Below are 72,089 nucleotides of genomic sequence, written 5' to 3'. Positions count from 1 at the left end.
TATGAGAGATTACCTGTTGTTGCAATATTACTGGACGCCAGTGGTCAGAGATGCAGTTTAGAATGCTATGCTGCCTCTCTCTGTCTCTCTCTCCCCAAGTCTCCTTCCCTTTCTGCTTCTAAAGGGGAGGAGCTTCGGGCAACATGGGGAGTGTTAGCAGCGTTAACCCCATCCCCACCCTCCCCCTGGGGCACAACCCTTTCCTCTCTCCCCCATGGAACCCTTAACCCTTTCCTCTCTCCCCCATGGAACCCATAACCCTTTCCTCTCTCCCCCCAGGAACCTTTAACCCTTTCCTCTCTCCCCCCTGGGACCCTTAACCCTTTCCTCTCTCTCCCCCCAGGAACCTTTAACCCTTTCCTCTCTCCCCCATGGAACCCTTAACCCTTTTCTCTCTCCCCCCAGGAACCTTTAACCCTTTCCTCTCCCCCATGGGACCCTTAACCCTTTCCTCTCTCCCCCCAGGAACCTTTAACCCTTTCCTCTCTCCCTCATGAAACCCTTGACACCCCATGCCATGCCTGCACTTCAACCTTTCTCGCCCACACTGCTTCCATCCCCCTCACCCCATCACTCTCACCCTTTATGAAAATGTTAAGAATTAATTAACAGATGTTTCGACAAGAAAACACATTTTATTTTGATTCGCTAGACTTTTTTCAGACTTATTTGAACAAATTTATCACAAACAATATCATTATCGCAATAATTATCATGATATCATTATCGTGGTGAAAATGTTTGCATCGGATACACTGGGATCTCCGGCTTTGATAAATATGGTGCCGTTTTTTGTAGCCCAATGTAAGTTAGAGAAGCGCCAGCCAAGAATAAGTGTTAAAATCAGCTGTAGCCCAATATCGACAGGTATTGGAGTTTAGTGAATAGCAGGTAGACAAGTAATTAAATAATCATTACTGGTGTGCATGCTCATTTGCATATGCTGCGTTAAAACTATTGCCAACATAGCGCCGCAGTAAAAATTCCCTTATCCCTGCTTTACCACTGGCAAGAAGGCTTCAGTGAATAGGTTAAGTGAATTTAGGCCACTGACGTTGAAAAATGCATGTTTACAATTTAGCTACTGTATCACACATATAAAAAAAATTGCATCCCTTTATAGATTCACTAGTACAGCCCATGTTTACTAAATAGCATTAAGACATAAAATACCTTATGCCTAGAGATGGTCGAAACTGTCAAAATCCGTTTGCCGGATTTTCCCGAGTTTTCCATGCAAAATCTGTTCGGCGGTGTAAAATCTGCCGACAGATTGTTACAGTTTCAATCCGTACGGATTAATAAAAAAACCGCCATTGGATACAATCCGCTTGTCGATTTTAACTATCCATCCGCATATTCCGCCGTCCACTGACGGATTTTAAGAATTGAATCTGTGGATTGCGGAATCTGCAGATGGATCGTCTGTGAGAAAAACAAAATCTGCAAAAGGCGAATCGCCATTTTTGAGACTGATCTGCGGAAATCCACCCAAGGAATCGGCCAATCCCAAACGGATCAAAATCCACAAAAAGAAAATTTCGCCCATCTCTACTTGTGACCAATTCAAAAGAATTAATCTTGGTGGTGTGACAGTGGTGTGAATTCTTTTTTTTTTTTGTCTTTTACATGCAATTACCACATAGAATCTATTATTTTTTTTAGATTATTTGCATTGTTTGTGGGATCTTATGGTTGCGTACATATGGATATTTTCAAGACGTCGTATTCCCTATTGAGAGCCAACAGCTGCTATCCTCGATCTTTATTAAGGAGTGTTCAAGTTGGACAGTTCCTTAGATTGCAAAGAAACTGTTCTGACAAAAACATTTGAGAAGTGTACAGACTAAGGGGTAGATCCTGAGAAGTCCGTAAAATCTGGCCTACTAATGTGACCTTACCTAATTTAGTAATGTCCGTTAGTTTTTCATGATTTAACGGGTATCCACAAAGCTAATTTCATGCAAAACGAACGTCCGTTAAGCTGTTCATTTGCATATGGCTAACGTGCCGTTACCCAGCTAATGCTAAAGCTGGATCACGTTAGCCATAGTATAAGGAAGATGCTAGGTCAATATATACCATGTATCTTCCTTCCCAATAAAAAAGATTAACCCCTTGGAAGCCATAGTGGCCATGAAGGCATGTGTTATGCATGCCTTTGTGGCGACTAAAGTAACCAAGGGATTAATACAAACACCCTAATAACCCTACTACCCATTATGTCATAGTGGTACAAATGCTATGGCATACAAGGGTTTAACCCCTCCTCCCCCAAATGGCCTTACCTCCCTCCCCAGGGCACCAACCCCCATAACCCACCTTGCCTTTTACAAGGCCTAGGACATCTCAGAAGACCAGAAGCGGATGAGGCAACATCTTGCCTAAAGAAAGAAGAGAAGAAAGAAGACAGCCTTAAAGAAATGAAGAAAAGAAAGAGAAGAAATACTTGCAGAGACTGCGCGTCAATCAACAGGAGATCCAGGGCTTCTTGGCAAATTGAGGACCCACCGACGTCCATCCAGAATGCCAAAGGATTGAACAAAGGCCATCGGGCCTGGAATTTATTTTCACTGAATTTATGTTTTTGTTTATTTTTGTGTCATTGGGCTGGGATAAAATTGTAATGGTTTAGGTTTTTTTTTTTTAATTTTATCTTTGCCATCGGGCTGGGGTTATTTTTCATGGTTTTGGGCTTTTACATTTTATTGGCCAGTAGGCTTGAATGTTTTTTTTATTTTTCTAAATTTATGGTTGGACATCGTCCCTTTATTTGATTATTATCCAGTTGTCCCTGAGGATGAGGACGGCCATCATCCCGCTTGGGGTGAGTAATACATTTATTTATGTAGTGTGTACATTGAGTGCTATTGTGGCTATTTACGCCCTCGTTGAGGGCCTAGGTTGCCACAGTGAAAATCAATGGATTACAATGAGTTTTTATATGGTGTTATTGTTTTTTTTTAATGTTTTTATTGTAATGTCTTCGATGTTATGCTTTTAAATGGGCAAAAGTCCTGTTAGCGACAATTGGCCAATACTGTAGGCCTATTGCCCATTGGGAGGGGTGTTATGGGGGTAGGCGCCCCGGGGAGGGAGGTAAAGCGGGACAGGTGGGGTTACAGGGGGGAGGTTAACCCCTTGTATGCCATAGCGGTTGTACCACTATGACAAACAATTGGTAATAGGGAAGTTAGGGTGCTTGTATTAACATGTATAATGCATGCCTTCATTGCCACTATGGCTTCCAAGGGGTTCATACGCAGGTCAAGGTTAAATTATGTGGCCCAGCCCAGGGTATTCACTTTGGCTTTCTACAGTACATTGATAATGCAAAAGTGCCCACTACAGAACCCTGGGTAAGGCCAAATATTTTTCTGGTACCCGTTAACTTTAACGGACTGCTGAGGGTACGCGTTGAGGTAATCCCCGCCTCTTTTACATATCATTAGCACAAACCGTTAAAGTTCGCAGCAGGCTGTCATTACTTTCACACGGTACGTAATGCCTTGTTAAGGAGCTTTGAAGATCCCGGTTGGCACCACTGGCATATTTCCCATTAGGCCCATATGTTCCCGGCCTTGGACGGCAAGGTTTGGGGGCAGCAAAAATGTCCACCCCCAAATAACTTTGCCCCACTCTTGAACCTATCGGGCCTGGTGGGAAGTCATTTTATTTGTTGCGGCCGGGTCCTTACCTGCCCTCCTCCTGAACCGCAGCGTCAAAGTTACGTCACCAACATGCCGGCGCCTCGTTGCCATGGCAACGTGACGTCACAGCATCAAATGACGCCATGTTACCACAGCAACGTGACGCTGTGCGACGTCACATAGGTGAAATACGCGGCCTCATTTGGTGCTGCGGTTCAGAAGGAGGAGGTGCGGCAGTTAAGGAGGCGGCCGCAGCCGCTGTGCCGAGAGGGGCGCCGGATTTTTAATTCCGCCGCTGGTTAGCACTTAAACGATACATAACTGAAGTCAACGTATCGTTAAGTATTTATCGGACTTGAGAAGTTCTTCCCTGGATGGGCTGTGGTTGTTCTCCGCTATCAATTTACATGTTTTATTTAAAGCCCAGATTTCTACCAACTAGTGCGTGTCAGAGGTTATCTGAAATGAATGATAGGCAGGGCTTATTACAATGATTGCCAAATTGATAGAGAAGTTCTAGCACACTGGAAATAAAAAAAAACCCTTCTTATATTTTACTGGTTTCAGTAGGAAATCCAAATAGATTTTGTAAAAAAAAAAAAAAAAAACATTGGTCTACTATACTTTTAATTGAAGAAATGGAGGCTGTAATAGAATTACTTTCCGGGCGTTATTTTCAGAATTAGCCCCAACTTTGGGACTCGAGTTTCACATCCTCTTTTAGTTTGGTCGGGATGTACAAATGGGGTAAAATAGTAATTTGTAAGTGCTGTAAGTCAGTAGTTGAAAAAAAAAGACTGCCCAACTAAATCAAACCATGGATCAGTTCTACCAAACATGGGAGCCTTGGCTCCAAAGATAAGTAGGCAACAGGAGAGTAAGTCCAGTACCAATCATTGTATTAAGTTCCCCTCCATCACCACTCTCTCCCTTCCCTTCCTCCCCCCCCCCCCCACCTCCTTCCAACTATACCTTTTTTCTATCTTATCTCATCTATCCACTTTAAGTTCACACCTGAGACTAAGTAGCAGCAGCTTACTGCTAAGAAACGACAGGAAAAACATGGATTCATATCTATAACTATGGATCTTAATACTGTATGAAAATATTTGATATATTGTGTACCACTTTTAATGTGAGGTTCCCCTTGCAATGTAAAGATGTGTATGTCTCAAAAAATACCATAAAAAAGATTGAAACAAAACACACACAAAAAGATTGAATTTTGGTTTACGTCCCCTTAAGTGACAAACTTTCCCAAGTTATTCATACTTACAACACAGCACTGAGGCAATTTCACCCCCTGTTTTCTGGGGTGCCTCCAGATCATTTACTATTCTTTCAAAAATAAATGGTGTTTATGTTTATACATTTTCCTGATCTTGGAACTCAGAAGAGATGGATGGACGGTTGGCATCTTCTCCAGACAGCACTATTTTCCAATATTTTATTCCAATAATTAATATTTTCTTAGCTGCTGAAAGCAAGAGCATTTTTGGCCACTGAATATTTCTGATGAAATACTAAACTAAACATACAGGGATATCAATTACAGCCCTGTTCAAGTTTTGAACCGAGAGTGAAAAATGACATTTTTCCCCACACCACAATGACTAAAACATACAGATCGTCAATGCCGTGATTCTATATCCCCCACACCTCACCTTACAGAACATCCATTCAGACAACGGTGACTCAGAAATGAGGGACTTTCCTGAGGGGGAAAAAGAGCTTCGTACTGGAAGCTTCAAGAGAGAGTTCTGTATGTGACAGAGATTTTAGTCCCCCAAAGAAGAAAAATAATTGGTAATTGAAAACAGAATTTTCCACTCCCTTGAAGCTGCCTAACCATCTTTTGCCACTTTCTTGGTTGGCAATTAACATACGGCAATTGATTTTAACACCTTCTGTGCTATATTGTCTGGTGCAATGATAAATGTCTGAGCATTGCATTAAAAACCTCTTCAGCAACCAGTCTTTATGACAAACATATGCCTTTCCAAGGGTTCATTTAGAGATGACCTAATATTTTGGTATGCATCAGAAAGTACAGAAATAGCCCACGGTGGAAATGTATTCCAGTAAAACCAATAGGATTGTGTTGTATAAATATATTTTCTCATACAATGTAACTATTTGTGTGACTTTTATTCATTGTGTTTTTAATTGCATGCTGTTTTTAAAAATTAATGTTTCTCAACGATCAACTCGGGGAAACCCAGCCCAAAACTGGGATAACCAATTAATTACCATGCATAAATGTGTACATACTGTATCTTATGTGTGGGTTTGGATTCCCTGAGGACAGGGTTGAGAAACACAAATTCCTGTCAATTGATAAGACAATTTCCTCTCAAAATGCAAATCATCCGATTTTTTTTTTTTTTTTGTGAGGAACCGTGGGAGGCGATATTTAATTATGGATCACAAACCACACCATTATTTGATTTCTAGGAATGTACTGTATATATTTCTGGGATACTGTATATATGGGGAATTCAGAAACAGTATTTTTTCAACACAAATGTCAGGAAATATTGACAGATTCTCTGGACTTTGGTGTGCGGGGTAAAAAAAAAATGCCCAAACTCCCAACAACATCACTGAGAGAATGTGAAAGATGCATGCAGGAGTCCAGTATTCGAAATAAAGAATCAAATAAAATAATCCCACCAATAATAGACATCTGCTAGATGCAAAAAAGCATCTCCTTACTTTTGATAGGTCTTTCATAAATAATAGAGGTGTGAATGTCTGCTGATATTGTTTGAAAAATGTTTAAGGTTTTTGCACAAAGTTCCGCAAACATATACGCTCACATTTATGTACTTGAGGGGCGTAGCTATTCTGCTGCGAAACCCTGCAAAACAGTGGGCCTGAGAGCAGGGGGCGGCCTGCTGGGCCCCGCTGGAAGTTGGGGCCAGCAAGAGGTTGAGCCCAATCTCAGTGTTCGCTACCAGGGCCTCTGTTTGCTGCAGGGCCTCCCCGGCCAAGTCCTTCCCCCTCCCTGCCGTTGTACCCATGTCCCTGTCGACACCAAAAATTTGGCTCACCCAGAAGTCGGGCCCAACTTCTGCATCCACCTGCATGGTCCCAGCTTCCGACCAACGCGGGACTCGAGACCTCGCCCACATCCCCCATTGTCCATAAGGCAAGGTAAGAGGTGACAACTGTGTGAGGAGGGGAGGGGGATTTAGTGTGAGAGAAATGGGGAAATGAGTGTTAGAGAGGAGGGGGGGAGTAGGAGGGTTAGAGAGGAGGAGAGTAGAGTGAGAGAGTTCAGGAATACTTAATGGATAACTAAATTGTTAGTAATATTCAGAATGTATTTATGAAGGCTAGGTCGTACCAAACTAACATTATTAGTTTCTTTGAGGAGATACGTAGGAATATAGACCAGGGTAATGCAGTTGATGTTGTCCACTTAGATTTTGCAAAGGCTTTTTTTATACGGTGCCACAAGGGAGGTTAGTGTACAAAATAAAGGAAATTGGACTCAGTAAAAATGTTTGCACCTTGATTGACAGCTGGTTGAAGGATAGACAACAGAGGGTTGTCATAAATGGAACCTTTTCAGGTTGGGCTAAAGTTGTGAGTGGAGTACCTCAAGGATAGGTACTGGGACCCCTGCTTTTTAACTTATTTATTATTGACCTTGAGATTGGCATAGAGAGCCCCGTCTGCATCTTTGCTAAATTGTGTAAGGTAAAATCAGGGCAGGGTGTAATTTGTCTCCAGAAGGACTTGGAAAAACTGGAAACTTGGGCAAGTAAATGGCAGGTGAGTTTTAATACAGATACATTTAAGGTTATAAATGTGGGAAGAAAGAATAAACAGGCTATTCACAAATTAAATTGGGTAAAATTAGGTGAATCTTTGATGGAGAAGGATTTAGGAGTGCTTGTAGACAGCAGGTTTAGCAATAGTGCCCAATGTCATGCAGTAGCTACAAAGTCAAACAAGATCTTATCTTGCATTAAACGGGGAATGAAGGAAGTAAACATAATTATGCCCCTCTATAAAGTATTAATAAGACCACACCTTGAATATAGAGTACAGTTTTGAGCACCATTCCATAAAAATACATTATGGAGCTAGAAAAAGTGCAGAGAAGAGCCCCCAAATTAATAAAAGGGATGAATAATCTGATTTATGAGGAGAGGCTAGCTAATTTGGATTTGTTTACATTAGAAAAGAGACGTCTAAGAGGGGATATGATAACTATATACAAATATATTCGGGAACAATACAAGGAGCTTTCAAAAGAACTATCATCCCTAGGGCAGTACAAAGGACTCAGGGCTTCCCTTTAGGTTGGAGGAAAAGCGATTTCATCAGCAACAAAGGAAAGGGTTCTTTACAGTAAGAGAAAGTTGTTTGAGACCACGCTAATCAAGAGCTTCCTGGTACTTTGTGGTTACAGTGTTTCCCGCTGCTCCAAATCTCTCCCGTGTTTCACCGGGGCAAAACAGTCATACAATATAAAAGAGAGGAGAGCAGAGAAAACTCTGTGTTAGGAAAATCCCTTTATAACTGTAACAGGGGATTTATCCTTGTTCACAAATATGACTCTAATCCAGCAGTGTGGTGGTTAACTGCTGGTAGACAATTAACCAACACCACCTGGCTGATTACAGGTGTCAGAAAAAGCCTGCCTCTGAGACAGGAAGGGAGATTCTTCCTGAGCTCACACTTGAGTTGAGCTGACCCAGGAAGCAGAAAGAGCAGAGAAATCCTTAGTCCCACACGTGGGGCTGACCAAGGAAACACTGCACACACACAGATGTCTTGAGCCTGCCAAAAGAGACTGCACACTGCCAGCAAGACACAGGGGACAATACTTCTAAACCTGGATCCTGACATTGCCTTATCGTACAAGGGTGTGGAAACCAGGAGAACAGAGGAGTCTTTCCCTACAACTACAGAGACAGATAAGACTTTTCTTATAAGACTGTTATCTATGTCTATATATATATATATATATATATATATATATATATATATATATATATATATATATAAATGTCACTATGATTTGGGCTAGTGAATCGCTGGGCTAACCACGCAGTTAAAGAGAGCTGGACTACAAATGTTTATATACTCCAAAGTGGAGCAGATTTTGTTTGCTGATTTTTCACATTTGCTCTGTTTAAAGCGACAGGCGCAATAAAGCCTTATTTTTATTTCACCTTAAAACAGTCTCTATTACGTACCTCTGCACATGTCCTCTTACAATAACATATAGATTGTAGTACATAAAAACGTACATTGAGTAAAATAACGTAGATCACGTGCTTCCCCCGCACCACTGGTAGATGTTACAGCGGGACATAAGGCGCACCTCCTAGGTTAGCTATTTAAGGAAATGAAATAATCATGATTTAATGCGATATAACATATTGGACATCTACTTACCTACTAATTTGGGGTTTATTTGCAACCTTCTCCTTCTATTTGGCCATCACAGAGACATAGTACTTTGCCTTAGTCAGACATGCTCATATTACACATACTATGCTGCCAATACAACCTTTGTAAAGATATATATGATATCCAATGATACACAATATCGTAAATTAATGTATATTATGACCCGATTGGATCACGGGCATAGACCCCGCCTCCATGAGTCATAGGAGGCGGGACTCTGACATGTTAAAGTATAAATACCGTCCGGCTAGGTCAGGGAGTAGACTCCTCCCCTTGAAGAAGTGTGTAGCCCATGCGAAACGATCATCGGGACGTGTGACGTAATTTGTGACGTCATCAGAAGTGGCAGCGTCTTTCGATACAGGCAGCAGTGGAGCACCTTTAAAGTCAGACTTGTATCAGCGACGGAGCTCTCCGTGTTACCCTTAGAGTGCTAATTATAGAGGGAACCTTTTCTGATTCTTCTGCGATCAATTCTGTTTAAGATTATATAAAAGACTTAGAAAAATTGAAAAGAAAAGAAATAGAGTTTTTCTCACATGACAATACACTAAGTAAATACTACAAGCAGATACTCATTCCTAGGGGATTCAGGATTCGACCTCGACCCACTATTGGGATTGACAATCCGGAATTCTGCGAGAACTGGTGCAGGATATTGAATAAATCCTCTTTAGATCTAATGGTATTAGTGATCGAAGAGGTAGGAAAACAACTATCCACAACTAGACACAAGATACTAAAGCTTGAGATTACTATTGAGCATACTCATCAGAGCGACATAACTGTGCAAAGATGAGCTCAAAATTAGATTACAAAAGTTCAAAGAAGATTTAGTCCATTTTAAAAAACAGAAGTTCAAGAAAGTAATCGGGGACTATAAAGAAAACACTGTCTATCAGAGGACAGGACAAGAAAGGCTCACTAGATTTTCAGCCAAAGGGAGAAATAGGCAAAAAAGTGGGGAAGCAAACACAAGCGACTCAGAGGCCAGTTTATCAGCAGATGGAACACACTCACAGACGCCAGGAACTTCTAAGTCTTTTTTAGGAAGAGGAAAGGTGACGCATACAAAGAAAAAAGAAAGAAGACCAGGAGGGGCAGACGTAAACCCACGTCTCAGATCCCATCAATGAACAGTGCACAAAGCCTTGTCATTAATCTTTCTGATTACCCCCTCTCTATAACAGAAAATTAGATGTTTTGTCAAGAGGGCCCTCCTTTTTACCCACTACCACTGCCAACAGATTTGGTTTAGAGGTGGAGTTATTTAAATTGGAGAGGAAATTAAATTTCAAATCTTTTTTTCTCCAACAGGGCACCGGACACGCAGCAGCGGCAACACCAACCAACTGTTCAGGTACCAACTAAACAGGAAACGGTATGTAAGCTTAATTCTAATTCTGTACCTTCCACAAAGAATGCAGCTGTGCAGGTTTTCATGCGCTTAGTGAAGACAGATGTTAATTCTTACTTTAAAAGTAAGCATCACATTCACCACAACCTCACTAATGGTTGTTGGTTGACAATCCTAAGATTATATTAAAGAGGGAAAACAAAGGTGGGTCATAAGTTTTGCAAAATTACGAACAGTATAAATCTGAAGCATACAGGCAGTGATCAGACGAGAGCTGTTACATTAAATTGCATCACCACCCCACTAATATATACCAGAAAGAAGTGGAAAAAATTCTCTTACTAGGGCTGGGAAACCTTTGGCTCACAGAGACAGAAAACGATTTTTTAACAATGAATAATCCGCGACGGCCAGTTCTATACTTGTTACCTAAGGTACATAAAAGTTTACACAACCCACCTGGTAAGCCTATCATATCGGCCACAAATTCTATAAATCAGCCTCTGGCAATATATGTGAACATTTATTTGGAACCTCTGGTCATAGAGGGCAGATCTTACATTAAGGACACATTCGATTTTTTTGGAAAAAATCAGGTCTTTACAATTACAGTACAAATAGCTTCTACTGGTGACCATGGACGTCACCAGTCTTTACACTATTATCCCCCATACTGATGGTCTTAATATTGTCAGAGAAAAACTCAAGGCAAAAACACACAGCAAATCCACCAGTAGATTTTATTATGCTCTTATTGCATTTTATCCTCCACAAAAACGACTCCAGATTTGAAACAAATTTCTATTTGCAAACCACAGGGACAGCTATGGGGAGAAATGTAGCACCCTCCTAAGCCAATTGATACATGGCAGATTTTGGAGAAAAATACATTCTGAATACCAAATATCATGACAAAATGCTCTATTACTGTCGCTATATAGACGACTTGTTTTTTTATCTGGGAGGGGACGGACAATGAATTGGAGGAGTTTTTTACATACCTGAAACAACTACATACACCGATAAAGGTCACTAAAAATTGGAGCAGGGTCCAAATTTCATATCTAGATATATTAATCAGCTATGACGGTCATGCACTCACAGATCTTTACCGGAAACCCACAGACAGGAATTCTACACTACATGGCTCCAGCTGCCACCTGGATTCGCTTAAACAAATGTTACCTTTTTCTCAAAAAGTCAGAGCAAGCAGGATAATTGATAGATCTGAACAACTTGAGAATACTCTGAGAGAAATTAAGACAAGGTTTGTAACTCGTGGGCATAAGCGCAGCAATGTAGAAAAAGCCCTAGAGAGGGTAAGTCAAACTGATGACCGGCAGAATGAGTCCGAAAAAAATGACTTTTGTGAGCAAGTTTACCACGGCAAGCAGATTTGTTAAGCAAATAATCAAAAAACATTGGAGGGTGCTGCAAACAGATATTTCTTTGGGTCCCATATGCAGACAATATCCTAAGGTTGCCTATCAGAGAGGCGACAACCTGAAGGATATTTTAATTCACACAGATAGAAAGGAACACTATACGGTACCTCGTTTTCTGAGTGACCCCAAACCGGGATGTTACAAGTGTTTTAATTGCTCGGTGTGTAATAGTCTGGCGACAGGTAATGAATTTAGCCATCCGAAGAGTGGTGTGAAATTCAAAATAAATAATAGGATAACCTGCACAACCACATATGTTGTATACATCATAAAATGCCAGTGCGGCCTCATTTATGTAGGCAAAAACGAGCAGGGTGTTATAGACTAGATTTATAGAACACAGGAGCAAAATAAGCAATACATCAGGAGACACCACACTGATCACCCACTGTGCAGAATTTAAACACACTATCTCATCCCTGAGGCTCCAAAGAATTCAGCAGGTTAAAAAGGCCAGTGCAGGTCACGATAAGGAAACCGTGTTATTACAGAGAGAAACTTCCTGGACATACATCCTTAACACTGTACACCCCAGGGGTCTCAATGATTATATATCGTATAATTGTTTCTTGTCCAGAAGAATGTGCTATATATGAGTACTTTTTATTTATTTACAGGCTGTATGGCTGCTGCTGCTTTTGTCTTTTTCATCGAGGTTTTTTGTGCCTTATAGATCTCAGTAAGTAATTTGTATTAGTTTTATTATAAAGCACTCACTCAGCACTCAGGTTCATGGTATAACACTTAAGGAATATCCTCCCTGACTCTATCCTTCTCTCTCTCTCTCTCTCTCTCTCTCTCTCTCTCTCTCTCATACAAGGGTTGGAATGAGCCTTGATGAGAAGGGATGTTGCTCGTATCACTTCTAATGAATATGATGGACCAGCTGCTGAATGCGCCTGCATTGAAGGGATGACGCATGCGCAATGTGTCCCTGATGGAGCTAACCTACAGATGACTACGCGGGACTTCAGGATTGAAGAGGGAGAGTGTAACAGGGACTTATCTCTGTTAAAGCAACTTGCCTCTAATCCAGCAGTGTGCTGCTTAATTGCTGGTGTGCAATCAACCAACTCCACCTGCCTAATCACAGCTCTGTCAGAAAAAGCCTGCTCTGAGACACAGGAAGAGGATTCCTGAGTCTCACAATTGGGGGCTGAACCAAGGAAGGACAGATGTCTTGAGCTGCAAAGAAACTGCAAGCTGACAGCAAGACAAAGGGGAGCATAGAAGCCTTCCCCTACAGCTACAAGAAACAGATAAGACTTTCTTATGGGACTGTTGTATATCTGTATAAATGTATATATATTTGGGGCTGGTAATTAGCTTAGCTAACCACCCAGTTAGAGAGGGCTGGACTACATGTGTAGATATTCTCCAAAGTGGAGTAGGTTTTCTTTTTGCTGTGTTAAAGGGACAGGCACAATAAAGCCTAATTTAAGTTTCACTTTAAATGGTCTCCATTGCGTACCTCTGAACACGTCTCTTACAGAGAGACAGATCAGAATACGCGATGACGTCACCAGCATTGGAACGCGGAAGTGCTGGACTGTGGAATGCAGGCGTGGACGACGCATGCGCGAGATCGATGTCCCCACCTCAGGAGACTTCGGGAGCAAATCAGGACACAGAAGCAAGCTATGATGACGTCACCCACGATCAGATGCAGAAGTATGGACTCTCAGCACATATTCATGAGGGAGGAGAGAGATATAATCAGCAGAGGATCATGTGGGACAGCTGTTGGTGATTTTCACGTGTTTATTTGACTTATTTTGGGGGGTATATATACAGGGCTCTTCCTCATTCAAGGTATGCCTGTCACTTGATAAAGACCTTCACGGTCAAAACGTGTGGCTAAAATAAATTCTCTTGTTCAGCAAATCCATAGTGCGTTGGATCTACTTTTTCTTTAGACAAGCAAATCATGTCATCTCTTACAAATAGATTATTTTTGTCACTAAAGATGGCATGCAAATACTTTCCCTACCTCACTTTTTGTAGTCTGCGTATGCTGACAAATTTGCTAGCTCGTCACGAGTGGCAAATGTCTAATGTTTGCCAGTTTCACAAAACTTGTGCCAAAGTTTTGAGCATCTTTAGTAAATAACAATACTCCAAGGCATGGTGCAAAGTGATGATGTATTTTTTTCAGACTGTTCTGACCAGGCAGTGGTAATTATTAACACAACCTATATTACGGGTGGCTGTATACTTTATTGTGTGTAATTGAAGGGTATTTTTTTTTTTACAAAATTGTGCCTCACAACACTCTCAAAATGTATTACTGTTGTCATAGTTATAAAATTACCCAATAACAACCTTACGGTGGAGTTTTAGGGAAGGATGCTCAACTCCAGTCTTCAAGTTTCCCCCCCAACAGGTCAGGTTTTAAGGCTATCCCAGCTTCAGCACAGGGGGCTCAATCAGAGGCTCAGTTTTCGACATGTAAATGTGTTCACAAGTGATATTTTATTTTGCTGTCTGCTTTACGGGGGAGGGTTTTTGTCACTTCTTTTACCCACAATAACTTATTTAAGGAGTGGTTGAAACCTATCCCAGCTTCAATTGGCAAAGCCAGTATAACCATCCTCTCACTGAGGAGACCCAAAAGGTCAGAACAGCTGTCTGTGAGTAGGGTTACTAGCTATGCACTTTAACCCAGGCTGTGCTGAAAAGCTGCGTGATGCGGCAGGCATAAATGTATAGGGACTCCATGTTAAAATGGATTTGAAGTAAAAGGTGACCCTGTGTGCTCATTTGCATGTTATTTCCCAGTATCCCTAGCTGCAGTAGAAGCATTGTATGCTAGGAGATCATGGTGAAAAGCAGTGTTGCAGGCCTGTCTGTGACGTTAATGTGCTCACAAGTGATATTTTCATTTGTTTTAATTAAATGACCTGATAAGACATTTTCTAGTTCTGAAACCTTGGCTCTATTTCCCCTTCATATACAAACACCTGTAGATCTCACACAGAACTCACCTGACTGCTCTGTTTATCTTGGCAGTGTCACTCACTCTCAATGCTGTGGACTTTTCTTTTTTTGCCTTGTAGCTAATAATGAAAGCTTATTTGCTTGCTCTACATATTGAGTCACTAGTTACAATACAACCTACCTGACCATAAAAAGACATTAGTGTGAGACTAATATTGTCTGCATGGGGAAATTGGTCACTTTAGTAATATATATTATCTTTCAGAACAAAATGAATATTGCCTGTTGCAGCAACTCTTTCTTTCAATGGATAGACAAGTTTTTCTACTGGTAAGAACTCCTCTGTTACATACACATGTTGACATTTAAACAAGCTTATTGCCATTATCACATTGTAACATTATATAAACCTATTCCAACTTCACATTGCAAAGCCAGTATAACCAGCCTCACACCGGAGATTTCTGGCCTAGGGCAGAAGTTCGCAGCTCTCTGCCCCCCTCCTTCCCCCACTGTCTCCTCAGCCTAACTGACAATCCCTGTCTGCACACAACATTGTATCTTCTTTGCAGCATGAGAATCTGTCAGCCTTAGTGGCTGTCTGACTGCATGTGACAGGGATCATAGGGCAGTCCCCAGAGGCTGCTGGGAATCGTAGTCCACTCAGGACCTCCTCTCTATTAGCGCCGCGTGCGCGATCTCTACTGCGCATGTCTGAAGCTGTAATGGCTGCCGCTACTCTTAACTGAGCATGCGCAACTTCCAAGAGCTCTTGCACACATGTAATGGCCACCGCTACCCTTGACAACCTCTGCGCATTGCGCGAACACCGCGCCAACCACAACATGGCCGCCGCGACTGCTCTGCTTACACGCAAGCCTCCGCACATGCGCGAACACATTAAACATGGCGGCGTCCTGCCGCAGCTGCAACCAGGAGCCCCCGGGAACGCGCTCGCCCCCGCAGCAGCACACACGCAAGGGGGAAAGAAACCGGCAGACAGGGGGACCGGAGGGACCCTGGCTACATGCATAACACAGACTGATGAATAATAGGTTTCTTGTGGATAAAGTGGGAATGAAGATGTTATGTTCATAGAACAAAGCTTCAGCTTCAGGCCTTTGTGACGGGCCGAAACGCGTCAAGAGGATCCGTTTGCACCTTGTTCTATTAAAGTTTCATGTTTCACTGATCAGCCTTTTCTGAAGCTTTGTTCTACGGCTGTGCGGCGTACTGACCTCTCTAGGGAGGATTTCTAGTGTTCTGGTGCCTGCTGCCTGCACGCCGGGCTGTATATGGTGTATCTGTGTCTCCCCGCTGTATCCGGAAGTACCGGCACTGCCGCCGGTCAGGTGACCACCCACCGCGAACGAGCGGGTGCAGGGTTGGCGGCGGAAGAGAGTGCTGGCAACGTGAGAAGATCTTCCCATTACTCCAGCAAGAGACATCGCAGACAGAGGGACACACAGCATTGTTCATGCAGGAAGACAGACGGGCCACTTCATCACGTCACCCAGTGCAACTGTAAGTTATCTCCCTTCAAGTCTTTCTCCAACTTCATTGTGCTTACAGCTAGCCAGTTGTAGAGAATTACATATATTTCAACACACACTGGGGGATAATGGCACCCTTCAATCAGACTTATTGTTAAAACACCATTTCACAGCTGCAGCTACATTTTCTGAGCGCCTGGTGGGTTAACTGGCTGTTTACCCGTTTTCACATTCATGTTATGTTCATAGACTCCCTTTTCACAGCATGTATTGTGTTCCTCTAGTCCAGTCTTTCCCAACTCCAGTCCTCAGGGAGCCCCAGCAGGTCAGGTCTTAAGGATATCCCTGCTCCAGCACAGGTGGGTCAATCAGTGGCTCAGTCATTTTGACTGAGCCACCTGTGCTGGAGCAGGGATGTCCTTGAGACCTGACTTGTTGGGGTTCCCTGAGGACTGGAGTTGGGAAACACTGCTAGTCTTCTGCCAAGTGTTTTATCTCCTTAGTGAACAGAGAGGAAACATACCTTGTTTTGGGTCGTATCCTATGTGATTACAGTTTTTGACTCCCAAACAATGCCCTCTAAACCCTACAAATATTTACATAAAACATTACCGAGAGGTAGAACAATCCAACTTGTTATTGCAGGGCATAAAGGAGCTCAAGGGGTGGTCACCCAAAAAAAATTAAATATCTCATGGACAGCATGAGGACGTTTGCTTTCCGAAGGTGAAAGGGCTTTAATGGAATACAAGGGAATAGAATTGTGTAAACGTGACAGTCTAGTTTATATTGTGTGGAGCAAATACAGATGTAGCAGACGTTATTGCCCCTGTTAACACAGAATAAAGCAGCGAAGAATGTGGTGATGCACGTGTTAATGGCACACGCACTAACCCGCCAGTAAACATTGTGTTAGCGTAATCCCTCGTGTTAATGGGTGCAATAACATCTGCTACATCTGTAACTTACTGAAAGTCACAGCACACCATAATCCCACCTTTAAAAAAAAAAGTAATACTACGAAACATATGTTTTCTACATAAGTGATTCAGACATCAATTTTGTGTCTACTTTGTATGGGAAATAATAAGAATGGGTTGATTTGTTGTAAATGTCATAAAGAATTCAATTAGAGGAAACATAATTGTATTTACACGAGAAAATGTCCAGGGACCAAAGCCAATAAATGCTGATAAGCTGTAGTAACTATCTTGTGAAGGAGGCCAAAATTCACATTTGTGATATTTATACTAATGCAAATTGGGTTTGAGTTATGGGGTCCAATAAACCTTGAATACTGTTGACTGGATCAGTGACAATAGAGGCTCAGCATAGGATGAATCATTTTTACTAAAATAGTTTGGCTTTGTTTCATCCAAGGTAAGTAACATTAAAAGAAAAAAAAACCAGTTTAAAATTACAGCAAATGAAAAAAATATTCAGAAGTGTGGTCTTCTGGTGGTCATATGGTGAAAATATTATTATATTTGGGGGCTTCAGCTGCCACATTGATGACCCCTCTCTCCCTTGGGCTTCCCGCTTTCTCTCTCTAACCTCCTCATTTGGCCTTCAACAGTGGACTGCAGCCAGCACCCACAAGGATGGCCATTACTTAGACATGGTTTTCACTAAAAACTTTTCTCTGATTTCCCCATTTCCCCCTTTCCTCTCTCTGACCATCACCTCATCTCATTTTCTCTCTCTCGCTTCTCCCCTTCTCCATCTACCTCTCGTTTCTGCAGAGACCTGTGCTCTATTCACCTACCAGCTATTGATTCCACTTTACGCTCCTCCCTCTCCTCTTTCAGCCCTGCTCCAGAAACCTGACAACCTGGTCAGGAACTACAACTCTGCCCTGTCCTCTCTTGATCTACATGCCCCGCTTTTTCTCTGCCGTTCTCTCCCTTCTAATCCCAGACCCTGGCTAAATTCCCACATGCGCATGCTGTGTTCCTCCACTCGTTCCTCTGAACGCCTCTGGAGGAACTCTCACACACTCGCAGACTTCCTTCACTACAAATGTATGCTATCCTGTTTCAATTCTGCCCTCTCTCAGGTTAAACAAACCTATTTTTCTTCACTAATAACACGCATAAGTCTAACCCATGCCGACTCTTCTCTGTCTTTGACTCCCTACTCAGACCACCCTCAGCTGCCTCTTCTTCTTCCTCCATATTACCTCAGGACTTTGCTGAACATCCCCTCTGTTTCCTCCTCCGACCCTACAACACTTACTAACTCTCTTCCTGCCTTCCTTGACTCTTTTTGCGCTGTCACAGAGTTGTGTCACTGTTGATCTCCTCTTCTCCCTCTACCTCTCCCTCTACCACTTGCCCTCTTGACCCCTTTCCCTCCCATCTCCTAAAACCTCTTGCTCCCACTATAAGCTCTATGCTCACACAGATCTTTAACTCCCCCCTCTGCTCTGGAACCTTTCCCTCCTCCTTCAAACATGCAACAGTTATACCATTACTCAAAAACAGCAAGCTTGACCCTACCTGCCTTTCTAACTATTGACCTGTCTCCCTCCTGCCTTTTGCCTCTAAACTCCTTGAACATCTTGTATTCTCTCGTCTGCTCCATTTTCTCACCACCTATTCTCTCCTAGACCCTCTACAATCTGGCTTCCGCACTGCTCACTCCACTGAAACAGACCTCACTAACATAACTAATGACCTCCATGCTGCCAAAGACACAGGTCATTACACTCTGCTCATATTACTCGACCTCTCTGCAGCATTTGATACAGTGGACCAGCCTCTCCTCCTTCACATTCACCATACTCTTGGTATTCGTAACAAAGCGCTATCCTGGATCTCCTCTTACCTCTCCCATCGTACATTCAGTGTCTCTTCTGCTAATACCTCCTCTATCGATCTCTCTGTGGGGGTACCCCAGGACTCTGTTCTGGGACCTCTCCTCTTTTCTCTGTACACACACTCTGTCTAGGTGACCTAATCACATCGCGTGGGTTCAAATTTAACCTCGATGCTGATGACACACAAATTTACTTCTCAACCCCTGACCTTACACCTGCTGTACAGACCAAAGCACGTTGCCTAGGGTTCACACTCAACCCCTCTCTCACATTCAAAACTTATCTATAACCTGTTGCCCTTTCCTCTGTTACTCGTGTAACGGTGTTTCCCCCACCCTCCTGGGAGATTCTACCATTACTGGTCGTGTGGTGCATGATACAGTACCTGCTGTCCGCTGGTGGTAGTGGGGACACAGGATCAGGTTTCTGGGGTACATTACCCACATAGTTTTCTAGCAGTGCAGTGCCTCCATCTGCTGTAGGCTCCAGATAGGTAAAGATGATCTCCTACAGTAGAACTAATCACCTCTCCCCCCAGTAAGATCACACACCAGGCAGGAGGTATAACAGAAATGGTTTATTCTTTCAGTCCGTACAGCACAGTAACAAGGTAGTTCTCTGCCCACTGCAGTCTCTGTGATGGTCAGCTGAAGGATGGTCCCTGGACTTACACTACAGGCAAAGGGCACCCGCAGCAGTACTAGCTCATCCCTGGCCCTCTAGCAGGACCAGGGGTATAGCGAATCACTCACTTTCCCCCGAAGGGAAAAGGAACAGGTAAGCCAAGCTCCAGGCCATCCTGATTGATCCCTGCCTCTTTTAAGGGGGAGAGGCACTGACTAAATTTGTGGCGGCACCGCCCTTAAGTGCAGCCAGGAAGAGGGCACCAGGTCTATCCCATGATTGGACATGCTCAGGTCTGATGTCACCGCCTCCCCTGTCACTCAAGTGCAGCACCAGGGAGTTGGCAAAACCCATGTTGACAGCTGAGATGTCAGACAGGTGAACAAATTACATAAACACTGAATTAAAGGACATTGAAAAATTAAACACAAAATATGACATGGAATAAGTCAGGGACTGAAAGTTTAGCCGCAATGGTTAAAGTGCCCACTCACCAGACGGATGGTAAGGGCAGGCAGTGGATAATTTAGAGAGTATCCCCTATCAACTGTGGCCTGGAACCGCTGGTTGCGGTGATCCTGTTTGTCGTCAGCGTCCCACGCATCGGCTGGTGTTTTCGGGCGGAGCGCCCCCCTTGACACGTTACTCCGGATGCGTTCTTAGCCAGGGATCCACAGCAGCAGATTCGCCAAAGTTGAAATACAAAATCATATGAACTGCAACAGCAGATTCGTATTCAGCAAGCCATGATGGGGATAAGTAAAAACGGCAGTATAGACAGTAAGACCACCCTACGCGTTTCAGAAGCGCTGCTTCCTTCTTCAGCGCTTCTGAAACGCGTAGGGTGGTCTTACTGTTTGTACTGCCGTTTTTACCTATCCCCATCGTGGCTTGCTGAATACGAATCTGCTGTTGCAGTTCATATGATTTTGTATTTCAACTTTGGCGAATCTGCTGCTGTGGATCCCTGGCTAAGAACGCATCCGGAGTAACGTGTCAAGGGGGGCGCTCCGCCCGAAAACACCAGCCGATGCGTGGGACGCTGACCACAAACAGGATCACCGCAACCAGCGGTTCCAGGCCACAGTTGAGAGGGGATACTCTCAGAATTATCCACTGCCTGCCCTTACCTTCCGTCCGGTGAGTGGGCACTTTAACCATTGCGGCTATACCTTCAGTCTCACTTATTTCATGTCATTTTTGTGTTTCATTTTTCAATGTCCTTTAATTAAATGTTTATGTTATTTGTTCACCTGTCTGACATCTCAGCTATTTGTTATATGTTTTGTGTGTCATGTTCACCTTACAGTATTATGCTATGTATTTCATTTGTTTTCTTTAAGCACCTATTTCACCATTTGGAGATATCCTGGGATCTGCACATCTACCCGTCCTGGTTATATATATCCTTTTTTCTTGTTAATTAATGCTTGGCGCCATAGATATCGATTCTTTGTTAATACTATACACCTGATACATAAAGCTTGGCCCCTTGCAGACACCCTTACCAGAACGCCCTCCTACTGTCTCTGTACATTCTTCCTACCTACCAATTCGATTGTAAGCTCTTCAGAACAGGGACTCATCTTCCTAAATATAAATTTTTATGTCTGAAGCACTTATTCCCATGTTCTGTTATTTGTATTATTTGTTATAATCTCACCTCCTCCTATTACACCCTCTTCTCACACTCCCCCGTGTATCACACTCCTGACGAAGCCGGATACAATTCTTAACTGGGTGAAACGCGTAGAGTGCTGCCTTTTTGGTCTTGGAGGCGATCCGTACCTTACCATCCCTGCAGCTGTGACGTCACACACTCCGACGGGCGCGAGAGAGCAGGTACAAGCGCCAACAACAGTCCATGAGCAGTGGAAGACTGAAGAACTAAGGGAGGCGGTGAGCAGTGCGGTGACCCTTCAATTCACTTATTAAGTGATATATGTTTGTATTTTACTTGCACATTGTAAGTGCACATTTTATATATTTGACATAAAGATTTGGTCTATCAGTCTGATCGCACTACTGCACCGACACACTTTATTCGAGCAAATACCCGGTATGTACCTGGCAGATACCTGGAATGCGCCGCTCCTCACCTCTGACAAGCCCCGTTGCATTTGCCTTCCCAGCCTGGGTTCATGCCTGGCTGACGGGCGGCTGATCTGTTAAATGATAATGATTAGGATTTAATAGGCTGCAATGCTTCGCGTGTCTACCAGATGGCATAAATTCATGAATTGTAATGCAGTATATATATATGTACTGTGCAGTATTGCAGCCAGCGGGAATAAAATGCTTCAATCCCTGCCGGAAAATAACTCAATGCACTCGGGCAGAAAACAGTCACAAACCTCAATACACCCGGGTATACCCGAATTCGTGGGACTAGCCGAGCTCGAATAAAGTGTGTCGCCAGTGTATGTAGATTTTTTCCCATCGCTCCCATATCGTATCTCATCATCGATTCTGCCATTGAGGGGGGTCCCTGTCAACACACATCCAATACGGGTAGCAGCGCTTCTTTTCATCTGCAGCCTGTGAGTAGGCTGGGCATACGAGTCAAGAATATACAACGTGCCTTATCTCAGATTTTCATACATCTGCACTTATATTGTGTGTTTTGTTTGTCTTTTCTCCCTTATATGCTCCCCCTGGATTGTTTGAGAATAAATTCACAAACATGACACTTACACTGACACCTCTGAACATCTATGTAGGAAATCTCACACTCTGGCTGATTTTCTACACTATAAATTTCTCCTCTTCTGACGTAACTCAGTTCTCTTTCGGGCCAAACAACACTATTTTTCCTCACTCATCAAGACTCACACATTCAATCCACACGTCTTTTCTCTGTATTTGACTTCCTCCTCTGACCTTCTCCTCCCACATCCCATCCTTCCTTCAATTTCCCTCAAGCATTTGCCAACTACATTAAAGGCAAGGTGGATACTATCCACAAGGAGATTCCTTCTGTTCTTTTTCCCGCCTGTATGCTTCTATCAAAACCTCCATCTTCAACTCTTTACTCCGATTACAGAGTTGGAGGTTTCTAAGATGATCTTCTCTTCTCCCTCTACCACATGCCCTCTCGATCCCATCCCCTCACACCTTACCAAATCTCTTACTTCTGTCTTAGTCCCCACTCACCCACATTTTCAATTCCTCCTTGACCTCAGGCAATTTCCCCTCTTCCATTAAGCATGCTGTGGTCACACCTAATCTGAAAAACAATGTTGACCCTATGTGCCTTACTAAGTGCCACCTTGTATCCCTCCTGCCTTTTGCCTCCAAAATCGCTAGAACATCTCGTGTTTTCCCGTATCATCAACTTTCTTAACTCCCATGCCCTCCTAAACCCTTTACAAACTGGCTTTCGTACAGCTCACTCAGCAGAGACTGTCCTTAGTAAAGTAGCCAATGATCTACATGAAGCTAAATCCCAAGGTTACTTTCCCTACTAATCCTACTTGATCTCTCTGCTGCTCTTGATACGGTCGGTCACGCTCTTCTCCTGCATATTCTAAACTCTTGGTATCCGCAACAAAGCGCTATCCTGGTTTTCATCTAACCTCTCTCATCGCACATTTTCTGTCTCTGTTGCTAACTTGTCCTCGTCTTCTGTTGATCTGTCTGTTGGTGTATCTCAAGGCTCTGGGACCACTCATTCTCTCACTCTACACACTATCACATTGTGACCTCAACAACTGTTTTGGTCTTAGGTATCATCTCTATGCAGATGATACACAGATGTATCTATCCACCCCTAACCTCACTCCTGCAATCCAGTCCGAAGTCTCTGATTGCCTCCTTGATACTGTATATCCTTGTGGATGGCGCTCCGCCACCTTAAACTTAATATGTCTAAAACTGAGCTCCTTATATTTCCCCTAAGTCTGGCCTAATACCCCCCTTTTCCATCGCAGTAAATGGTACTAACATCTATCCTGTCGCCAAAGCATCTTGCCTTGAAGTTACATTTGACTCTTTCCTTTTCCATTCACGGCACGGCCAAAATTTGTCATTTCTTCCTCCATAATGTTGCCAAGATCCGCATTTTCTTCTGTCAATTTACTGCTAAAACTCCAATGCATGCCCTTATCCTCTCTCGTCTGGATTATTGTAACATACAGCTAACAGGCCTCCCTGCCTCACAACTTTCTCCCCTGCAATTAATCCAATCTTCGTCTGCTAGAATAATTTCACTTTCTCCCAAAACAGTATCCGCTCAACTCCTCCTTAAATACCTTTCCTGGCTTCCAATCAAATTTCAGATCACTTATAAAATTCTCCTCTTTGCCATTAAGGCTCTCCACTCATTTGTTCCTTCCAACATATCAGCGTTGATCTCTGGCTATGCCCCGGCTCATCTCCTGCGCCCAACCCCAATTTTTCACTCCTTTCACCTCTACAGCTCTCTCTCTCGCCTTAAACCCTTTTCTCTCACTGCATCTTACCTGTGGAACCCCCTCACATTCCCCATAAGCCAAGCATCTTCTCTTCTCACCTTCAAGAAAAACCTTAAAACCCACCTCTTTAATGAAGCAGATGGATATAGGATTGGTTGAACAGCAGGATCCAAAAAATTAAGCATCCCAATCAGAGCCGCCGACAGATTTACCAGGGCCCAGGACAAGAGTTTTGACAGGGCCCCCTGTCCTGTGTCGGCGGTCTTGGGAGCCCCCCATTTCATACTTTGTGAGCCCCCTCCTCTATTTCACCCTCTTCCCATGTATTTCTCTCCCCCCGTCCCACTCTTACTCACTCTATCCCCACTCACCCCTCTCTCTTCCTCACTCCATCTCTTACACCCTCTCTCTCCTCACTTCCCCCCTCTCCATCAACTACCCCCTCTCACTCAATCCTGCTCCCACAATTCCCCTTCCTCACGATCATTCCCTCCCCCCCTGGCCACACACACACACACACCCTACAATAATCCCCCCCCCACAAAATACAAACCAAAAAAATTACACACCCTAAATACATACAAGCACCCCACCCCCAAAATACATTTAAAAAAAACACACCCCAAATGCATACAACCCCCCTCCCCTCCAAATACATACAACTCCCACCCCCCCCCCCCCCAACCCCCAAATGCATATAAAACATACTTACCTTGGGGATGGTCTCAGGCCTCTGGTGCCCTCGTTCTCACCCCCGCTGGTGCAGGACTCCTGTCAGGCTTCCCCCTCCCACACAGTTTGGCCTGCCTCTCTCCCTCACTGTTCCATGCTGGGCCTCTCTCCCATGCCAGTGTGCATTCCAACATCAGAGGGAGGCCCTGCGAGGGACAGTGAGGTAGGCCGCAGCTGGCCCCAACTTCTTTGCCTGGCTGCCAGTTCTCTCGTTGCCGCCGGGCCTCAGGTCTCCCCAGCTGCAGGCCTCCCTCACTGCACTGAGCCTCTCTCTCATACAGATGCATGTCGGAATCTGGGCCCAGCTTCCGGTGCACGCTGACGTCAGAGAGGCCAGGCGAGAACCAGGGGCAGAGGGAGGCGGAGGGAGAGGCAGGCCAACAGCTGAGGAGAGCTGGGGCCTGGTGGCAACGAGAGGATCGGCAGCCCAGCAAATTCCAGTGCTGCCTGGCTGGACCCACTGCAGCCAGTGGGCCCAGGACACTTGTCCCATCTCGCCCTCCTGTCAGCAGCCGTGATCCCAATAGAGAAACAAAAAGAAAACAGCGCACAATGCTCATGGTGAAGTAAATCAAGAATAAAAATGTATTAAATATCCAAGGATAGGTAATGTGCGTACATCAGGGAAATAGTAAAACAGCATTTCATGGGACAAGTTACCCATACACCACACCAACATGAAGATCTGGACAATCACGGATCAATCAGTCATCAGGCTCCACAGGTAAGGACAATCACAGGTCACCACAGTGATGAAGCTGGTCCACAGGTGGGGGGCGGTGAGGGCAGCAATCAAGTCCCAAATATCAAAGTCCCTCAGAGGCAAGTCTCAGTCCATCGCTACCACGGCAAACTGACTCCACGTGATGCTCTATAGCATCCCTGATGAAGAGGCATTTGGAGCCTTGAAGCATGTTGGAATTAGCTTTTTATTCAAGGTACTGAGTTTACATCTAGTCCCCCAAGCTCCTATCATTCCACCCTGCTCCCCCTTGCGGATCCATCAATTTCGGCTCGACGCCCCTTAGTGACATCACTCGAACGCCAACGGAAGCCCCAGAGCTACACGTTGAGTCAGTTTGCCGTGGTGGAGATGAACTGAGACTTGTCTTTGGGGGGCTTTGATATTTGGGCCAGGTACAATTGTCCCTGCTCTCCCCCCCCCCCCTTCCTGTCGGCGGCCCTGCTCAAAGGTAGAGATGTCTAAACTTGCCAATATTCGCTTCCCCACTGTTTAGCTAAAACTTTCCAAAAAGTTCGAAAAACCTGTCAATTTCAATTGAACTTTTGGCCTCAAATGTTATGCAGAAATTACCCAAAAATGTTTAAAATTCATTATTTAGCTTTTTTTGGTAGCCCAGCAAATTTTTTATTTTTAAAGTTCAATCAAATTCTTCAAACAAAAGTAATCAAAATGATCTGAACCTGCACTGCCCGTTGCCTTTTTCGTGGTAAGCAAACTTTTGGATCGAAGCAAACATTTTCACCAAACCAAAAAGGGTGACATTTGCCCAGTTTGCTAACGTGTGCGGCAAGTTTGCATATCTCTACTCACTGGGTATCAAAATTGCATTTAGGGGCAGATTTACTAAGTGGCAGTATGGACCATTTCAGAAGATGCCTTACCTAGACCGCAAGCTGACGCACAAAGTGCAACATTTGGAGCAAATATCTTGATACATTGACGCAAAGAGACGCAAGATGAAAATGATGCAATTTGTTCTTCAAATTTGCCCTGATACACCCTTCTAAATCAATAATTCTACCACATCACATCTCCTGAATTGAAGCTCTCCTAAATTAAAGTTAAAGGCATTGCACCCTTAACTAATTTTAAAGTTTTCTCTCTCCACAACCTGACTGCCGTTAGGAAATGTCCTTAGTAATGTCATGTCTGAAATGAAGAGGGCTGCTAATTATTACTGTTAAATCCTGCACTTGTACAGATTACTTTATCTGAGTGGCCAATTCATGTCATTTTGGTAAGGTGACAAAACAAGATAGACTGAAAGCTGAGTGCCACACAAGGCTCAGATGAAATACAAAGATAGCGTTTCAAATAATCATGATGGTATATGCTGAGAAGAATACTGTATTCACTGCTCACTTTCAAATCAACTATTCTTAGTCAGGCAGGATCATTCCCATACAGTGGAGCTGTAATTTAGCATGAAAAATGCTGTTCGGTATAAATTCCATATAGGAGCTGTATTAAACGATTTAACTACTATACTAAACGTCAGCAATAATTTAAAATTATATTGATTGAAAACAACCAACTGCACATGCAGGAGCACTTAAAATTAATTGCTTCATGTAAACTTTTATTTGAAGTGAATAAATTACCCATTAAATAAGAATTAAATAAGACAGACAGGTTATAGGATACCAGTACCCGACCATCTATTTCCAATAAGCAATTAATTATTATGTGACACGTTCGTTGTGTGCATCATTAGTGAGCAAGGCAAGATAATAATAAATAGTTTCTGAATTTGCATCTTTTTGCTTTGTAGGATGTGTGTGTGTGTGTGTGTGTGTGTGTGTGTGTGTGTGTGTGTGTGTGTGTGTGTGTGTGTGTGTGTGTGTGTGTGTGTGTGTGTGTGTGTGTGTGTGTGTGTGTGTGTGTGTGTGTGTGTGTGTGTGTGTCAATGAGGTTAACGTCAACGTTTGATGCCACAAAGGATTCAGAGTGATCAATACCTTTTTTAATTTCACACCAAAATATCACTACTTCCTTATGATACTTTCCTTTATAAATAAAGAGTGTGAAACTCCTTCTTTTACTTCAAAAATATTGTTTCAATCTTTCTAAAATACAGTCCACGGAGTGTTGTATAATAAGGTTGTTCACTGGTGTTTTGGTTGTGGTTCTAAGAATCTGTCGTGTTTTGGATTTCATTTGCTGGAACTTGATTGGTTTTCCTTTTGGGTATTTCCAAATTTCCCAATTTTCGGGTTAAGCGGGGGGGGGGCTCAAAAAAAGCTGGAATTTGTTTTTAGAAATGTTTGAGACATTTTGAAATTTAACTTTTTTTTTTCTCCGTGTGTGAACTTAACCCTTTGAGTGCCAGAGTGATTGGGTTGCCTGAGTTCCGTGGTCCCTTCGGTACAGTACGGTCACGTGACCGCGGAGACCATTTTGCAGGCAATAGAAGAGGAGGAGACGACCGTCCTCTGAAGTGTGCGACCCCAGTTTAAGATCCCGTGCCAGTCTCGGGTGACAGTAGGCAAGTCACTTTATGAAGATCTAAACATTTGGTTTTAAGTTACTTCGTCATTCATGCCTGTATATGTCCACAGTATACACTGCATATTGTACCATATAAAATGGTAAATTACTACATGCGTGTCATGCTCCATCTCAGAGGCGGCCAACTCCCGTCCTCAAGGGCCTCCAACAGGTCGGCTTTGCTTGATATCCCTGCTTCAGCACAGGTGGCTCAATCAGCGACTCAGTAATTGTCTGAGCCACTGATTGAGCCACCTGTGCTGAAGCAGAGATATCCTTAAAACCTGACCTGTTGGTGGCCCTTGAAGACTGGAAGTTGGCCACTCCCTGCTCTGAATCATTAGGTAAGTGTGTGGGACCTATTTACAACCTATAAAGTGTGTGGGACCTATAAAGGGTCATTTTTAATATTACTCTCAATAAAAATGATTCCATTCACCACAGCCCAAAATTGGCCAGCATTAGCAATACAGTATGCTGCATATGCCAAGTGTGATTGGACTTCCCCACTGATTGAATGTATGTCTTTGTAACTTAAATGCCCCACGGCAGCAATGTTTAGGGAGCATTGCCCAGAGGACTCATTTGCTAGAGTAAGAACTACAGTAGTGATGACAAAATAGAACTTAGAAAAATGCAATGGACTTCCCATAATTAAATATGCTTATTCTTTGGAAAGTTTGTGAGATGCTGTTTATTTGGTGAGGAACTTGTTGAGGGCACAATACGGCCTCCTTTTTCTCCATGGAGTCAGAACGACGAAAGTCCGCCCAAACAATCGGAGAATGTGGAGCCGGGGGCCTTGATCCATATGCATGAACTGGATATAGACATAAGAGCTTACTAAACAAACTGGATGGCATCCCAGCGGGAACACTCAAACTCGTATTAATCAAAGTCAACTGGCAAAGCAAATTGAACTGGTTCATTAATTATGAAAATTCTCTCACACAGTGACATGTTGTTAACTTAACACATTTTCAACTGCACAGCTATTTTTTAGCCCGTAGTTTAAAAAGTGGCCTATATGATAATGAATAGACCTTTTCTTATACTTATTTTGAAACGAAAATAATAATAATAATAATAATCTGTTTGTGCGATGGAAAAGAAAAGCGACTAGTTTCTGTTCAAATGAAATCACTCCCGAAAAGGCACATTAAGAAATAAAGCACCACATTGGAAAGCATATTTTTTGAATCAAATAAACAGAAAATTAAATTATCGTATAAATATATATATATTTATTTTTTTTATAAAAAAAAAAAGTACTAAGTCTTTTAATCTTAAAAAAATGTAAATAACTAAGCAGTTTTAAACAAAAACTGTATGCTTTGTAATCGGTTGTGTTGAGAGAAGGGTGACACATATTACATTAAACTGATTAATGTAAAGTGATTTGTCCTTGGAATACAAGCCAAGATGATCACAGTGTTTGTCTGAGCAGGTCTGTGAAGCCCAATTTAAATACATTGAGGAGTGCTTCGAAAATTCCCATTGATCCTGGGGTGATGCATAGACCAGAAGAAGCCAACTTCTGTCCTCAAGGGCCACCAACAGGTCAGGCTTTCAGGATATCCCTGCTTCAGCACAGGTGACGCAGTCAAAGACTGAGCCTCTGATTGAGCCACCAGTGCTGAAGCAGGTACTTATTGAGCCACCTGTGTTGAAGCAGGGATATCCTGAAAACCTGACCTGTTGGTAGCTCTTGAAGACTGGAGTTGGCCGCCCCTGGCATGGACAGCATTAACCCCGCGGAACTTCTCCCGTCCTTTAGTGACTGCAGCAAATGTAACCATTTCAACAAAATCAGCATGTAAACATTTGTGATCATTTTGGCTTTTACTTCAAGGACAAATTAATTTTACATTAATCAATGTAACGTTTGTCATCCTTCTCTCAACACCGTGATTACAAAGCATAGCGCATATCTCTGGCTATTTATTTATTTCGGATGAGAAGACAAGGAGTACTTTTTATTCCAAATAAGAAGAAATAATAAACGTTTATAAGGTCAGCAGCCTATATATAAGATAAGATTAGGTGCCAATATATTCTGCTGCAAAGGGCAGTTAAGGTAGGAGATAGATCCTTTAATGAACAACCTATTACTCAGATTAAAAGCACGGCTATAAAATAAGGGACAGTTAGACGCAAGAAGCTTTCACTCTATAACAGGGGGGCTTAATTACAGTCCTCAAGCCCCCGCAAATAGATCAGGTTTAAAGGATATCCCAGCTTCAGCATAGTTGGCTCAATTAGTCCCTGCTCCAGCACATGTGGCTCAATTTGTCCCGGCTCCAGTACAGGGGGCCCAATCAGAGCCTCTGATTGAGCCACCTGTGCTAAAGCTGGGATATCCTGAAAACCTGACCTGTTGGGGAGGAGGGGATAGGCTTGAGGACTGGAGTTGAGCGCTCTGCTCCACAATAACTGTATGCCCTACGTTTTCTCGGCTACCTCACAATATTAAAACATTACTGGGTGTTCTGTACTATAGAATACTGCCAGGCCTTTCCTGCGTGTTTTCTTTTCTTTTTTAGAGAAGTATATTGTAAGCAGAAGACTGTAAGCTCTTCGGGGCAGGGGCTCCTGTTCCTAATGTTACTTTTATGTCTGCAGCGCTTATTCCCATTATGTGTTATATTATTCTGTATTATATTAGTATACTACTGTGATGTGCAATGTACATTAATGGGGCTATATAAATAAAGATATACATACATTATACTGTGTGAATAAATATATATATATTTATAAAGCATTGACAATACTGTTCTAGCTGCATATCTAACACTGAGTTGTCTGTGTTTCTGAAATGAACTCGAGCCTATTTCAGTGCTCACAAAACGATGTCATTGGTTGTTGTATTGTATTTTAATGTTTATTGGGGGTAGAGGAAGTGGGTGAAGTGGGTAGTTGCCCTTGTGGTGGGTGAAAAGGCCTCTCGGGTGGGTAGCTGGTATCCCGTACCCCCTGCTTCCCGAGTTACAGGCCTCGGTTTGGGGTGCTGGTATCTCCATGCATAGTTTAAATGTCCCGCGTCACGTGACTGGGACATTTAAATTTTGAGGAGATACCGGAACCCCATACCAGGGTCTGTAACTCGGGAAGCAGGGGGTCCCCAGGGCTGAAATTAATGTGGTTCAGCTCCGGAGACCCCCTGCTTCAATACTATATAATTAAAAACAGTGCGATCGCCTGTAAGAGCTGTGCAGGGAGAGGCAGCTCTCTCTGTGCAGCTCTTCCAGACTGAGGGCAGATCGCAGGGCCAGAACTTAGAAAAAGACAGAGATTAAGGGGCCTATGCAGAGAGCAGCGCTAGAATAAATTGGAGAGTTTAAGAAAAAGTAGCTTTAATGGAGAGTTTTTTTCTCCATATGCAGAAATGGGCGAAAATCGCAATTTATGGCATGAATGCGTGTGGCGAGTTTAAAAGGGAGAGATGCGCGCTGCAGAAAAGTGAGAGAGAAAAATCGCGCATTTTTTTTTTCCCCTATGGCCGGCGAGCTCCAGCTTCTTGCCAACTTTTTTTGGCGGAGGTAATTGTAGAAAATCGCGCCATTTTCTTGGCGCGAACAGCCGCTAGATGGCGATCGCGCCTTTCTGAATTCGGATATTTTTAACACTGGCGAGATGTAGGTTCAGAAATAGAAAAAAAATGGCGCGTTTTCATACCTCGCCATTTTCTGCTGTTTTCTGCGCAAATTTCTCAAAAAAATGGCGAGATTTACTTTAGCGCTGCTCTCTGCATGAGGCCCTAAGTCACTGCTATCCTGAGCGGTATTGGAATTTTTCTGCCGAACGGTTTCTAACTCTTTCTGAATACCGTGATAACACAAACGTCAGATCGTGAGGCAGGGTCATGCCAAGCCATTTGTTTTGGCAGTGATTTTATCGAAGATACCTGAATAGGCACCTGCTGTGTCTCAATGTACTGTAGCAACCTCTAACTTTCTACTCTACCACCAATAGGCCGACAGCTTCATTTCCCACACTCACTTTTACCTGGGTTTTTTGTGAGCTCGTAACTTGTCATTCAATTTAACAATCCACTTCCGACTTCATCCTTCACGACTGACATCCAAAGAACTGCACTAAGTTCTGTTAATCAAGAGCAGCATTCACAAAGTAATGAAATTAGGGACAAATAAGCTACTGGTTGCTTTGTTTAGGGGTTTACGTTGGCCTAGTAAGAATTATCATAGCTACTGTAACTTCTCAGGAGAAAACATTTCTGAGTTTGTGGACTTTGATAATAAGTCAACACAACATGAAAAGTGGATTCAGTTTGATGACTGTTACTTATATGAACTGTAAGACATATAACTGTATGTTTCTACTTCAACACGATTATATGTTTAAGGTGCACATTTCTCATTTAGAATATAATGTGGAGCTCTGGCCTGTAGACAAGGGATTAATATGGGGACCAGCTGCTTGGATGGGTTCCTACTTTAAGAAACGACTGAAGGAGCGTTTTACTGAATGAATATTCATCAACAATTTCACAGCAATCAGCAAACGAGAGGACGGCTTGTGCAGTCTCTTTGTTTTAAGTATACTATGGGTGAACAGGCAACCAATAGTTTATGTAGTGGATTTGTATAACTTTGTCACAAGCCAAAGGTTCAGCATTGCTTAGGCTAGGTTTCCGGCGCAGTCGGCGGCGCGCGCGGCCATGTGCGCGCGCCTCCCCCCAGCCCCTTACCTTTTACCTGGCTGTCCCGAGTGCCTTCTCGCTTCCTGGCTCACTACACACTGTGACGCGTCAGCCAGCAGGGGCCACCACAGGATTGTGATCCCGAGCGGCGACGCGTCACATGGTGCGCCAGGGAGCCAATCAGAGAGGATGGTTGCTCCTGCCCTGCCCCTGCAACCTAAGCATTAAAAGCAACTAAACTGAACACCCCAACCTTTCCCAACGCTCAGTAAATGCATCAGCTTTCTGTCACCGATGTTGACACGGAGTACGGAGTCTCTGCACACTGCTTTCACTGTTTATTACTAGCAAATAAACACGTTACTATCTTCTCAAACGTTTCTGGCATGTGAGAATCATCTGGAAGAGAGGCATTTTTCAACAATCCAGCATTTCTGTGCAACATGACTTTTTTGGCTTGACAAGAACTGTGCTTACAGGGCTATATCATAAGATTGTCGGCAGTGTCCACCTACATATAAAGGGGCAGATGCAAGGTGTGCCGAAGACCAGCTGGGGCTTTCACTGACCAATGTGCTGGAATTCCTAGAAACGGGTGGGGGGTATAAGGATGCCCCGGCTAGTGTACACTGTAGGTGAGTGCTTGGTTTGCGAGGCTTCCCCCCCTCCCCCCCCAGTAATCCTAGACCAGCGCTATGTGCGATCGGTGCGTCTTGTGGCATGGAGGCTTCTCCGCTTCCCCCCGCCAGACTAGAAGCCTCTGCCGATATCTGCAGGTGTCCGATGAACACTGCTGGTAATGGGGGAGGCAGGGGGAGCAGTGAGCCCTATGCCCCGCCACCCTCCATCATGGCCGCACCCACCCGACCCGTCTTGGCAACGCCCCCCCCCTGCGCTGAAAAAAAGTAACTGCAGATCGTGGTGAAGCAAAGTGCACGCACCGTCAGGCTGCAAGGCAGCATGCCATGCGTGCAGCGTGGCATTAGCCTTAGGCCGAGTCCATAGAAGGACAGGCCATGCTGAGCCGTGCGGACGCTCAGCGCTGAGCCCCTGCATCCTCAATGAGAATGCCTTGAGAGGGGGCTCACGCGAGCGTCCGCAGGCGTGCTGAGGCTTTGGAGTTTTCAGCCGAGCGCCAAGCTGTTTTTCAGCGCGCTGTCGGCTGAAAACATCCAATCAGCCTGAAGCAGCGTCAGTGCGTCGCGGGAGATTGGCCCAACGACGTCACTGCCCCGCCTCCAACCACCTCCCCCTGGCTCCCTTCGCGCACGCTGGCTCGCCTGCAAGTCCGTGGAATCGCGCTGACTTAAGCAGGCGAGCCTCAGCGTTAGTGCGCCTCCGCTCTCCTGAAGCCTCTATGGCCCCGGCCTTAGAAAGGAAGGCAGAGCTGAGTAGGTGTCAGTTGCCAGTCTATGTGACTTTCTACAACAGGGAGGCTCATGCAACATGGATAGAGTTGGTAAGGTTGCAGAATGTATCAGGATGACCTAGTTTGCTGAGTATTTTCCAGAGTCCTCGTTGAATTGAGCCAATGAAAAGGTTATGTCAGATAAATAAACACACCCTGGAAATCTTGGTGCTAATCCATACCATTTTACACGGTAATTATTTCTTTACACGTGTGCAAACGTTAGGGGTTCTGCAGCCCCCTTCATGGTCCAGGATCTGAACCTCAGGTTCCCTGTTTACAGTTACATTGTAGATAAGGTTAAAAAGACACAGATCAGCGAGTTCAACCAATGTTACATTTAGACAACAGATACTCATCCTATATTTGTATTTACAGTATATTGAGCCAGAGGAAGGCGAACAAAAAAATCCCAGTGAAACAATATCCAACGATGTCTCATAAGGGGGGCACATAAATTCCTTCCTGACTCCAATAATGGCAATTGGATTACTCCCTCGATCAACATCCTTCCCATGTTATTTTGTATATCCCGGTCACACATGCAGCCTCCAAATTCTTCTGCCCCAAAAATGTTGACACCTACAACCTGGGCCTACCGGGTCTAATGGGAACTCCACCACTGATCACACAGATCACCTACATTTACTTGGTGGCGTGGGTCATTATCCAGTCTGAGTAATGCCTTGTTAGGGGGATTATTTCCGGCACAGTACCAAGCTTTCTTGTTCGGTCGCCAAATCACAGGCAGATTAGGCTTGGAGTAGCCCTGGGATTTTCAGAATGGTACAGAATGGTCAGGGCTTCAATTTAAAGTCTCCCGCAGCATTGCCTCCCAGAAGAAGCGTAACGTCATCTTTGGCTGCCTTAAAACCTGGCGCAGCCTTCTCTTCCTTAGAAATAAGTCCTGTCTCGTCAGCGTTAAAAAAACTTGTTGAGGTGTGCACCCCACCCCTCCTCCCTCTTCAAGGGTTTTCTTCTGCACTTCAGGAAACGTACAAGCAGCGTCTGTGTCCGTACTGACAGCTTCGACGCTGATCTTAATGTTATGCAGACTATGACGCCTTTTAAATCTTTACTAGAACCAAAAGTTTCCATTTCAGAGCTGTCACCACGTTTACGTGTTAAATCCTTATGCTTATCGGAATATTACGCTGGTTCTGATCTTCGATCCATACACTTAACAGTCTTTCCATATTATCCATCACATCACTTCTATGGTGAGGCAGCTTAGTAGCACTTAAAGGGGTAGCTGCTCAAGCACTTGCCTTTATTTTGTCTTTATTATCACACACCATTCCCATTGTAGAGGTGGCACGCCCTAATGCTTTCGTGATTTGGCTGCGCTTTTCAACGCTTCAAACCTAGTTAATCTTACTAAGTTTACCTCCAAGGTAATTGCTTTACGTCCCCATTTTGCACTTCTGCAATCACTTGCATTTAATGTCCACTTTTCAGACATCCTGACTTACTGTTACTGAAGATTTTGAAGAACGTTGACAAAAGGCTGAAATCGGTAAATACAAATTTAACTTGTCGTGTTTCGCATTGAGACCCTAATATCAAAGTTACGCTATTTTATTTGTAAAATGTTTTACCAGGAAGTAATACATTGAGGGTTACTTCTCGTTTTCAAGTATGTCCTGGGCACAGAGTTATAATGACAAATAATACATGGTTACAAATACATAGTTACATTAAGTGAACAGGGTTATACATTATGTACAAGACATTGAATGCACAGTAAGAGATAATATATGTTATAGGCGTATGTAACAGTTACAGACCAGATTTAAACGTGAGACAGCTTTTTGTAAAAACTTAGACTGGTGGTGGCTGCGAGAGTCTCCAGTAGACTGTTCCAGTTGTGAGGTGCACGGTAACAGAAGGAGGAGCGGCCGGATACTTTGCTATAGCGAAATTCCTTATATTGTGTTGCCGTAAATCGAGGGGTAATTGTATTTTTTTTTTTTTTTTATTGTTTTAGAGAGACATAACAAATATATAGTCTTGGAATACAGGAGGATCATTTGGTACGGATTTAATGCAACTGAGGGGGTGTTCAGAAAGCTCCAATACCGGGTGCTGGAACTCGAACAGTGGTAACTCAGTACTAGGGAACTCAGTCCGTGGGGAAAAGCATTAGCTAAAGCTCCACAGGGAAGGGTGCCCAGTCTATAACGAAATGCATAGAATAGTGATAGGGTGACTCGTCCAGTTGGGGATTGGTCCAAGTGTGGATGGAGACTTCTTTTGGTACTTCCACTGATGAAATAAAGCAGTAGGAGTCTAGGAATATAATATAAGTCGGTGGGTCGATCAGCGCTATCACTCTTCCTTTATGCTGGGCTGGAGATGGCAGATTGAGCAGTACCAATGTAAAGTGGGGTTAAGGCTGCACACCACAATATATAAATAAATACATACAGTTTACCGGTGCTGCTGGTTCAAGGAAGTACCTGCCAGGAAATTCCAAAGTACACTGAGGAAAAAAGAGAGATCCAGCGCTCCACGGATTTCAAGATAATGAATTTATTGTGCCACACTAAATTGGCACAATAAATTCATTATCTTGAAATCCGTGGAGCGCTGGATCTCTCTTTTTTCCTCAGATTGAGCAGTACGTCACGCCCTAAATAAAGTTTAAAAACCATTGAGGGAGGTGAACATGAAAGCAATGAGTATTTCATATTAGTATCCAAGCACATTGGCGTATAGATAGGGTGATCAGATGTCCCGGTTTAGCCAGGACAGTCTTGTTTTTTTTAATGCCTGTCACAGCTGCCTGGCATTCTTTAAAATGTCCCGGTTTTTCTGACTGTCCCAATTTTGACCATCAGAGCAGGGGGGGCCGCAGAGAGAAGAGAATGCAGGGAGGAGAGCGGAGGCCGGGGCTGAGCTGCAGAGGATGGGGCGGGGTTAGGTTCAGCGGAGCCCCAGCAGTGAGACCCGGAAGTGTTGTTGTCCCAGTTGTGCTCGCCACAAACCTGGGTCGGACCGCGTGGCTGAGGTGGGGTTGTAAAAGCACCGACCTTAGACCGCGCAGCCTGATCCGGATTGCGCAGTTTGTAGTCGTACGTAGCAGGGTCGGGACTGGAGAAGGTAGCATCATCAGTGGACAAGCCATGGTCAGGACTGGAGAGATCAGGATAAATGTTATTCAAGCAGGAGTTCGGCAACAGGTAATCAGAAGTTCCCCGCTTCAGCTTAGGAGCATGATCGCGGGCGTGGGTTTTGCGCGTGCGGCAACCATGGCCCATGGTACAGGTCTCAGGAAGGGATAGGCAGACCGGAGTGGGCACACCGCCAGGCAGCACTGGTAAACCAGTGCTTCAGCACAAGAGTCCAGAGCGGGCCTGTGCAAGGAGAGAGAGAGCTACAGACCTCAGGACTCGTAGACCGGCCTCTTCAAGGGAAGGACAGCAGGTCTCAGGAAACTGGAAGCTGAAGTACGCACTGGAGAATCCTCCGCTTCAACACAGGAACCCGGACACGGCCTCTGCAATGGAGAATGAGCAGCAGGCCCCGGGAACCAGTAGATAGGCTCTGCTGTAGAAAGATAGCAGGCCTCAGGAAACAGGGAGCTGAAGTCAACACTGGAGAGACCTCCGCTTCAGCACAGGAGACAGGAACAGGCCGCTGCGTGCGACTAGCAGCCGGCTTCAGGAAACAGGGATCTGAAGTTAACATGAAGAGTACTCCGCTGCAGCACAGGAGACAGGAACAGGCCGCTGCATGAGACTAGCAGCCGGCCTCAGGAAACAGGGATCTGAAGTTAACATGAAGAGTACTCCGCTTCAGCACAGGAGACAGGAACAGACCTCTGCGTGAACTAGGGAATAGAACTAGAGAGATTAGTACACAACAGAGCCAAGCCTTAGGGCAGAACACTTGTGAAATCCAGGAAGGATTATGTGGGAAGGCTGTCTTTAAAGGTCAGTGAACCAATAGCAGAAGGGGCGTGTGACAGCATTGCTTTAATGAGTGACCCAGGGTGAAGCTGCAGTAAATATCAGGAGCAGTGTTCCAGGGCTGCACAGGTCTGTAAGGCAGGTCTGTAAGGCAAGGCAAACAGTAAACTGAGGTGTGGATTCCTTACAGTTGTGTCTGTTGCCAGGGCTCAAGGTGGCTTCCCTCCCACCCATGCTCCACAGTGACAGGTAGAGTATACACACAAACACACACACCATGGGGAGAGAGACACAGCATGGGGAGAGAGAGAGACACACAACATGGGGGAGAGAGAGACACAGCATGGGAAAAGAGAGAGAGACACACACACAGCATGGGGAGAGCGAGAGAGAGACACACAGCATGGGGCGAGAGAGAGACAGCATGGGGAGAGACACACAAAGAATGGGGAGAGAGAGAATGGGGAGAGAGACACAGAGAATTGGGGGGGAGAGGAGACACGCAGAGAATGGGGAGAGAGACAGAATGGGGAGAGAGACACAGAGAATGGGGTGAGAGGGACAGAATGGGGAGAGAGACACAGAGAATGGGGGGAGAGAGAGAGGGACAGAATGGGTAGACACACAGAGAATGGTGGTGAGAGAGAGACACACACAGAGAATGGGGGGTAGAGAGAGACACACACCCAGAGAATGGGGGAGAGAGAGAATGGAGGGATGGCGGGAGAGAGAGAATGGAGGGATTGGGAGGAGAGAGAGAATGGAGGGGTGGGGGGAGAGAGAGCATGGAGGTATGGGGGAGGGAGAGAGAGAATGGAGGGATTGGGGAGGGAGAGAGAGAATGGAGGGATGGCGGGAGAGAGAGAATGGAGGTATGGGGGGAGAGAGAGAATGGAGGGATGGGGGAGGGAGAGAGAGAATGGAAGGATGGGGGACGGAGAGAGAGAATGGAGGGATGGGGAGAGAGAATGGAGGGATGGGGGAGGGAGTGAGGGAATGGAGGGATGGGGTGAGAGAAAGAATGGAGGTATGGGGGGAGAGAGAGACACACACCCAGAGAATGGGGGAGAGAGAGAATGGAGGGATGGCGGGAGAGAGAGAATGGAGGGATTGGGAGGAGAGAGAGAATGGAGGGATGGGGGGAGAGAGAGAATGGAAGGATGGGGGACGGAGAGAGAGAATGGAGGGATGGGGGAGAGAGAATGGAGGGATGGGGGAGGGAGTGAGAGAATGGAGGGATGGGGGGAGAGAAAGAATGGAGGTATGGGGGGAGAGAGAGAATGGAGGGATGGGGGGAGAGAGAGAGAATGGAGGGATGGGTGGAGAGATAGAGAGAGAGAGAGAGAGAAAATGGGGTGTGTGTGAGAGAGGGGGGCAGAGAGACATAAAGGAGAAGGGGCGCAGTTGGTGAAGTAATTTGTTTTATAAATATTTTTTTTAATGTGTCCCGAGTTTTACTTTTGGAAATCTGGTCACCCTCCGTATGGGGTATGATGACATTGTATGCTGAGCAAGGAGCCAGAGAGACTTTACAGAGAGTGGACAAGGGACAATGCGGCAGGATCGGGAGTGGGTATAGAGCAGGGAGACTAAGGTCACAAAAACAAATACCTGAGGTACAGGTTGGGTCCATCCAGGCTTCAGCACAGTAATTAGGAGAAATCTTTTAGGAGTCCAATCACTAGCTGGAAGTGCATTATTTGGGACTTTTTATTAATAATATAATGTTCATGTTTTTATTTTGTTGTTATTTGAATGCCTTTAATAAACTGATGTTTATTTATGGGGTAGTGATACATACATAAATGTTGGCACTGAAGGGGTTAATAAAAAAGCATTCGACTATGCAAATTAGCCACGAAACATAAATAGTGGGTGCATGTACTGCAATGGGATTGCCTAAATCCTTAAAGACACATAGATGAAATAAAGCAGCAGAATGATGAAATGTCAAAACAACTTCACTCTAGGGGTCTACCCACAGGGCATAAAATCCCCCAAATTATTTACGGGGTAGGAGTGCTAGTACATTACCCATTTCTTCTCCATGAAGTACAAGGTTGGGCAGTGGTCCATTAAGACCCTTTGGTGAGCAACCTCAATCAGTGGGGTGGTGAGTTCCAAGTAGAAATATTAAACCGAAATTAGTTTTTGTGATGGATAATATTGCTTGGTTATTATAATTAGACTATAATGATTAGATAACTTTGCAGGAGAACAAGTTCTGCTCAGTATATCTGGTAGAATATGGGACATCTCCCTTGTCCTGACATTGAGTAGGGTATAGGTTACAGCAATATAGGCGGAATAGAAGAGTACATCTGCACAGGGATATTAATAGGAGAATGGAAGTAAAGAAATATATAATAAAGCAAAAGATTGAAGGTATACAATGGGCTCGCTGGTGCACTAGAGTTTGGTTTGGTGGGGAGAAAGCAGGTTCTCCCCCACTTCAACATGGTAGAATGATTTGGAGAGGTACTGCTGCTGCACGTGCTTGCTGACATGATATGGTGGTGTCTTCTCATGGTGGGAGAGGCAGTGCTAGGGCCTGTGTACGGTGGCACAGATTGGTGTTGTCCTCGCATGGAGGAAGAGGCAGTGCTAATACTGAATGGTAAGCAACATGGCATGATGGTGCCCTCTCATGGTGGCAGTGGAGGTGATAATGCCCATGATTTATGGCAGAATTTGGTGCTGTACTCAAATGGAGGTTGAGGTAGCACTAATACTAAATGGTTAATGTCAGAGCATGGTGGTGTCCTCTCATGGTGCCCAACATGGAGGGCAGGTTGTGGAATTGGACATATTTCTGAAACTCTACATATGCTTGCAAGGTTTGTTAATTTACGTATAAGGTTGTGGGAAAAAATAGTGTCCATTTCCCCCCACAAATTTGTATTATTGTTTTGCATGTAGGAGTGGAAACGGACGGTATTTGGTATGTGGTATTGTGACGGGAGCTTTGTGACAGGCTATAATAATACACCAAATAACTGGGTTGAACTGAACGAGGCTTAGATATAATAAAGTATATTTATTCCTTAAATAGGTGAACACAACAATATAGTACAGTAACAGGCAAGAAGTAGCACTTACTTGGGGGTGGGGAATGAGAAGTATCATGTAGCAATTCTCCAGCAATCAGGTAACAATTCAGATGGTATAGAAGACAATGGATATAGGGATTACCACAGTTTATATATCTTTTGTAACCCTATTCTTAACATTAAGTACAGGTGATTGGACAACAATTAACTGTATCCAATCTTTAACGTGGGAACACATTTTAATCCATGCCCCCCTGCTAGTCAGCTCATGCACACTAGGACCCGGGGGTCTCATTTCTGTAGCCCCACATTTACATCATGGAATGCCAGCCAGTCTACCAAATTGAATTTCTGGCAGGATACTCTTTGTTGGAAGGTGTAAAATGTGACACTCACAGACTGCTCTGGTTTGAGTCGTCTCCGCCCTCAGGTAAACAGTGAGGGTGACAAAATTCTTTAAACAACACTTAAGTTCTAGACATTGGGTCGCTCCCTGACCATATGCTTCCTTGTATGCAAAGGAATTTCCTCTAGGTTTTATCCCTGCCTTGGGATACAGTGTTATAGGTAAAATACAAACATATTAAAATATCTGGTTCCCTTGGGTCTAGCGGGTCCAAACTACCCAGATCTTAATGCCGCAACTGGGACACCATATGGTCCGAGTTTCAGCCCGCTACGACCTTCAGAACCGGAGTTACACAAATACAACTTAAACCGTTTCCTATTTTAATACAAAAATCGCCGCTGTAAATTAAATCACGGTTTTTCACTAAATCCCCATTGAAAACAACGGGCTCCACCGCCATAGACTTTCAATGGCAAACCGCTGCCGTTGGCAGCTATGGAAATCCACCGCCATAGACTTTCAACGGGGCATCGCCGCCGTTGAAGTCTATGGGGTTTCTCCGCCATAGCCGGTCAATGGCAATTGGCCGCCATTGGAGTCTATGGGAGATTTCCCGAACTTTCAAGGGTGTCCATACTCCGTCGGATTGGTCCAAGAGGGTCAAGGATGGTTCTGCAGCCATGCCGGAGCAGTGCCTACAGATACCCCAAACCCTGGCCCTCAGGACCCTCCGGAACCGGAGGTATGGATTCATGGTTTTTAGCTTTTCACACAGTCGAATTCCTGAGCTGTTTCTGCCGCCGCCATTGGAACCTATGGTGCGACCCGCTCTCTCGGCACGACCCTTCTCGGGGGTCCAGGATACGGGGACCCGGTGGGGGTCGAGTGGAGGGAGGTCTAGGGACTAGGGGCAAAAAGAATTTTATTTTTGGGTGCCCTAGAACTGTAGATTTCCACGCCACTTAACGTTGAACTTGACTAATAAGTGATCAAAGCTCTTTTTCAGAAAAAGTATCCGCTTCGCGGCTTTGCGGTTTGGACGGCAGCCAACTCGTTCCTGGAAAGCGCCGTCGAGGAATCTCCATTGAAGTCAATGAGCCCATTGACTTACAATGGGAAACCGCCGCTCCTCCTGTCAGACGCCATCTGCTGGTCTTCGAGGGAAACAGGTCCAAAACAGCAAGATCCGCCATTGAAATGCATGGAGCTCTAATGGCGGCCTATGGGACTCTGCAAAAGGGTGCCTGAAAAGGCGGGAAATTTACACAAAGGGCTATAATCACTGAATAACTATTAACCCTTGCGCTCCCAGATGGATCCCATTGTATGTGTGATACAGACACCGATATAACCAGATATCACAATAAAGCATGGGGACAGGGGAATATACATTTTCATGTTGTAACAAGGGTTAAATCACATTTCTGGACCGCAGTCCAGTTAACCCCTTGTCTCCCTGGTGAGGTCAGGGGATGGCCAAATGGGGTGCAATCCCTTTAATACCAGGCCACCCCCTTTCTCCCTCTACAGGTATGGCCTCCAGTCAAAAGGGGAATTATTCTGCCAGTCAAGCTGCCCAGCAAATGTAAATATCCTAACGGAAAACCTACAGAATGGGGATATCAGGCCTGTGGCTAAATGTTGTATTTGCTGTTGTCCCAATGGACACTCCTACATGTGGAGTTAATGTAGAATTTGTTTGGCAGCAAAGTGGTCTCAGTTGGAGGGAGGCAAAGACAGGTCTCATACAGAGAGACCATTTTACCCCAAAAGTATTTGATATACTGTAAGGTATAGAGCTGTGAGGCAGGAAGGCTTAAAAGTGGGAAGATGCAACAGTCAGAAGAGAATAACAGTTATTAGCTGTATGTAGCCCTTGACACCCCCCACCCCCTAAGTGAGATTGAGTGGGTCTGCTTCTTCAGCTACCTCACTAGGGTTTGGGCTGTACCTGTTGGTAACCAGGAGGGCTGAGTGCTCCGCGATGTTGTGGGGAGAAACAGAACAGGTTCACAGGTTACCTTTGTTCTTGCTTGGTGCAGCGCCTCCAGTCAGCATGCATCTTCTGTGATGGCAGGGGATGCCCCATACTGACACCCCTTCTTCTTTTAGCAGACAGTGACTCACACTCCTTTATATTTTCTTGGTCTTTATTGCATGCAGATCACATAACAGAGCAATCACATTCTTCCCTTCTAGCTATGCCCTGACTCAGGCTTTAGGCCCAGGTCAGGCCTGTTGATCCCTCCTCACATCTCCTTATGAGATGGAGAGCAGATATTGCTCACTCCACAGAGGGAGGAGAGAAAAGCACAAAGACCCAGAATTTAGGAAAGTGCCAATATTTATATCCTTTGGGGAGTGGTTGTAACTCTGACTCATAACAAGCCAGATCTGGATACTGATAGGCCCTCACATCCAGTGTGTGATCCAATCAGTACCCACCCCTCAGGTTGGCACTCTCTGGCTGTTGCTAAGGCCCGCCCTTGGATACCTACTCATCCAAGTCTGCAAAAGCACACAAGGCCTTAGGAAGGAATTATCCCATCCACTGCCTGAACCTAACAGGGCTTACATTAGTAGGGCCCAGGTCAAGACATAGCGGCTATGCTATATGTAGCATAACAACAGAGGCTGTGAGGTCCAATTTATGATGCAACACTATCCAAATTAAGATTGTTTACACTAGAAAAGAGGCATCTAGAGAGGGATATAATTACTATTTCTAAACATATCCAAGATCAATACTATTAAATTTCTCCTGAACTTTTAATCCCAAGAACACTACAATTGACACAGTGTCATCCCTTGACATTAGAGGAAAGGAGATTACACCAGCAGCAAAGGAGAGGATTCTGTAGGCTGCGCTCATAGTATCTGCGCAAGCGCGCGACCATGCGCGCCACTACGCACACTCCTGCAGCCACAGCGATCTGTGCACTTGGCTGCAGGAGATTTGGGGGGGCGATGCGGGGGTGTGGCGGGGGCGTGGCGAACGCATCACGGACGCGTCACGAACTGGTTCGCTCTCATTGGCTGAACCAGTTCCCGTGACGCTGACGTCACGCGACTGCAGCCTGAAAAGACAAATTTACTTGTCTCACCAAACTGCAGCAACGTCGAAGTGCTAAATCGCTGCCAGTACTATGCTACCTTCAATAGAGAAGCATAGAAGAGTCCCAGATGTGAGCGCGCACATAGAGATGCCACCACATGAGCGCAGCCTTACCGTGAAGGCAGTGGAAATGTGGCCTTTGCTACCCCTGAAGACTGTGATTGCAGATACAGTAGATATGTTTAAGAAACGATGGAATATTGTTTTAGAAATTAAAGAGATAGGGGAATTTGCCAAAAAAGTTGAAACCTAGGCAGGATATTGATCCAGGAACTGATCGGATTTTTTTTCCCCCTTATGAGATGTACTGTAATTGACAACTGTTGCCCCGTTTTTTTTTTGTTTGCTTTCCTCTAGGTCAATATATGGTAATCAATAAATATAGGATGAGTATCTCACCCAGTTAGAATTCAGGAAAGGTTGAAATCAATGATCAACCTATGCCAAAATGTCACTATAGGGGATATTTATTAAACTGCAATAGTGCCAATTACGGCACTCTTGCACAGAAACTGCAATGGACTTTCTCCCATTTGACATTTGTGTAAATAAGCACAAAGTAGACAACATTAACCAAAACACAACATGTTTGTGAGTCCGTTATTGTATTGAAACTATGTACAGATGTAGCAGATGTTCCACCCATTGCATTAATGCTACCACAATATTTATTGCAAGAAATACTGCAGCACCACAGCTATAAACTGCGACACACCTAATGTGTCTGCAAGCCTACCAACACAACACTTCAGATATCCCTGAGGAAGCGAATGCGAACCGCATAGGATTGACGCACGCAGGCCCCCGTAGTTTGTAAGAAAGCACCAAATCCAAATCTGCCAGCCAAGCACAGGCATCTGCGATTACCATCGTGCAGACACGAGCCCACCCGGAGGAAGACGCCGCCGATCCAACCGCCCTGAGCTGTGCACGAGCCGGGGAAGGAGAGAGGAGGTGACGCGATCCCTGGCCGGAGTTCCATCTCGAAGGGATGGGCGCTGCTCGGCGACAGAACTGGAGGAGATCAAATGAAGAGGATCCCACCGACTTCCGCTGCAAAGTCTGAACGGAAGGAGGGAGACAGAGGCTGCAAACATTCGAATGCACATTTGAACCAAGTGTCTGGTTAACTACCATCTGGGGATTTGAAGAACACCTCCCAGGCCTATTCCAGGTTAAATAACCTTTGCAGCCGGAGGACATCAACCCTTTCTCTTCAGTATATAAATAAAATGATACATGCATTCATACATAAGTGGAGTCATTAACCACATGGAAGTACAGCAGCTGTGCTTTGTTTCCATGGTCTTGGGCTAAACGAAAGGAGCAAAGTAGCTTTTCCAACCAGCTGTTCCCATTGGTCCTGGCTATCCAAATATAATCCCGCCAATGGCGGATTTCCCATTAGGCCCGGACCTAGGGCGGCAAAATTTGGGGGGCGGGAAAGATGTCCGCCCCCATATACTTTTTCCGCACTCTCGGACCTATCAGGCCTGATGGGTAGTCATTTAGCTGTCGCGGCCGCCTTCTTACCTGCCTTCCCTCCTTCTCCTTCCGCCGTCACAGCGTCTCGTTGCCATGGCAACACGACATCACAGCGTCAAACCATGTCATGGCATCGCGTTACCATAGCAATGTGACACGTGCCATATCACGTTGGTGACGTCAGTGGCGTCATTTGACGCTTCGGTTCAGAAGGAAGAGGGGATGTCAGTTTAGGAGGCAGCCAAAGGGCTAAGTGCCAAGGGGCTAAGTGCCAAGGGGCTAAGTGCCAAGGGTCGTTGGATTTTGAAATCCCCTGCTGAATCCCACCTTTAGCTGTAGGACGCAGGTTCACAATGCAATCGTGTATCTACAGAATGTATGCATAGCTTTTCACTGTAAAGCGCCCTTCTTGTACATAACACTTCTCAGCAGTAATAGATGCTACAAAATACCATATGATGTAATAGATATTGTAAATAAGCGGTTCAAACACAAATGTTAGCTTTTGGAAAAGGTGTCCCTGCACCATAGATCTAAAATCTAAGTGACTTGTTTGTCTTAAGTGTAAGATTAAGAATAACTTTTTTTGTAATGATGGGCAGTCTGGCAGATTTGAAAACCGAGCAAGTTTCTTTCTTGGATAAATTTTCTGATATATATACAGTATATATACACACACACACAAAAAGTAGTGCTACTAAGTGACGTGAATAAATGTGAAACTAAAATATAAACACATAAATTGTGAATGTGATATTCTAATAGTAAATATAACCAAAAGATGCAATAAACATAACAATATAAAGTCCAAAAAAAAGGATAAAGTCCAAATGTCTCCACTTAGTGATGGTTTAGAGGAGGGGAGGATCCCAACAACACAATGATCCCAGGAGCTCCTTGCTGCTTCAGAAAAAGTGGTGTAGCCACACACTATAAACCTAGAAGAACAAAACACAAAAAAGCGCAAGCTCCATAGCGCGTAACTGTGTACTAATAGGGTGAATTTATTTACAGGAAAGTGTCCCTAGGAGATACACTTACAGGATGCTAAAATAACACAAACATTGGAGAGAATCTGTAAGGAGCATCATCTACAGGAGCGGGGGGGGGTCCGACAATGATACTGTGCTCCTGATGTAGCTATTTGCAACTCCTGCCACGAGTCCTGCAGCGTTTCAGCGTCTCCAATGCTCAGAATACTTCCATGTGTAGTACACTGCTGGAAGTGAAGGCGGATCAGCTGAAGAGAGTATCAGGGAACTCAGGACCTCCTCCCACACGTCCGTCTAAGATGACGTCACCACGTCTCTACGCGTTTCGTCACATTGCGTGACTTCCTCAGGAGTTCATACATCATACATGTGTAACCCTGCTTCCCCCCTCCCCCCAGACTCTACGGTGGTGTCTAGGGTGCATGGAGGCAGATTACATGCGGTGGGGTGCGTACCTGTGAGGAACAGGAGGGCCTGAGCTTCCCGCGATGTTGTGGGGGAGCCAGGACCGGGCTTCTGGGGTGGTAGCCTCCATGATCTCTTAGTGGTGTAGCACCTCCATCTTCTATACTCCCAGAAATATGGGACAGGACCGGTATAGAAGAACCCCTTGGGTCCCAGGGTAGTACTTTCCAAGTCACACACAGTTTTTGATAATAACGAATAGTCTCTTTTATTGACAGAGCAGCAATATACCAACGATAGTGGCTTCCAGCAGCCGCAACAACAATAGCCAGGACGGATTATTACGCCGCTCGCCTTCCACCCAGATAATTCCTCCTCTCCTTCCCTCCAAGTCGCTCCTCCGGAATACTGATAGGCCCTCACATCCAGTGTGTGGTCTAATCAGTACCCACCCTTCAGGTTGGCACTCTCTGGCTGTTGCTAAGGCCCGCCCTTGGATACCTACTCATCCAAGTCTGCAAAAGCACACAAGGCCTTAGGAAGGAATTATCCCATCCACTGCCTGCACCTAACAGGGCTTACATTAGTAGGGCCCGGGTCAAGACATAGCGGCTATGCTATATGTAGCATAACAACAGAGGCTGTTAGGTCCAATTTATGATGCAACACTATCCAAATTAGGATTGTTTACACTAGAAAAGAGGCATCTAGAGAGGGATATAATTACTATTTCTAAATATATCCAAGGTCAATACTATTACATTTCTCCTCAACTTTTTATCCCAAGAACACTACAATTGACACAGTGTCATCCCTTGAGATTAGAGGAAAGGAGATTACACCAGCAGCAAAGGAGAGGATTCTGTAGGCTGTGCTCATAGTATCTGCGCAAGCGCACGACCATGCGCGCCACTACGCGCACTCCTGCAGCCCCAGCGATCTGTGCACTTGGCTGCAGGAGATTTGGGGGGGCGATGCGGGGGTGTGGCGGGGGCGTGGCGAACGCCTCACGGACGCGTCACGAACTGGTTCGCTCTCATTGGCTGAACCAGTTCCCGTGACACTGACGTCATGCGACTGCAGCCTGAAAAGACAAATTTACTTGTCTCACCAAACTGCAGCAACGTCGAAGTGCTAAATCGCTGCCAGTACTATGCTACCTTCAATAGAGAAGCATAGAAGAGTCCCAGATGTGCGCGCGCACATAGCGATGCCACCACATGAGCGCAGCCTTACCGTGAAGGCAGTGGAAATGTGGCCTTTGCTACCCCTGAAGACTGTGATTGCAGATACAGTAGATATGTTTAAGAAACGATGGAATATTGTTTTAGAAATTAAAGAGATAGGGGAATTTGCCAAAAAAGTTGAAACCTAGGCAGGATATTGATCCAGGAACTGATCGGATTTTTTTTCCCCCTTATGAGATGTACTGTAATTGACAACTGTTGCCCCGTTTTTTTTTTGTTTGCTTTCCTCTAGGTCAATATATGGTAATCAATAAATATAGGATGAGTATCTCACCCAGTTAGAATTCAGGAAAGGTTGAAATCAATGATCAACCTATGCCAAAATGTCACTATAGGGGATATTTATTAAACTGCAATAGTGCCAATTACGGCACTCTTGCACAGAAACTGCAATGGACTTTCTCCCATTTGACATTTGTGTAAATAAGCACAAAGTAGACAACATTAACCAAAACACAACATGTTTGTGAGTCTGTTATTGTATTGAAACTATGTACAGATGTAGCAGATGTTCCACCCATTGCATTAATGCTACCACAATATTTATTGCAAGAAATACTGCAGCACCACAGCTATAAACTGCGACACACCTAATGTGTCTGCAAGCCTACCAACACAACACTTCAGATATCCCTGAGGAAGCGAATGCGAACCGCATAGGATTGACGCACGCAGGCCCCCGTAGTTTGTAAGAAAGCACCAAATCCAAATCTGCCAGCCAAGCACAGGCATCTGCGATTACCATCGTGCAGACACGAGCCCACCCGGAGGAAGACGCCGCCGATCCAACCGCCCTGAGCTGTGCACGAGCCGGGGAAGGAGAGAGGAGGTGACGCGATCCCTGGCCGGAGTTCCATCTCGAAGGGATGGGCGCTGCTCGGCGACAGAACTGGAGGAGATCAAATGAAGAGGATCCCACCGACTTCCGCTGCAAAGTCTGAACGGAAGGAGGGAGACAGAGGCTGCAAACATTCGAATGCACATTTGAACCAAGTGTCTGGTTAACTACCATCTGGGGATTTGAAGAACACCTCCCAGGCCTATTCCAGGTTAAATAACCTTTGCAGCCGGAGGACATCAACCCTTTCTCTTCAGTATATAAATAAAATGATACATGCATTCATACATAAGTGGAGTCATTAACCACATGGAAGTACAGCAGCTGTGCTTTGTTTCCATGGTCTTGGGCTAAACGAAAGGAGCAAAGTAGCTTTTCCAACCAGCTGTTCCCATTGGTCCTGGCTATCCAAATATAATCCCGCCAATGGCGGATTTCCCATTAGGCCCGGACCTAGGGCGGCAAAATTTGGGGGGCGGAAAAGATGTCCGCCCCCATATACTTTTTCCGCACTCTCGGACCTATCAGGCCTGATGGGTAGTCATTTAGCTGTTGCGGCCGCCTCCTTACCTGCCTTCCCTCCTTCTCCTTCCGCCGTCACAGCGTCTCGTTGCCATGGCAACACGACGTCACAGCGTCAAACCATGTCATGGCATCGCGTTACCATAGCAATGTGACACGTGCCATATCCCGTTGGTGACATCAGTGGCGTCATTTGACGCTTCGGTTCAGAAGGAAGAGGGGGCGTCAGTTTAGGAGGCAGCCAAAGGGCTAAGTGCCAAGGGGCGTCGGATTTTGAAATCCCCTGCTGAATCCCACCTTTAGCTGTAGGACGCAGGTTCGCAATGCAATCGTGTATGTACAGAATGTATGCATAGCTTTTCACTGTAAAGCGCCCTTCTTGTACATAACACTTCTCAGCAGTAATAGATGCTACAAAATACCATATGATGTAATAGATATTGTAAATAAGCGGTTCAAACACAAATGTTAACTTTTGGAAAAGGTGTCCCTGCTCCATAGATCTAAAATCTAAGTGACTTGTTTGTCTTAAGTGTAAGATTAAGAATAACTTTTTTTGTAATGATGGGCAGTCTGGCAGATTTGAAAACCGAGCAAGTTTCTTTTTTGGATACATTTTTGGATATATATACAGTATATATATATATATATATATATATATATATATATATATATATATATATATATATATATATATATATATATATATATATATATATAAATATAACTGTTTGCTCATCTGCATGTCTTAGGCAGGTCTGCAACCCCGCCTTTCACCATTATCACCCAGCACACAGCACTTCCACTGCAGCAAGGGATTCTGGGAAATGACATGCAAATGAGCACACAGTGCCACTTTTTGCTTCAAAAAACATTTTAAACATGGTTCCCTATAGGCTTAAGCTTGCTGCATGGTCAGAGCTTTGAGCACAGCCAAGGTTAAGGTGCATAGCCAGATAACCCACCCACAGACATTTTTTTTTTTTGTTAACAATTCACTTAATTACAACCAGTAATAAACAGAAAATATCACTATACATTCCTTACATTGCCAAAAAAAAACACAAAACACCACAATACCTAACCTAAGCATGAATTACTTCCCAAGTCCTACACTAAGCTTTTCGTACATTCTCCAAAACATATACAGGCATACCCCGCATTAGCGTACGCAATGGGACCGAAGCATGTATGTAAAGTGAAAATGTACATAAAATGAAGCACTACCTTTTCCCCACTTATCGATGCATGTACTGTACTGCAATCGTCATATACGTGCATAACTGATGTAAATAACACATTTGTAACAGGCTCTATAGTCTCCACGCTTGTGCACAGCTTCAGTACAGGTAGGGAGCTGGTATTGCTGTTCAGGACGTGACGACAGGCGCATGCGTGAGCTGCCGTTTGCCTATTGGGCGATATGTACTTACTCGCGAGTGTACTTAAAGTGAGTGTCCTTAAACCGGGGTATGCCTGTATTAACTTTTCAGAAGGGGAAAAAAAACCATAACTTTACGAAAAAACCCTATAACCAAAACATCATACAAAGATAAGAACCATATACTTCAAGATTCTTTCATTTAAAAAACAAAAACCCTTTCTCTAGTCTCAAGTGATGCGATCATCTGTTTTAATTTTTCCTCCATAACTTCCAAACCTCTCTTATTTTCCTCTATCTGGACTCCAGCCCTCACATTTCTTTCATACCCATCCCTTGCCTCTTTCACGTCCAAATATCTCCGCCCAAATCCCCTCGCAAGTCGATTGTGCAAATCCTCTACCTTTGTAAGCCCTACTTCATCCTTTCCCTGGGTACTCCTCCCCTTACTATCTCCCGCAGAATTTTCCTCTTTTGCCTGTACAATCCCTTTTTTGCCTGCCTTTTCTTACCTTTCGTTCCCACTTACTCCACTTACACTTCTCGGTATATTAGTTCCCTCCACGCTTTTCTGACTGTTTTGTGAGGACAAGCTGTCATTCTCACTTTTCCCCTTTTCCCTCCTTTCTACTGTTTTAGCTTTGGTTCCCTCCACGCTTATCTGTTTTTTTTGTGGGGACGAGCTATTGCTCTCGCTACTCTCCTTCTCCCTCACCTCTCCCCTAGCCTCTTTTATTTTAACCCACTGCACATGCTCCTTTTTTAGTTCTTCATATTGCTCTTTTGTCAGCTGTTTTCTTTGGTACATCATTTTTTCTAATCTTTCTATTATCTGTTCCTCACTACTCCCCCCATGCTGCTTCCGAAAAATACTAACCCAAAATAGAACATCTCCCACTGCGTCCTCAAGATGTTCCATTTTCTCTTTTAGGGTTACTTTCCCTGATAATTTTCCAACTTTACCCTCTACACCTTTCTCTCTAGGCTCCACTTTACTCTGGCTATCCTTATCTTCCTTTGTTTCGATCCCTTGCAGATTTTTACGCTTTTGAGCTTTTTTCCCTCCTATTTCCATTTCCTCCTCCAAAACATCTTGGGGACCTTCCCTCACCCTTTGTGCGTCTTGAAACTCCATTCTTTCCGCCCAGCTAGGTTCCACCACACTCAATGACCGTATTTCCCCCTCCCCCGCATCTTTCTGATGGACTGCTCCCGTCTCCCCCCCTCCCCCACCTCCGGTTTCTGGGCCAAGGAGTCCAGGAAGAGATCTTCCTCTTTTTTCTCCAAGATATCGCTTGTAGAACCCGCCAAAGTTTCTTAAATTTCTTCTCCTGAAGTTTCTCCTTGTAGAAACTCAGGGGTTTCCTCCACTTCTGAGATCCCCCCTCCTGTAAGTCCATCCTTCCCTCTTCCGTCTGTCCCTTCCCAAAGATCAGTCCAACGAACTCTACGGTATCTCCCGGCTGACTACCCCTTGCCGCTTGGGCGTAAGATTTTCTTTTTGTGCACTGCCGTGCAAAATGTCCATGTTCCCCACACAAGTCGCACTTTTTTGAGACTCGACAAGCCATTGCTGTGTGTCCTTTTTCTCCGCAATTGCGGCATACAGTCCCAACTTTGTCACACTCCTCCTTGGTATGTCCATATTTGTGACAATTCCTGCAATAAAAAGGCTGGCCAGGGTAGTTTAAGAAGCCCCTTTCCCCACCAATGGCAAAACTTGCAGGCGGTTTCATTACTCCTCCTCCTCGTTCTGGGTCAGGCTTAAAACACACCTAAAAACGCCGTTTTCCGTTAAAAAAGCCATACGCGTTTCTTAACATTTCTCCTCCCCTTACCAGAGAACAATATTTCCTCAGGAAACACACTATGTCTTCCTTCTGTACAAAAGGGTTATACATATGTACAATAAGCAGCTTGTCCTCCAGCATAAAGTTCGGGGCCACGCTGATTCCCAACAGCCTTGGATCCTCTTTCCTCTCACGGCACATTTCATAGATGTTCCAGCAATCCGCATCTGTATTCAGGGTCAGGTCATAAATGCCCTGCCTCGGGAAGTCTTGGAGGCAGTACACCTTCGTCTCGTCCAGCTCCAGCATCTCTCCAAGGACTTTCTCCACCACATGTTGCAGTCTCACGCGGTCTCTCTCGGCTTCCTCGACCAGGAACCGGACTGTATTCCTCATCCCACCGAAAGCCATTGTCCGCCTTGAATAAGCTCAGGTGCGGCACCCTAATTACAGCAGGTGGGTTAAGCCCTTTCAGGCGATCCCACCAAGCAAAGGCGCCGGCCCCTCACTTCCGCATCTGCTCGCTCAGAACCGCTCGCTCAGGATCACTCCTCACAGCTCGAGATGGCGTGCCCCCCCCCAAAAGCAGCAGGAGTCTTTAGTCCCCGAAGGGACGATGACTCAAGGCCAAGGGGACACAGTCTCAGCTACACAGCTTATTTTTTTTAAAGTTTTATTAACGATTCACTTAATTACAACCAGTAATAAACAGAAAATATCACTATCCATTCCTTACATTGCCAAAAAAACCACAACACACCACAATACCTAAGCATGAATTACTTCCCAAGTCCTACACTAAGCTTTTCGTACATTCTCCAAAACATATATTAACTTTTCAGAAGGGGAAAAAAAACATAACTTTACGAAAAAACCCTATAACCAAAACTCATACAAAGATAAGAACCATATACTTCAAGATTCTTTCATTAAAAAAACTAAAACCCTTTCTCTAATCTCAAGTGATGCGATCATCTGTTTTAATTTTTCCTCCATGACTTCCAAACCTTTCTTATTTTCCTCTATCTGGACTCCAGCCCTCACATTTTTTTCATATCCGTCCCTTGCCTCTTTCACGTCCCAATATCTCCGCCCAAATCCCCTCGCAAGTCGATTGAGCAAAACCTCTACCTTTGTAAGCCCTACTTCATCCTTTCCCTGGGTGCTCCTCCCCTTACTATCTCCCGCAGAATTTTCCTCTTTTGCCTGTACAATCCCTTTTTTGCCTGCCTTTTCTTCCCTTTCGTTCCCACTTACTCCACTTACACTTCTCGGTATATTAGTTCACTCCACGCTTATCTGACTTTTTTGTGAGGACAAGCTGTCCTTCTCACTTTTCCCACTTTTCCTCCAGCATAAAGCTCGGGGCCACGCTGATTCACAACAGCCTTGGATCCTCTTTCCTCTCGCGGCACATTTCATAGATGTTTCAGCATTCTGCATCTGTATTCAGGGTCTGGTCCTAAAAGTGCCCTGCCTCGGGAAGTCTTGGAGGCAGTACACCTTCGTCTCGTCCAGCTCCAGCATCTCTCCAAGGACTCTCTCCACCACATGTTGCAGTCTCACGCGGTCTCTCTCAGCTTCCTCGACCAGGAACTGGACTGTATTCCTCATCCCACCGAAAGCCATCGTCAGGGACGATGACTCAAGGCCAAGGTGACACAGTCTCAGCTACACAGCTGTTTCGACCTTAATGGGTCTCATCAGTGTGGGGTTAATTAACTGGCTATGCAAAGAAGCTAAAGGATGGGGGTTACTATACTGAGTTAAGTTATGGTGAGTAAAAAAAGTGACAAAAACCCTCCACAGTAAAGCAAATATGCAAATGTAAATACAACTGTATGCTCATCGGCATGTCTTAGGCAGGTCTGCAACCCTGCCTTTCACCATATATATACACACACAAAAAAAGTAGTGCTACTAAGTGACGTGAATAAATGTGAAACTAAAATATAAACACATAAATTGTGAATGTGATATTCTAATAGTAAATATAACCAAAAGATGCAATAAACATAACAATATAAAGTCCAAAAAAAAGGATAAAGTCCAAATGTCTCCACTTAGTGATGGTTTAGAGGAGGGGAGGATCCCAACAACACAATGATCCCAGGAGCTCCTTGCTGCTTCAGAAAAAGTGGTGTAGCCACACACTATAAACCTAGAAGAACAAAACACAAAAAAGCGCAAGCTCCATAGCGCGTAACTGTGTACTAATAGGGTGAATTTATTTACAGGAAAGTGTCCCTAGGAGATACACTTACAGGATGCTAAAATAACACAAACATTGGAGAGAATCTGTAAGGAGCATCATCTACAGGAGCGGGGGGGGGGGGGTCCGACAATGATACTGTGCTCCTAATGTAGCAATTTGCAACTCCTGCCACAAGTCCTGCAGCGTTTCAGCGTCTCCAATGCTCAGAACACTTCCATGTGTAGTACACTGCTGGAAGTGAAGGCGGATCAGCTGAAGAGAATATGAGGGAACTCAGGACCTCCTCCCACACGTCCGTCTAAGATGACGTCACCACGTCTCTACGCGTTTCGTCACGTTGCGTGACTTCCTCTGGAGATCATACATGATACATGTATCCACACACACACACACACACATACTTGGCAAAATTTGCGACCGTATGCACAAGAATTCAAATTTCTCCCCAAAATTTCAAAGATTCTGCATTTTTTGAGTTGTTTCCATAATTTGTTTAAAATCCCAAGCTGAAAGCAAAACCCCTCGAGTTTCGGCAAAGTCAAAATGTGAATTTATTTGGGAACAAAAACCAAAACACCAGTGAAAGTGCAAAGTGCCTTTCAGCAACAAATCCTTTACAACCAGGCGGTTTCCTTTACTTTTTTAATTACGGTTATGATGAGCTTGATTGTTCCTTTGCGCACAGTACTATGACACATTGATATGGCGACCTTCGCAAAATTGGATGTGTTTATATAGCTTGATACTAGGCCCTGGGAATTGATGAGCAATCAAATGCTGCAGCTGATCACAGACCAAAAGTAGAGCAGAAGGGACATCACTGGCACAAATCACATGTAATACTTTATATGTCCAAGGAAATGTTCATGACACGTACTTAGCAGAGCTCAGCTTTATGGTTTAATGCTATTAACTCCTTAGTTGCTAGCTTGTGTTACAACCCATTGCGACCCTATATGTTGCTAGGCTTTCCGCTTTCACTGCTGATTGCCTGCAAAATAAATCATTAAACCCGTTGAGTGCCCCCGTAGCCACATGTTATGGGGTCTGGCACTCCAGGGGTCCATGACATAGGGGCTAATACAGGAGTCCTCAACTCCAGTCCTCAAAGACACCCCAACAGATCAGGTTTTCAGCATATCCCAGCTTCAGCACAGGTGGCTCAGTCTAAGACTGAGCCACTGAATGGGCCACCTGTGCTGAAGCAGGGATATCCTGAAAACCTGACCCGTTGGGGGGGTCTTGAGGACTGGAGTTGAGAACCCCTGGGCTAAGCCATGGCCTTTCAGCTTGTTGTCTAGGGCCAGATTGTGCTTTGCTCTGCGGTGCCGCTCCGAACGCGATCAAGCAGGTAGGAGAACGGAGGGGGAGGGATTCTCCTCTTCCATTCCCGTAGTCCGAGACGCCACAATCACGCAATCGCTTCAAGGAGCAGTCACGCGATCACGATGGGCCAGAGAGGCTGGGGCACTCCGGTGATGAAGCCTCTCCCCCCCCCCCCCCCCAGCACTCAAAGGGTTAAATGCCCTTTATACAGAGAAAAGGTTATGCATTTCGGAAATGTGGAGGTTACGCATCAATAAAAGCAGATTTTACTTTAAAAGAGAATATGTCTCTCAGTAACAATGTTTCAGGAATGATACCGCATCGATTTCTGACTGCAAGCAATACTGTGAGTGATCCTGTGAGTTAGACGGGAGAAGCAATTTGATATGAGAGAACGCATGTGCTGAATCTGATACAGGGGCCAACGATACAAACGTTTGCTAGTGTATATACCACAAAGCAAAAGGTGATGCTGAGGGCTCATTTGCATGTTATAACCCAGAATCCCTAACTGCAGTGGAAGCATTGTATCTTAAGAGATAATGGGGAAGGGCAGGGTTGCAGACCTGGCTGAGACATGAAAGTGCTCACAAGTGATATTTTTTATTTGCTGTACTACTGTACATATAAATCTCTCTAAGTCTTTAAAAGGGAATGTTTAATGAACAATCTCATATATCTGGGGATATCACTTTAATATAGTTACAGTACGCAATAGCAAACGTGATAAGGTTTCATTGAAAGGCATTTACGTAAGTACCAAATCAGCGCCCTTTCACGGAATCTAGCATTGTGTGTTTAGAGAAGGTAGAAAATAATGCACGGCCCACGATAACGCAGATACCCAGTGACACCTGCTGCCAACTGTAAGTACTGCAGAAATTACAGACAAGCAATGACCACATTTCTATGCAGAAAGTACTACACCTATTACAATGAAGAATATTTATTTACATAGAAAAACTTTTCATCTTCGCATCTACTGTGAATATAAACCACAAACATTTAACTTATTTAGCCTTTACTATCTATTCTTTATAGACAGTGCCAATTGTGTACAGTACACAGTGCAAATAGATGCAGAAACATACAAGGAATTATGTATGAAACAGGAATAAGAGCATGAATCAAAAAAACAAACAAAACTCCCCGCCCCATTTTACAATCTCATATACATATGCGTCTCTCTGTACATACATAGATCTTTTTAAATAGATTATTTATGAAACAAAGTAGCAGTTTAGGTAAATAGCGGTATAGTCACCAGTCAGCAGTCTTTGATCAGTTCTTATAACATAACACCTGCTTTTGTGTATAGGTGGAATACTGTATGTGAAAGTACCTATACCAAATGAATTATCACTAGATGTAACCAGTTTCTCCAAGTTAAATTCTGTAATGACTGAGCCTGCGGTGTCTTCCAGAGATTCTTTCCAACTACTCTGCTTGGTCTCTTGTTCGTCATCCGACATTTCCAGTGAAACACCCTTCCTAATAAACAAGTGTGCATTATATTTTGGGACAGAGTATGCAATGAGTGTCCGCCTCCCCCCGGCACACGTGAATTAGGTCCTGAAATAAAAACATCAATCTTTATTTATAGTTACATTTTTGTGTTATGGATATTATTATTATTTCCATTATGATTGTATCCTGGTGTATGGCATTTTTGCAGCACTTGACATGTAAGCATACAAGCCAGTACAAGATACTGGAATATGAAAACCACATAATGTATAAATTAGGAATATAGATTTCTATGCCAAAATGATCTTATTCAATAGTTGTAAGTGAAATAGTGACCACAAGAGAGTGGGTCGACATGAGCACTAAGAGTATTGTTGATGAGATATTTGCTTAATGTCTAATTAAAGGAGAGATAATCACACTTGTAGTGTTCAAAGGGTCCTTGAAATCTATTAAATATTAAAGGAGCAAGTCAAGCTCTTTTTTTTTGCCAAGGATTGAAGCAGGGGGTCTCTGGAGCTGGCCCCCGTTAATTTCAGCTCTGGGAACCCTTTGCTTCCTGAGATACTACCCCCGTAGTAGGTGCTGGTAGCCACTCCGGCTGAGATAGCTGGGCTTTAAAGTTTAAAGTACCCCTGTCACACGGGCCAATAGGAAACGGAACCTGATGACGTCACGGCTTCTTATTGGCCCGCCGGGCGCTGGAGCTATGTGAACCCTGGTAGCAAAGCAGAGGGGCTACCGGCACCTACTACAGAGATAAGTATCTCCAGATGCAAGGGTCCCAGAAGCTGAAATTAATTGGATTCAGCTCCGGAGATCCCCTGCTTTAATACTAGGTAAAAAAAAAAAAAGCTTAGTTTGACGCTTTAAGTTGCAGTTCTGTGATTTTGTTATTTTCTTTCAAATATATATTCTTCTTTAATGTTAATTACAAATTCTTTTTTTAATGTAATCTGACTAATTGGACACTATCACATTAGTTCAGGAATTATATATATATATTTACACATAGAAACAATAAGGATATAAGATCTATTTTTAGAATGTCACTATAAATAGTAGCCATATTATGGTTACAAATTACAACTATGATGCCACTGACTAAAAGCATCATTTAGTGGTAAGATTACACATGTGTGAGTCTTCTAACAAGAGATCTGTCACTTTAAGAGTGTTATCAAGGACATCAGATAATTAACATTACATTTGAACTGGACTGTGGGAAATTTGCACCGTGTTTAAACATTGATCTTGTACTTTGAAATTGATATGCAGAAGGGTTAATGTTTTACCCCGAAACGATGTGCCACTGCTTGTCTTTTTGTATACAAATAAATGGTCCGAGGAGTCTTTGAACACGATTATCTCTCCTGTACTTTTTATTCTTAACATTGTGACGGGTGAGGGGATCACGCCATGTAGCCGCCACACACCACTGCAAACGGGAACACATCTGATGAACAGGAGCGCAGAGCAAGTGTGCATGTTTTGTAAAGCTATTTTCTTATACTGTACATTGAAGCTTAGACTGTCCCGGACAGGATCTGACATTCTCTGCATAGCCTTATGGCCCAGGCTCCCTACGCTCCGTAAAGGGCATTTAACGTAACGGTAATGGAAACGCTGCACTCACTAAAGAAAGTAACATACGTTCCTGTTGCGTTAAAAGCCTAGCTTCATAAAGAACTGACGTTAGGGGAAATTCTACGCAAATTCTAAGCAGATGAATACATGGATATGATGGACGGCATAGTACAAACACCCTGAGAAGGACTGCACAGAATGGCTGAAGGACTATCCTTGCCTGACACCTGTGAATTTTTTGTGGGGTGTGTAAAGGGTAATAAGTTTGAGAAAATATCATATACACAGGGTCTGCAACAAATTGTGTTGTTTGTCCTAAATTACCTCCTTTTCGTGACTGAAGCGAAGAGATATTTCTACATTGTAAGACACCTAATGCTTTATTTATGCCATGTTCCCAAATAATAATAATATACAGGCTATAATATTAACTGACTTCCCTGCTTTGATCCTACAAATTGTGTTCCTAAAGGAATATAATGTGGTCCATATATGTAACATGAGTATTTTTAGTTGACACTGTGAAACAAGTGAAGATTTTCTGAGGTAGGTTGGTATTTTGTTGTATAATGGGTTTACAGTATGAGTCAATCACTAACAGTACCAGACATGGTTTGACTCAACATTCTACAGAATTGAATAGTGACTGTGTTCCCTACTAGACATGTGTGAAAGTTTGGCTTCAGGTTGCGCTCCACACAAAAGGTGTACTTTTTGATTTGAATAAAAAAAGCTGTGATAGAGTTTGCAAGCGATTTGCCACGGGTTAAGTCAACGTGCATTGCAATTTAATTTAATATGCTAACTTGCTAAATCCTCCATTTCAAATTTTAAGCGGTTGTGGGCATCTCTATTCCCTACTTTCTTTCTACTGACGTCTGCACTATTGACCTAACGGCCGAGTCCAGCTCTACTTCATCAAGTGCACTTAACATTTTAGACAAATCCTAACATTTGGCAACACAGCTGTTTCACAGGAATTAGCGAGTGATAAATTAGTGACCATTTCCTATGTTTTGCAACCCATAATGTTACACCTCTCAATTATTATGCATGAATGCCATAAAGCAATTAGAGGCTTCTTAGTCCTCTCCATGGTCCTGTTTTGCAGAACATGTTTTTTTTTTTCTCCTGTCGAAAGCAGAGAAGATAAACAAAAACTCCCCGTTTATCAATTCACTCTCAGTCACACCTAATGCAATGGAATTAAAAGACCCGACCGCACTTACAATTTATACATAAGAAATATCATACAATATAACCTAGCCCTGAGAGTATTTATTTAGGTGTAGTACATCCAAGCAAGTCAGAATGACGTGAATAAAGGATATTGACCTGCACTGATTAAAGAATATCGTGCAGAATGAAGGCCGGCTGGTTGAAATGCACAAATGTGTCTGAGTCCAGTTTATTTTAAAAAATGTGTGATATTTTTAAGAATTTTGCTTAGTTACAAGCTTTTTTTCCCACATCAACACTCCTGTGGAGCTCTCTCCCTCTCCCCCCCCCCCTCTCTCTCTTCTTCTCTCTCTCTCCTTCTCTCTCCCCACCCCTCCACCCTCTTCCCCCGTATCTCTCCCCCCTCTTCACCCCCTGTGAGCCCCCCACTCCAGCCTCTTCCCCCTCTCTCCCCATCTCCACCCTCTTCCCCCCCCTCTCTCCCCCGTCTTTTTTTGCAGGCTAATAAATGGGGAGAAAAGTCTATATTTACTTAGTGGTACTATTCCATAAGACACCTGAAGACCCATTCACTTAAATTAGCCATAAGGTGTCTCCCAGAGTCCGACGAAGGTGTATTATAACATAGCACCACCTAGTAATATGCCTGGCAAACTCGTACGTCAGGAAACAAGTACTTGGGAAATAAATCCTGGCAAACAGAAGGTTTCTATAACTTGACTTGAGCAGGAGGCTGTGATCATAAGAATTTGGAAAAAATTATTGCAAATAAGAAAGATTGGGACAAACCCCATTGTAAAAACCCATGCCATACTGTACTAATCAAAGAGAAGGATTTCCTCTAACAGCAATTGAAGTTTCCCCTGTGATCATTCTGGTCCTCCGTTTTGCAGCTGGAAGATGTTCGTAAATAACCCACGTCTGCAGCCTTTTTACAGTTACAGTATGAAGATATTCTTACGGGAGGCTCATCAATGGGGACATTTCACAAGACATTAACCATGTCAAGTAATCAATTAACTTTGTTTCTAAGCGACTCTGCAGAAGAAAGTTCCAAATCATTGCATTGTTTGCTACTTTACATGCAATAGCTAGCGCCTGGATTTGAGTAAAAATATAAAGAAAAAGTCACCCTTTATTTGTGTGTATGAGACAACAGGACATTTACAGATGAGATCACATTACAAATGTCCTATATTTGAGAAGGTCGCTGATTCCTTAGGAAATACTTCTATTTGGAATCAGTTCACACTTATTCATAGACTGATGTAACTGAAAACATTAAAAGGTTTCTCACCGCATAACCTGCAACCCCCATCTCTCCACAATTGATGAATATGCTTCTACAGTAAGTATTAGCCCTGAGGTCCACATCATAATAGTAACCAATTTACAAGTGTTTGTTACAAGTACAGCCACCATCCCTCCCCCCTCCACCCCAAACCAATCTTCCAAACCAAGATTAGTGTGTATCTTACAGGTGCGCCGACGAGTATTCTAAAACTTGCCTTGGAAAATCTGGGGCTATCACCTACAAGACCCAGGTACATGCTGGGTACATGCTGCAACATTTCAGTGACATTTCTGCAGAAAGACTAATGGCTCATCGGATTAACACAGCAGGGGTCCATTAGTCTGTCTGCAGAAATGTCAATGAAATGTTGCAACATGTACCCAACATGTACCTGTGTTTTTTTTGGTGATAGCCCCAGATAAGTTTTAGAATATTCGTCGGCGCACCTCTATATCTTGTATCTGATACATTCAATCTGTGTGTGACAGGGTGAATAAACGTCACCAGCCCTATGCCTGGCAGACTTATGTGTAGGTCTGCAGTGCAGCAGTGATGAGGTTAACTTTCAGCTGAGTTGATTAGTCTGATCCCAGCTGCCTCATCAAGGTGTTTTAAAACCCTCAGGCTGTACACACATGAAGGCTAGCTGGTCAAGAGATAGTACTGAAACGCTGAAGTAAGATTACTGCTATAAGGTCTGCATTCAAAATACATGTTGGATGAACTGTCTGTGTACTGTATGCTGAAAATAAGCTGTTTTGTTTTTGTATGCTGAAAAGAAGCTGTTTTGTTTTTGTATGCTGAAAAGAAGCTGTTTTATTTTCGAGTGCTGTATTTTTTAAGGCTCAATAAATAAGCCTTATCAAGAAAACCCGTGTGTGGTTGCATGTACCCTGAAACATATGGTGTTAGAAGTGGGATGTTGAGAGGCCCCTGCAGATGAAGGGCCACACACACAATAGAAAAATATTTAAAAAATGGAAGAATTTTTAAAAGAGCTTGTGTGCGAGCAGACCAGACAGCAGGGACTGTTAATGCAGGAGCAGACCAAACAGCAGGGACTGTTAATGCAGGAGCAGGCCCAACTACTATTGCAGCAGCAAACCCAGCTCCTTAGCCAGCAGCAGGCAGCACAGGAGGAGCAAATGGCCAAGCTGCTGACCCAATTCCAGGGGTCTGCAAGTCCAGAACTTGCAAACAAACCTCCGGTCCTCCTGAGGAAAATGGCTACTAACGAGGATCCAGGGGCTTTTCTACTGACATTTGAAAGGGTTGCCGAAGCCCAGGGCTGGTCTGCAGATCGCTGGCCAACCGCTTTGGCCCCGCTCCTCACAGGAGAAGCCTAGGCCTCATATCAGGGCCTCCCAGCAGATCAGGCAATGGACTACCAACAAGTAAAAGCCACCATACTGGATCGCTTACGTCTGACCCCAGAGACCTACCGGCAGCAGTTCTGGAACCTGAAGTACAACGCTAAGATGAGACCCGGGTCCTCTCTCAGCGGTTATTGGACACAACCCAAGGAGCGCTCTAAGGAGGCAATTCTTGAGCAAGTTGTTTTGGAACAATTCCTACAGATAATACCCCCTTCCGCACGCTCTTGGGTAAAACGTTATGCAGCTGGAACCCTAGCTTTGGTGGTCCGACTCGTTGAGAACTTCCTTGGGGCCGAGGATCAGGCGAGTGCCCTGACCCGACGGATCCAACTTCACCGGCACTTGCGGACACCCAAAGAGGGAGATCGGAATAACAGGGAAACTACGGCCCCTCCATACGCAACCAAGTACTATGAAAGGAGCAGTCCTTCTAACAAGGAAGAGGTCCAAATGCCGGGCACCGCTGAGATCCTCATCCCCTTCCTTATGTCAGCTCATCACCAAATGAGAGGAACTTCCGAGGACGTCGACCACAGGACCCATCAGATGCCTGGTCTCCAGTATCCGGTTCAGCGGAGCGCTATCTGCGGCACCCTCCCGCGAGGGAACCTCTCCATGTTCCACCTGCGGAGAACAAGGCAACCGCCATGTGGACTGTCCTCAGATGGATTGTTCCTTCAGCAGGACAGTCGCCTCGGCCTTCCCCAGAGGAAGTTGCAAGCCCTGGTTACTTCCGGTCCAGATTGGGGGTAAAACCGTCCAGGCCCTTGTAGATTCAGGCTCTGGAAAAACGCTGGTCTTCCGGGTACTGTTACCGCCTGACGTGCTTTCCTTTGACTCCCCATGGAGTATAGACTACTGTATATACACGGCGATGTAAAATGGTATCCAATAGCCAAAATCCTGCTACAGGTAAAAGGTCAGGAGGCCAGGTTCGAAGTAGGAGTCGCTCCTTGGCTCCCTGCCCCCGTTTTGCTCGGCCGTGACTGGCCTTTCTTTTCAACCCTAATGGCTCCAGTCTCTCAGGAGGAGCCTCATTCTCTGGCTTAGGAGAAACCTGGTAAACTGTTCCCCTTCTCGGCAGACCTGTTCCCCAGTAGACACTGGGTTCCAAGGTCTTGGAGGCAAAGACGCTATGACAAACTGGACTGGTTGCAGACATCTGTGACTCAAGGTGGCCATACTAATAGCCAGGAGTCAGAAGTGATGGCTAGGAATGGCCAGAAAGAGGGAGATATAGGTCCTGGGGATTTACCAGAGCTATACCTCCCTGATTTTCGCCAGAGGCAAAGGGAAGACCCAGTCCTTGCCAGACAATATGATAAAGTGGTAAAAATTGATGAACGGATATTGAATGCACAGGGGGTGATAGTATTCCCCCATTTTGAATTGTCAAATGATATCCTGTATAGGGTGAATAGGCAGACACAAACAGGGGAGGTCACCAGAGAAATATTGGTTCCCAAGGCGTTTGTTAAATCTGTATTCACCCCAGCCCATACTGTCCCTTGGGGTGGTCACCTTGGTAGGGATAAAAGCTTGGAACGTATTTCGTCCCAATTCTATTGGCCAGGGATGCATAGTGACATTGCTAAGTTATGTGCGGCATGTCGTAAATGCCAGCTAATTAGTCCGAAGGGACAAAAAACAGCCCCCTTGGTTCCCCTACCCTTGGTGTCAGTTCCCTTTGAGAGGATTGGAGTAGAGTTGGTAGGACCTCTAGAACCTTCTGCAAAAGGACACAGGTTCATTCTCGTAATAGTTGACTATGCAACAAGATATCCTGAGGCGTTCCCCCTGAGGACAGCAACGGCGAAGCAAGTAGCCAACAAATTGTTGGAGCTGTTCTCACGGGTTGGATTTCCCCAGGTTATGTTGACAGACCAAAGTAAAAATTTTATTGCAAAATGATGCAGGATGTCTTAAAATTACTAGAGGTCAAGTCTGTTCGGACATCGGTCTACCATCCACAGACTGACGGATTGGGAGGAACAGCAGTCCCCTTCTAAGAATACCCTGCAATATGTATTAGACCTTAGGAAGCGCCTAGATGTGGTCGGCCAGTTTGCTAGGGAGAATCTGAGAAGGAGTGCCTTGCAGTAAAGTGGGCAATTAAGGCCTTGATGCATTACCTGGCGGGAGTCCATTTCACGTTGGTAACAGACCATGTTCCATTGAAGTGGTTAAATAGTATGAAAGAGTCTAATGCTAGGTTGACCAGGTGGTATATGGCCCTCCAACCCTTCTCGTTTGAGATTCAGCACAGACCTGGAAAAGAAAATGCGAATGCTGATTTCTTCTCTAGAGAAGGGGTGGATGGTCAGGCTTCAGCCATGCGTGGCCCCAGCCACACACTAACAGGGGAGGAATGTGACAGGGTGAATAAACGTCACCAGTCCTATGCCTGGCAGACTTATGTGTAGGTCTGCAGTGCAGCAGTGACGAGGTTAACTTTCAGCTGAGTTGATTAGTCTGATCCCAGCTGCCTCATCAAGGTGTTTTAAAAACCCCAGGCTGTACACACATGCAGGCTGGCTGGTCAAGAGATAGTACTGAAACGCTGAAGTACTGCTGCGGCCAAGTTTATTCGAGCATTTGCCCGTTCTTGGCCGCAGCAGTAGCCTGGCGCGCGCCCGAGGGTGAGCCCTGGACGCGCGTGCAGGGGGCGCAGGCTCCCGAAGACGCGTGACCGCGCGTCTATGACGCGCGGCACGCCGAGGGGCGGCCACTAGCAAGCCGGGAAATCTCCCGGCTTGCGGTACCGGCCACACTTTAATAAAGTGTGTCGGTAGTGTAAGATTACTGCTATAAGGTCTGTCTTCAAAATACATGTTGGATGAACTGTCTATGTACTGTATGCTGAAAATAAGCTGTTTTGTTTTTGTATGCTGAAAAGAAGCTGTTTTTGTATTTGTATGCTGAAAAGAAGCTGTTTTTGTGTGCTGTATTTTTTAAGGCTCAATAAATAAGCCTTATCAAGAAAACCCGCGTGTGGTTGCATGTACCCTGCAACACTGTGCATCAACTTTTCTTCACCCAGAGAGATGGGAGCAAGGGCACAAGCCACAAACAGGTTAAAGAAAAGACTAATCCAAAAGAAGAGCACGGAGCAGCATCCTCTTTAACATCCAAACTACAGATAGTAGACATATGCTATGGGGCCTATTCTAGCAGCTTTGATAAAATCCCTGCCATCTCGAACGGTTTGGCATTTTCCCATCGAACTGTTTGTCATTTGTGTTATCACGGTATTCAGAAAGAATCAGAAAGCAATACCGCAAGTTACAAACCATGGGGTAGGAAAATGCCACAACCGCTCGGCGTAGCGGTGACCGTATCATTTTCTAAGTTCTCCCCCCATGCGATCTTCTCGCAGTCTGTAAGAGCTGCACAGAGAGTATTGTAGCAGGGGGTCTCCGGAGCAGAACCACATTCATTTCAGGTCCGGGGACCCCTGCTTCCCGAGATACAGGTCGCTATGGTAATGAAGCTGCCTGTAAATGTATTTTTATTGCATTGGATTGAAGCAGGGGATCTCCGGAGCTGGTATTTATGTGGGGCAGCTCTGGAGACTGCCGGCTTCAATCCAATGCAGAAAAATTAAAATGAATTTCTAAGTCCTATCGCAAATCCCATCTCGCTACCCTTGGGGTGGTGAGATGAAATTGACAAGTAGCTCGCTAGGTGAGAGCCTTGATGTTCTCATCGGACCCAACCTTGTGAGACAGTGTCTCATACAGGCATCTCTCCCATCCTTCTCATCCTCTTTCTCCTCTCTCATTTCCCTCTCCCATACTTTCTCCCACGCCCCCAGCTCTCTCTCCCTCATGCCCCCCAGCTCTCTCTCACTCATGCCCCCCACCTCTCTCCCTCCCTCCTGCCCCCAGCTCTCTCTCTCTCCCTTCCTCATGCCTCCAACTCTCTCTCCCCCATCCCTTTCTCCCTCCCTCACGCCTCTCTCTCACTTCTGCACAGGACCAGCATGCTAGGGTTTAACATTTGCTTGTACTTTATGGAACGTGAACTCCACCCACCGGAATGTTAATGAGCCAAGAGGACAAAGAACTTTGTATTCGCAGCTGCATTCAATCTGAACCCTTCAGTTTATATCTACTTTGCCCCAAAGGCAGACAGCCTTTGGTGCAGTCGAAAGGGCAGCCATTTGCTGCCATTTGCTGATGTTTGGTGATGTTAAATCTTCTCTATTTCAATCTGAAACTCACCAGCCCTTTTATCCCCTGTACCCAATTTTCTAACTCTATCTGTCCATGAAATGTCTGTGAATTGACTGTATAACCTCTGTTCTTTTAGTAACGTGTATTGTTATAGCTCTGTGCCCAGGACATACTTCAAAACGAGAGGTAACTCTCAATGTATTACTTCCTGGTAAAACATTTTTATAAATGTCATATTGTGGTTAAACTGCAGGCAAGGATTCTGGGTAATGATCATGCAAATGAACACACCGAGCATGTCACTTTCAGCTTCCAATCTATTTCAAACATGGGCTTGTTAGACCTTTTGCTTGTTGTATTAAACAGCTGGTAGAGCAAGGCCTGGGACAAGGAAATACAAAGACTCTCCGAGGATCTTGTAAAGTTAATGGGTTTTGTCATTTTTTTTACCCACAGCTATACTCTTAGGCTGCGTCCCCGCTAGCACTGAGCGGGCGGCGCTTACGGCGGTTACTTACATATATAGCTATATGTAAGTCCCCGCTCAAGCTTTGCACGCATGTTTGTGCGCGGGCACACACACTCACCTGCGCTCGGCACTTAAGCAAACAAAAAACTAGACTTTCCCGCGCACTCAACTACCCGTAATGCCCCCCCCCCCCCCGTCTCCCCCCTGCGCGCATACATGCAAGACACCCGGCGCTCATTCTTGGAGCGCTCCCCAAGCATGAGCGCGCTCAGCGCCAGCGGGGACTCAGCCTTAGATGCAGCCCACATGTATATAGGCATACCCCGCTTTAAGGACACTCACTTTAAGTACACTCGCGAGTAAGTACATGTTGCCCAATAGGCAAACGGCAGTTCACGCATGCGCCTGTCATCACGTCCTGAACAGCAATACCGGCTCTCTACCTGTACCAAAGCTGTGCGCAAGCGGGGAGACTATAGAGCCTGTTACTCATGCGTTATTTACATCAGTTATGCACGTATATGACGATTGCAGTACAGTACGTGCATCGATAAGTGGGAAAAAGGTAGTGCTTTACTTTAAGTACATTTTCGCTTTACATACATGCTCCGGTCCCATTTCGTATGTTAATGCGGGGTATGCCTGTACTGTATCAATCTGTTTACCTCCTATTTAATCCTCAGCCCTGTGCAAGAACCTTAAAGTTGAAAGGAACCTGATTCTCAAGTGTTTATCCACTACAGTGTAGTACTAATAAACGTAATAGTATGTATACAAAAATGACATAATATACTGTATGGGAGCAGTGCCGTTTATTACCAGAATACCTCCACATACAGGTGCAAACTCTGCATTCAATGCACACTGTATGTCTGCTAAACTGATCTCTGCAAGCGATGTCATCATTTGGATTTTTGAAAGCTACAGAGGTCAAACAGACCTGCAGATCAACTCAATACATGTCCTTATACTTCAGCCCAGTGGTGCGCAAAGTGGGGGAGCAAGATTATTTAGGGGGGCCAGGCAGCATGCGGGGAAACCTGGGGGCGGGCAGAGCTGTGTACGGCAGGCTAAGAAGCAGCTCCGTGCTGCTTCTCTGTGCTGTCTGCCTGCTGCGGGGGTGGGGCTTTCCTTCCCTGCTCGTGCTTGCAAAATTATGCAGGACACCCTGTGCTCATGCTTGGAGAGTTGGTGATGTCACCGCTCTCCGCGGCAGAGTGGACGCAGCCTAATTTTGCAAGCGCGAGCTGTTGAAATATGTAAGTATTTAGACATATTTGTATTTACATTGTATACCGTTTAATAAAGGTTTTTTTTTTCATGTGATTTTGATTACATCAGGCATGGGGGGCCCGAGAAATTTCATGGATGAAAATGGGGGCTCGGCATAAAAAGTTTGCTCACACCTGCTTCAGCCCATTGATGGCTAGAGCCACAAAGCTCTGTTAAGTCAGGTCTCCTAACGATACGTTATCAAAATCCCTAACGAACGTTTTTATAACTGAGCTGAACGTGAATCCACAAAGTGAATTTTATGCCAAAATAATGTCCGTTTGTTATCTCATTAGCATTGGCATTACAGTACGTTACACATCATCAGCACATCTGGAACCACAACTTGGGCGTGGCTTTAGACGCCAGCGTGGGGGCACAAACATCTCCTGCGAGCCAGAAACTGCCACATCGGTAACATTTAAAAAAATTAATCTCCAGTATTTTGCTTCAATATTTCTTAAGGTTGCTTTATTAAAACTGTAATGTAACAGTAATTAAATATATGTTTCTGTGCAATTATTTGTGTTTGTGATATTTTAACATTTGTAAAGACATTTCTGTTTCTTAACATATTTTCTAAAGACCTACCATAATTAGTTCTAATATCTACAGGGGTGATGGCGTATACAGGCATACCCCGCTTTAAGGACACTCACTTTAAGTACACTCGCGAGTAAGTACATATCGCCCAATAGGCAAACGGCAGCTCACGCATGCGCCTTTCATCACGTCCTGAACAGCAATACCGGCTCCCTACCTGTACCGAAGCTGTGCGCAAGCAGGGAGGCTATAGAGCCTGTTACACATGCGTTATTTACATCAGTTATGCACGTATATAACGATTGCATTATAGTACGTGCATCGATAAGTGGGAAAAGGTAGTGCTTCACTTTAAGTACATTTTCGCTTTACATACATGCTCCGGTCCCATTGCGTACGTTAATGCGGGGTATGCCTGTACAGTATTCTTGCCATAAAATATGTTTATCAGTTTATCATATTAAGGGTGGTTGTTTGCTTGGTGCAGTAGATTATATATATATATATATATATATATATATATATATATATATATATATATATATATATATATATATATATATATATATATATATATATATATATATACCAAACCATAATACTGAGTTAAGTTATGGTGAGTAAAAAAAGTGACAAAAACCCTCCACAGGAAAGCAAATATGCAAATATAGCTGTATGCTCATCTGCATGTCTTAGGCAGGTCTGCAACCCCGCCTTTCCCCATTATCACCCAGCATACAGCACTTCCACTGCAGCAAGGGATTCTGGGAAATGACATGCAAATGAGCACACAGTGTCACTTTTTGCCTCAATAACCATTTTTAACATGGTTCCCTATAGGCTTAAGCTTGCTGCATGGTCACAGCTTTGAGCACAGCCAGGGTTAAGGTGCATACCCAGAAAACCACCCACAGACAGCTGTTTCGACCTTGATGGGTGTCATCAGTGTGGGGTTGATTTTACTGGGAATGCAAGAGAGGCTTATGGGATAGGCCAAACCATAATACTGAGTTAAGTTATGGTGAGTAAAAAAAGTGACAAAAACCCTCCACAGGAAAGCAAATATGCAAATATAGCTGTATGCTCATCTGCATGTCTTAGGCAGGTCTGCAACCCCGCCTTTCCCCATTATCACCCAGAATACAGCACTTCCACTGCAGCAAGGGATTCTGGGAAATGACATACAAATGAGCACACAGTGTCACTTTTTGCCTCAATAACCATTTTTAACATGGTTCCCTATAGGCTTAAGCTTGCTGCATGGTCACAGCTTTGAGCACAGCCAGGGTTAAGGTGCATACCCAGAAAACCACCCACAGACAGCTGTTTCGACCTTGATGGGTCTCATCAGTGTGGGGTTGATTTTACTGGGAATGCAAGAGAGGCTTATGGGATAGGCCAAACCATAATACTGAGTTAAGTTATGGTGAGTAAAAAAAGTGACAAAAACCCTCCACAGGAAAGCAAATATGCAAATATAGCTGTATGCTCATCTGCATGTCTTAGGCAGGTCTGCAACCCCGCCTTTCCCCATTATCACCCAGCATACAGCACTTCCACTGCAGCAAGGGATTCTGGGAAATGACATGCAAATGAGCACACAGTGTCTCAGCCTATAGGGAACCATGTTAAAAATGGTTATTGAGGCAAAAAGTGACACTGTGTGCTCATTTGCATGTCATTTCCTAGAATCCCTTGCTGCAGTGGAAGTGCTGTATGCTGGGTGATAATGGGGAAAGGCGGGGTTGCAGACCTGCCTAAGACATGCAGATGAGCATACAGCTATATTTGCATATATATATATATATATATATTTTTTTTTTTTTTTTTTTTAATAGCTATCTTGCAATCCAAATAATTAATTATCAGAACTTGGCTGGTGTATACTGTGTAAGAATTT

General features: G+C 44.5%; 1 long non-coding RNA gene across 1 annotated transcript; it reads left to right on the top strand.

The window, feature by feature from the left end:
• The first annotated feature begins 15,624 nt into the window (after nt 1–15,624).
• Nucleotides 15,625–21,150, top strand: LOC142490887 (uncharacterized). The gene is made up of 3 exons (XR_012800132.1): nt 15,625–16,343; nt 19,762–19,907; nt 21,098–21,150. It is a non-coding gene; the product is annotated as an uncharacterized LOC142490887 (long non-coding RNA).
• Nucleotides 21,151–72,089: the final 50,939 nt, after the last annotated feature.

This window comes from Ascaphus truei, chromosome 3 (assembly GCF_040206685.1).
Source record: "Ascaphus truei isolate aAscTru1 chromosome 3, aAscTru1.hap1, whole genome shotgun sequence".
Taxonomy (NCBI): Eukaryota; Metazoa; Chordata; class Amphibia; order Anura; family Ascaphidae; genus Ascaphus; species Ascaphus truei.
This window is presented reverse-complemented; position numbering and strand designations above follow the sequence as displayed.